Source organism: Cygnus olor, chromosome 1, assembly GCF_009769625.2.
Source record: "Cygnus olor isolate bCygOlo1 chromosome 1, bCygOlo1.pri.v2, whole genome shotgun sequence".
Lineage (NCBI taxonomy): Eukaryota > Metazoa > Chordata > Aves > Anseriformes > Anatidae > Cygnus > Cygnus olor.
The window spans coordinates 191,688,892-191,760,980 of record NC_049169.1 but is presented as its reverse complement, the minus strand read 5'-3'; positions in this window follow the sequence as shown (position 1 = coordinate 191,760,980).

The window sequence follows — 72,089 nt, the reverse complement described above, 5'->3', positions numbered from 1 at the left end:
GGGAGATTAAAATAATTTATTGCCTATTACTAGTAGACTAGAGCAGTGAGAAAACAAAAGCAAACTAAAACCACCTTCTCCACATCCGCCTTCTCCTATCTCCTCCCCCCGAGCAGCGCAGGTGAACGGGAATGGGGGCTGCAGTCAGTCCCTGGCACTTCGTCTCCGCCACTCCCTCACGGTCCCTCTCTGCCCCTGCTCCCCGTGGGGTCCCTCCCACGGGATGCCGTCCTTCCCGAACTGAGCCTGCGGTGGCTGCCCACAGGCTGCAGCTCTTCAAGAACTGCTCCCACACGGCTCCGTACCACGGGGTCCATCCCCCAGGAGCAAACTGCTCCAGCACGGGTCCCCCACGGGTGGGCGGCAGCTCCCCCCAGACCCCCTGCTCCTGCGTGGGCTCCTCTCCACGGGCTGCAGCTCCGGCCCGGGGCCTGCTCCTGCGGGGGCTCTCCATGGGCCGCAGCCTCCTCCAGGCCACATCCACCTGCTCCACCGGGGGCTCCTCCACGGGCTGCAGCGTGGAGATCTGCTCCATGTGGGACCCGTGGGCTGCAGGGGGACAGCCTGCTCCACCAGGGGCCTCTCCACGGGCCGCAGGGGAACTTGTGCTGCGTGCCTGGAGCACCTCCTGCCCTCCTGCTGCACTCACCTTGGGGGCTGCAGGGCTGCTTCTCTCTCAGCTCTCACCCCTCTCTCCCAGCTGCTGTAGCACAGCAGATTTCCCCTTCCTTCAGTCTGCTCTGCCAGAGGTGCAAACAACATTGCTTATTGCCTCAGCTCTGGCCAGCAGCAGGTCCCTTTGGAGCTGTCTGGAGCTGGCTCTGATCTGACCTGGGGCAGCTTCTGGACTCTGCTCACAGAGGCCACCCTTGCAGTCCCCATGCTACCGAAACCTTGCTATGTACATCCACTACAACATGTGAAGGGGAGGTGAAAGCAGTACATACCATGGAGAGAAGACAAACAAATGCAAGTTTTACAATAAGAAGGAGGTATGGCTCTGTAGTTCTGCTACTTATATGAATTTATATAGGCTTCCATTCTTGGGGTGATGCAGAAGCCAGTGGCTTTTGCAAAGGCATCCGAGGAGAGAGAATTAAGATTTTTTCCTCCTTTTGATTCTTGTAATGTCACCTCTTTGTATCATGATGGGTATACTGACCTGTTTGTAACAGATACTCTGGCTGAAGAATCAGCCTTACGATTTTCAGTGTTAGCCAGAAAGTTCCATATTGTACATATTTCGTTTGTCTGGTGGGTCTTTCGGTCCCCAGGTATCAAGGCAGTAGATCTGTCACAAGCTACATCCAGCCTCGGGGCACCTTCTGGGCTGGTGAGGCCTGTCTGCATCTGACTGGCCAGCATGGACCCAATTAATCCTGTGTGAGCTGGGTAACGAAAGTAGTATTTCATTTTTCCAGCATTTTGGTGGGAGACAGAAGCTGATGAAACCTGTGGTGGCAAGTGTTAACTGGCCTTGGGCTATATGTCTAGCAAAGCCACTGGCAGTTAGGATGATTGTCCTGGTTTCAGTTAGGACAGAGTTAATTTTCCTCCTAGTAGCTGGCAGGGTGCTATGTTTTGGATTAGAATGAGAAGAGCGCTGATAACATGCTGATGTTTTAATTGTTGTAGAGCAGTGCTTACACCAAGCCAAGGACTTTTCAGCCTCTCTCTGTCCTGCTAGCGAGCAGGCTAGGGATGCAGCAGGAGCTGGGAGGGGACAGACCCAGGACAGCTGACCTAAACTGGCCAAAGGGGTATTCCATACCATCTGACGTCATGCTGAACAATATATAGGGGTGGCTAGCCGGGGTGGAGGGGTGGCCGGCTGCTCGGGGATAGGCTGGGCATCGGTCAACGGGTGGTGAGCAATTGCATTGTGCATCACTTATTTCGTACACATTATTACTATTAATACTATTATTATTATTATTATTGTTGTTATTCTTTTCCCTGTCTTAATAAACTGTCTTTATCTCAACTCACAGGCTTCACTTTCCCGTTTCTCTCCCCCATCCCAGAGAGGGAGGGGGGAGGGTGAGCGAACGGCTGTGTGGTGTTTGACTGCCAGCCGGGCTAAACCACAACAATGATTAACTTGGAAAAAATAATTAAGACAATTGGGCAGGAAGGGAGCAGCATATACTACACTCGGCACCATGCAGAGGCTGAAGCCTGAGGGGAGGAACCACAACATATAGGAGCTGAGCTGTCAGCCACAGACCTGCACGTTGACTGGTCAGAGAGATGTCCTGCACCCCAGCTCCCTGGTGCTGCAATGGTCCACACAAGGCTTGCGGGGATGGTGCTCTGATCTGCGGTGTGTAAACAGGAATGGCTGTCTACCTGCTATACCTGCCCTGGCAAATAAATACATTTTAAATTATATGTCACTGAGTGGTGTGGTTTGGTGCCTGTGACCACCTCATCAGATCTGCCTGTGACAAGAGCACAAGCTGATTACCTGAGACATTGGTCAGTAGGTTTATAGGCCAAAAGGATGCTGGTTTGGAGGCAGAAAAGGTCTTGTGCACCATGATGTGGAGTGTTTTATGGTTGACTTTTAGTCACTATAACTTGGCAGTGGACTCCAGAGCCACAGGTAAGAGACCTGGCCCTCTGCAAGATATATAGGTGTATAGGAAGGTTTAACTACCTAAGGATAGCAGTAGCAGGAGGCAGCACACTGAACAGGCTGTAGCTATGCCAGCTAATAAAGGTCACTTAAGATGAGCATGCGGTTTAAATAATTTCCTTCTCCGGAACTTAGATCTTTCTCAGAACTAAGGGGGGCACCTTCAGCAGGCTGGATTAACACCTGGAATCTTTTCATGAGGATTAGTACAACCAAAAAAAAGGAGCAGAGATCAGGCCTTTGTTTTACAGTCCCATACTAGAATGACAGAGATGCTCTCTGACATGCAGAAGACCCAGGCCAAATGCCTGACGAAGTTCAGCCCACTTCTCTTTATCATTGAATAAGGGATTTTTGCCCTGTGCATGAGAAAAGTCATGGAATTAGAGAGCAAGCAACTGAGTGCATGCAGCTCTCGTGTTCTCACTTGAAAGATTTGGGTCCCAGCCTCTGCTACATGAACAGCTTATACACTTAATCCAGTGACTGCTTCACGTCAACCACCGTGAATATGCCCCTCTCAGCATGCTTGGCAGCTGGGGCCTTGTAGATAAGGCTTTTCCACAGGAAGATAGGAACTAGATTTGAATTAGTTTTAATTAAATTTTACTTTCCCTTGTTTGCAATCGTTTTACGGATTGAAAAACAAATAGTGACTTTTGTATTTAAAAAAATCCTTATGCAATTAAAAATTATGGGCAAAGTTTCATATTTCTATATTACAACACTTACCTAGCATTGCATTAAAGCACGTGCATTCACACAGGGTTGCTAGGGCTGCATTTGGGGAAACATTTGGGAGACTACACAGTGGTGTAGGTCAGTGCTATAGCAGCAGGAGAATGTGCAGCTGGAAGGGATTTTTATCATTTATTTTTCAGGTGTAACACATTTCTTCATTACATTTCTAATATAGATAGATTCACCCCTTCTGTGTTCTTGTTAACAGAAGGGACAATTCTGATTCATTTTTTTTTCTAATGTTTTGTTTTATAACAACCCATATAAATAGCTGAATTCCTTCTGCCTATTTTTGGGTATAACAGTTACACCATTTTTTTTTTTTTTGCTTAATTACCCTGAGAAAATAACAAAATGTCTTTTTAATTCCTTCAATAACATCTTTGGCTGATTTTTTTAAAAATAAACATTTCTCATTATAAGGACAATTTTACAATGCACCAAACAACTGAAGTGTTTACACTTAAAGAGAAGCAATTTCATGATCTTTTGAAAAAAAAAACACAAATTGAGAATTCAATCTTTCTTCTCTTATTTTGACAGCCTTGTTTATGTTGATTAGTGCTGTACTCTACGCCATACTTGCTGCCACCAAAATAATTTGAAGAGGATTATGTGCATGGCTCAGTTCAGAAGAAACTCTCTTTAACCCCACTAAGGATTGGGAACATGCTCCTTCACCAAGCAGTGCCATGACCAGGGAAGGAGCGGTGAGGAAGTGACTAAGCATGGTACCAACTCAAGAGTTCTGAAGATGATACACCATTCTTCCCTTTTTAATATTTTGGTGCAGAAGTATTCCTCTAGCTAATCAAAACCTCCCGTTTGTGCCCATCTACTGGTTCAGCAGCTCTGTGGATGTCCCTGACTCAACCGGTTGCAAACCAGTGTCCTGCACTGACCATCACTCCTCCACATGGCCACCACTCCCCAGCTTCATCCGCTGGGCATCCCTGCAGGTAGTGGTACCTCCTGTGAAGCTGTGCTTGCCCTGGTCTGGAAAACCCCAGGAGACTCCTGAGGCTCAGCTCCCCATGTGGCTCAGTGCACAGGTTTGCTTCTGAGAGATTTCCCCTTCTATTTTAGAATGGAAGAAGTCCAGACGAGCTCTCATCTTCCCTCCCACCAGTAGGATTATGCCAGTTTTAGTTTGAAGCAAATGAGGCAGTTTTGTTCCCAAACTCCCATAAACACAGTTCTGAGCATTTTGCTGTCTTTGACGGCTTTCTCTGCTCTACCACTTGAAACTCGGTGACATGGAACATACTTGTTCAGAAAATTGCTATCTTCTGTGGTTATAACATCTGGCTCCTGGTTGTGTTGGCTTAATTATATAAGCCAAAACAGTTGTGAGTGAGACACCTGCCAGGGCTTGGTTTCACTTTCTGGAAATGATGGACTGTGAGCCTAAATAAGAAGAAATATCCCAGCCCACAGTTTTGACACCTGAATCTTTTTACTTACCAATGACTGAAGACTTAAGTTTGTTGTCACTTTGCAAAGTCTAGTTTACATGTTAATCTCCATCTATAACCTTTATTTCCTTTCATAGTAAAAGGATATCTGGTCTCTCCTCTTTCTACTCTTTCTTCTGATCTCTTAGCTGCAGCAAGGTGCTACTAGATAAGTGAGGGTACAAACTCAATCCTTTCTTATTTCAGCTGTCAGTGCTGGTGGTGCTGCTGAGGATACAGGGTTTGCATTCGTAACCCTTGGACTAAACATTGTATTGGGTTTATGTGGCGAGGGTTTGGTAGCATGGGGACTGCAGGGGTGGCCTCTGTGAGCAGAGTCCAGAAGCTGCCCCATGTTAGATAAGGGCCAGTTTCAGCCAGCTCCAAAGGGACCTGCTGCTGGCCAGAGCTGAGGCAATAAGCAATGTTGTTTGCACCTCTGGCAGAGCAGACTGAAGGAAGGGGAAATCTGCTGTGCTACAGCAGCTGGGAGAGAGGGGTGAGAGCTGAGAGAGAAGCAGCCCTGCAGCCCCCAAGGTGAGTGCAGCAGGAGGGCAGGAGGTGCTCCAGACACGCAGCACAAGTTCCCCTGCGGCCCGTGGAGAGGCCCCTGGTGGAGCAGGCTGTCCCCCTGCAGCCCACGGGTCCCACATGGAGCAGATCTCCACGCTGCAGCCCGTGGAGGAGCCCCCGGTGGAGCAGGTGGATGTGGCCTGGAGGAGGCTGCGGCCCATGGAGAGCCCCCGCAGGAGCAGGCCCCGGGCCGGAGCTGCAGCCCGTGGAGAGGAGCCCACGCAGGAGCAGGGGGTCTGGGGGGAGCTGCCGCTCGTGGGGGACCCGTGCTGGAGCAGTTCGCTCCTGGGGGATGGACCCCGTGGTACGGAGCCGTGTGGGAGCAGTTCTTGAAGAGCTGCAGCCTGTGGGCAGCCCCCCAGGCTCAGTTCGGGAAGGACGGCATCCCGTGGGAGGGACCCCACGGGGAGCAGGGGCAGAGAGGGACCGTGAGGGAGTGGCGGAGACGAAGCGTCAGGGACTGACTGCAGCCCCCATTGCCCTGTTCCCCTGCACTGCTTGGGGGGAGGAGGTAGGAAGGGTGATGGTGGGGGGAAAGTGGTTTTAGTTTGTTTTCAGTTCTCACTGCTCTAGCTTGTTAGTAATAGGTAATAAATTTTATTACTCTCCCTATGCTGAGTCTGTGCTGCCCGTCACGATAATTGTTCAGCGATTTCCCCATCCGTATCTCAATCCTTGAGCCCTTTCCCTTGTATTTTCTCCCATTTTTCCTTTGAGGAGGAGGAGTGAGAAAGAGGCTATGGTGGAGTTCAGCAGCGTAGCAGAGTAAAACCACCATACATATGCACTTTATCCACTGCAGAGTAGCTGAACGTCGGGGGCTAAAACCAGTGTTTACCTGTTCCTTCACCTTCGTGACTCTTCCACATCCCCAGCCATAGGGAAGCCATCAGTGCCAGGGCTGTCTGCTGGCCCTGGCAGCTTCTGGGTCAGGTCCTGGTCGGGGAGGTCACTTCATTGGCTTCAATGCACTGTGCTCTTGCTGCAGTTTAGAAGAGCTGCAAAGGTTCCAGCTCCTGGGTTTTGAGGCTTCAGAAAACTCCTTAAAGGGTAGATTTACTGGCACAGACACTGAGGAAAAAATATTTTCTGCTTGTCTGTATTTATTATCTCATATGCAAGGGGAGACTAATGCAATCCTTTGCTATATTGCTGTCAATACAAGTTTCTGCAGTAAGCTCCTCAATTTTCCCATAAACTGTCTCTCATGTTTTCTTCCTCATCAGTTTTAGAAAGAAATCGTTAAGTTCCCCTCAGACAGACTGTTACAGTGTTGCAGGTTGGGAGCTTTCTGCTTTATTGAGCTGCTTCATAATGTATGGAAAGAAATACCTCCTACAAAACAGAAGGTGAGATTAAACAGAGGCTCTGCTGTCCCATCATATGTTGTGCAAACTATTAAACACTCTTTAAGATCATTTTAATGCAGGGAAAAACAATGTTTAGAGTGGGTTGATTTCAGTGAGGCCATTTCAAGCAGAAGGACTAATTCAGCACCTGAGTTGTGATGAAGCCCACCGGGTGCCAGACATCCCAACTCCTGGGGTCATCCCTGCAAGGGGCTGAGCAGCTGTTGCCACCGCCTGAGCTGCACGCTCCTTACGCATCCGGCCAGAACAACTTGGCCTTGCTCATTAGTTAACATGTATTTCAGTTGAAGGGGAAAAAAAGGAAGACAGAACATTCTGAATTTGAAGATCAAAGTCATTATTTAAGGGTTTCGTACACATTGTCTCAGGGGGTCTTTATAGCAATTATGTATTTCAGATGCAGTGAGGTAGTCTGATGTTCATGTGAAATTCTTTTGACAAGTCTTGACAGATGAGGGTGAAGAAAGTTAATGAAAAAAAAAATCTCCTTCATTGAAATTAAGAAGCTTATTAACTCAGCAGCTTTGGGGAAATACTTCCAATCCAGATGGACACCTGACAAGAGTAGCATCAAATTTTCATAGGTGCAATTAATTCTTCCCATTTAGAAGCACTCGATTCAAAGCTTCCAATTAGGTTGCAACCTCTATTATTAAAGTGCTATTATCCCTCCAAACCACTGCTACTGACATTAAAGATGTGACTAGGAATGAGTAAACCGCTCTGTCTGAAATAAAAGCTGCTTACCTAAGAGAAAACTTTTTCCCAGGTGCAGACGTGAACACCTTCCCTTTTCCTGCAGTGCTGGATGTAGATCATTTTATACAGCTGCACATCACAGTGCCGTGCCTTGCCCCGTTAGCCCGAGCAGCCTGGTGTGAGCCTGCCTGTGGGCAACGGCTGGGGCTGCTCTCCCTTTTTGGGGTTCTGCTGGTCACTGGCTGGTGGAAACCACTGCTAGGGCTGTGCTTGGGCTCGTGCTATGCAGCAGTACTCCTCCTGCCTCTCCAGCACCATCCTCCCAAAGCTTCCCATCATTTTAGAAATATCTGAAGTCTCTGATACTTTATATGATCCCTATGGCCCAATGCAAAAGTGACTTCTCTGATTTTATACCAACCCTGTGGGTGGAGGTTTTCCGTATTGTTGTTCTGTGCTTCAGCTGGCAAGCAAAGGCTCTTCTTCGTGTGGCACGTTACATATTCCAAGTACTCAAATCATTGTTATTTAATGGATTCCTGCTCTTTTCCTTATGTATCAGGTGTGTAGAAACAATGGCCTCAGCCCAAAGGCTAATTAAAAGGTATCCTCTGGAAGCTGGTGGAAGTGGTGCTCTTTTCTCAGCTAAGGCAGAGAAAGTGTGTTCTTAGAGAACGGAAAGCATAGTATTAATTATTATTAACCAGCTTTATGAATATTGTGGAAGAGATTATGGGCAAGAGTCCAGGGAAGTTGTGGGTGAACAAGATCCCTCATCGGGAAGCATTCTGCTATTTCATATCCATTTCTCATTTGACTGCATCCAAAACACTGCTTACTGACTGATGTAGGTCTTATCGACCTACATATTAAGTACAGGGATCACACAAAACCTATGGTGCAGCCAGAGTTTGACTGCACAAATGTACTTGGAGATACCTCCTTGCTGAAAATGTGGGGTTGTTACTTGCTCAGAAATAAACGGAGGCTCTGCAGTTTGTGCCAGTGCTGAAATTTGTTCCTCTGAATATCAAAACTCTTGCTGAAACTTCAGAGGAGTTGCACATACCATCTAGTAGCTTTTCCAGGGAAACAGCTCAATTATTTTTATGAGTTTTGTTTCAATATACCTAGAGATAGCATTCGTCATTCTGTATTAAAGACCTATGAAATCCTGAGTTTAAATACAGAGGTCATTTGTAATTTACGGGAGGGCAGAAAAGCATCAACTCTCCCATAATGACTCTACTGTTTTTTTCATCCCTTTGACCTCAAACAACAAAAAGGATTTTTCTTTGAAAAACCGTTCTTGCTTCCAATGATGAGGCTCTGTATGTTGAGTTTCAGCTGTGATTGAATTTATACTACAGCCAAGTTATAAACCCTTGAAAATGGGATTTATAATGGAAATTCCAAGTGCAATCTTAACTGTAGCAGCCAGCTTGATACCACAATAGTACTATTAACATTCTTCAAAACCAATGTTCAGGATGAGTCATACTGATCTAATTCTTTACATAACCCTTTTTCTTTTTGTAGTGCAGGCCTAGTCTAATTTCTAGTCATATGCTAGTGGATATGTTCCTTTAATTTTGGGACACGAAGGACACAGCTGATACCAGTGCTATGGAGATAAACAGTGTTTCCCAGCCATACAGCAGGGCCGTGCCTTATACACTTATTTATTCAGTTGTAGAAGGTAAAGTTTGGGGACACTTCTACAAGTTTGAATTATTAAATTAATATCATATTTGTTATTTGTATAAAGTCTATATGACTTTATATTTCTGGCCTTTTGGTTCTTAGATAATCACTTAATATTTTAAAATACAAAAATAAATAGTAAGATTCAGGAAGCTGTGAGAGTGAAAACAGGACAATTGTAACTCTGTTTTCTGGCTAACATTTTAAAAAGTGAAATGAAGAATAATTGGCATGAAGTTCTGCCCCTGTGATGAAAACCACTTGCACTGTCCTCAGCTGTGTTATGTTGCTATAAATGCGTAAGGTGATCCTAAAGAAGGAAGGTGACGATCAATGGTGAGAACAATGGTGAGGAAGTCACCTTGCTTGTCTTGGTCCCGTTAGCAAAAGATCTGTGTGAACTGGTCAGGCCAGAAAATAAAAATTCTGATTTGTGAGAAATATGGAGGTTTGGGAACTTGCGTGAATTTCACAATTGAATGAAACATATTTCATGTAAAAAGGGAGAAAGGCACTGTCTGAAACAGCTAATAGTTTGTGTATTCCCCTAGGCTGAAGAAGACACGAAATGCACATCCTGGTGCATTGCCTGGTCCACAATGCTGGTGGCTTGAAGAAGGACTCGGGTCCCCAAATTCCCCGTCAGCATGCCCTGGCCTCTCCATTGCCTCCATTGCCATGTGCCAGGGAGAGAACGAAATATTTAACAGCATTTACAAAGCAGAACCAGTTCCTCAGGTGAGGTGAAGGGGCAGCCTGGGGCCCCACCTAGCAAGAAGATGTTTTGCAGTCTGTGTCTCCTTCCCCTAAGCAATTTGTAGGGGTGAAGCCTTCTGTTAATTGCATCTTCTGGTGAGCACAAAGGAACTTTTCATCCCATCCATGGGCTTGCCAGGACTGGCACCTGCACGTGCCTTGCAAATGCTAATACAAGCCATGCTTTGGGCATGCCATAAGCTGACAGCAAGATGCCTTTGTATCGATTACCTGTGGAAGCAGCATCTGTCCTCAGTGGGGTTTGATTGCTGCTCTTTAGGCTCTTATTTCCACAGACTATTTCTGATAAATCAGTAAAAGTAACCAAGTAGAGCAAATTCTTGTGAGAAGTTTGTGTTTTTTCTTTAATGGGATCTTCTGCTGGAAATTTTCAGGGGCCTGCAAACTGGAAAAGGTTGAAAACCACTAGTTCTCTTCTGTAAATAGGCAGAGAATTGGATGTTCATGTTTTCTCTGTCTCTTTAAAACTGAGGCATAATTGGTGTTTCAGCCCCTTTTGGAATGGAATTTATTTTGACATAATCAATGGGGAGATTTTCATTTCTGTCTTTAACAGGTCATATTATCAAAATTAAAATTAATGTTCTCCCACAGTTTAAATATATTTCCAATTTTATCCCTGTGATCTTTTCAGCAACTTTTTCAAATTGGAAGTGTCAAGCCCCCTGGGGAAAAGAGGGTCACAAGTACTAAAATGTGATCGATGCTGTAAGGTTGCCACTTGAATTTCTATTATGTTCTGGTTTTACATAGTCCTGAGTATACATTTTTAGTTGTTCTTTTTTTTTTTTTTTTGACTGTTTAAGGTGGGACTTAGGACTTAGTGAGTGTGTATCTTGTTGTTTACACAATGATGAGCACGAGAAAGTCTTTATGTTTTACTTTAAAAAAATCTTTCAAAGTACTGGAATGGCTTTTGAACATTAGATTACAGCTCAGCAGAGAAATGGTCACCAGTGATACAAATGTAGCTACTGTTTCATTCTTTGTCAGTAGAAGCCATCTTTCTAAGTGAAATTTCACGCTGGCAAGCTGTCCTCTGAGGGTGTTGCTCTGGAAATACCCTCCCTTGTCCTGGTCAGCCTTGTGTTCTCTTGTCCCAGTGCATGTTCACTGCAACCCACCTCTGTGTGCATGCCAAAGCCCTCCTGTCCCTAGTCCTCCTGTGTGCTCTTCTCTCTTTCCTCCCAGTTTGCACATCCTGGCCACAACTGCGTGCTGGAGGAGAAGGAAGCATTTCCCAGGTGAGATGTGGCATTTGGGATCAATTTGCGGGGAGGAGCGGTTGGGATTTCTCCTCCCACCTTTGGCTCTGTGCAGCTGTCCCTGATTCTTCAGGAGGGTACTTGATGCCTGTGCCCATCACAGTGATGGCACCAGACTTAGTGCTGCTTGTGTTCTCTCATATATCCTCCTTCAATATTCTTCATTATAGGTACTTAAATATAATTACCGTGGATTTTATAGCACTCTGGGACAAGATAAAGAAGAATGAAAACCAGTGAGGCAAATAGCCCTTCCTCTGCTGTTCAGGGAAGACTTTAAGTTATTTTTTTAAAGATAATTTATGAAAACCCAGATCAGATTATGCATCTGTTCCTTTCTATCTCAACATCATCTTCATGAGAGCACTACCAATAAGGCTTGCTGGTAATTTTCTGAAGATCTCTTGATATTATTAATCTTCTTGTACTTGGGGAAATGTTTTCTGGAGTGGGTATGTTTATATTTGTCCTAATGAAACTTCTGTTATTAATTTCAGGCTGTTTCTCCAATTTATCAAACTTATGCTCTAACGCTGTGCTATGCTACTGAACATCTCAGATTACTTTCAGCTTTCTATCACTCCTTCTTCATGGTTTCCAGCTTTAGTAAACTCAGCCTGAAGTCATCTGACTGAACTGCCCTTTGCTACTGCATTGAAGATCTTACCAACTGAGGTTTGCAATGGGAAGTTATACATCTGAGAAAAGGAAAAGAGAAGTGATGAGAAATCATATATCCCATCAGCGGAGTCCTAGCAGTTTGCCTGGAAGAAGAAGAAAGTCCAGAAGAGGGGTCCATCTGCAGTCTCTATGGCCTGTATGAGGACACTGGTTCTGGTTCAACACTGGCCAAGGTGTGAAAGAAATTTCCACTCACTTTAATGTGGGCTGTATTGGCATCCCTTGACAAGTAACCCTTTTCCATATAGGAAATACTGGAAAGTGAGAGAAAGGGAGGAAATCTCAGCTGTACCGTGATCTTAAAGCTCTTAATTGCGATGTTTCTGCTGTGTTCCCTATGAAATTTTTGTAATTTATAAAAAGCAAATATGATTATTTTTTTTCTTGATTACCAGCCTCATCAAATAATTTGCTCTGCAGTTGTCTTGGAATGCAACCAGGTCATTCAGAAACCCTACTTATTTTTTATGTATTTTAATAGGATTACCATTAATAATTAAAAAAAAAAAAGAAAAAAAGTTTAATCTCTGACAAAAGTCTTCTAGTGTGAATATAAGAAAATTATTCACAAATCAGCTGATGATTTTATTCCAGTGGGAAGGTGAGAGATTGCGTTATTCGTTATTATTTACTTGATGCCATAATTCTGCTCAGCACAAAAATGAAACCATCATTTGCAAAGATGAGACGTTCTGAAAAGGCAAGCAGAAAATGGGTATGGTGAGCCTCAGATCTTGTACATATCCCCTTCACCATTTTATTTGCTTTTCTTCTCCCTCTTTCTCTCTGTTTCTCTCTCTCTGCCCCTCCCTGGTGTCAAGCTCACACAGTTCTGGAATGGATGATTCAGATTACGTAAATGATGTAGAAGAAATGGCTTTGGAAGAGACTTGAAGGGACAGGGGGTTGTATATGTAAAAGGGAGGCTGAGCCTACTTACATGCAGGTAGTGCTAAAGGCTAAGATTAGAGGGGTCAGGGAAAGAGTGAAGGCAACATAAGCTGCATGAGTAGAAACACAGCATGAAGAGTAGGTAGGCAGGTAACTGAGAGTTGAGCTCATCACCAATATTTTTGATGTCTTTGATTCATGAGGAAGCTCTGCTCTGGGGAGTCTCCGTGTTAATGACACAGAGCAGAAGGTGAGAAGGGAGGCAGAGGCACTAGCAAGCAAGGTACATGCTGACACCTCACAGATGAATAAATCCAAGTCTTTTCCCAAATTTATCCCCTTATTCATGGGGTCATCCTCAATATCTGTCAAGTGGCATGTTCTTGTGAATGAAAGATAGGCAAATCCCCACGGAAATGCCTCCAGTTTTGCTTTTTGCAGTGGAGAGCAGAGTGATGGTCCCATCTCTCCTATATCTAGGTGAGCTCTGGTAGGTGGAAGGGAACGGTGGTAGCAACCAGACTGTGACAACAAATACTGTTTCAACATGAAAAGGAAATGATTTTCCTGTTTTTTCCTCTGGTTCCAAATAGGATAACTTAATAATCTGTTTGTGTTAAGCCATCTTCCTGGATTTTGTTTGTTTTGTAACCTTCTGGATAAAGACAACTTAATATTGCACACTGATGTTAAAACATTTCCTCTCTAAAAGAGCAGGCCAAGTTTGTGATGAAGTGACACTATGGGATGAAAGCCAGAGTCCTGGTGGCTATTTTATCCTCTTCTCTGCAGATTCCTGTATTGCACTGGCCTCCTGTATCACCTGGGAATATTGCAGCAACACATTGTGAGGCCTGATTAATCTCTGGTGGATGAAGTTTGTTCTGTCTCTCATATTCTGTCTCTCAGTTTACAGTGTAGCAATTAAGGTTTTGGGGACTGGGAGAGAAACTGTTTTGTCTTATTGTGCATCCTGCTATATGTTAGAAAAGGCAGAGACAAGGGAACGTATTTTGCCAGAGTTTGGAAGGTGACAAGGTGTGCAATGACCTTTGCTTCCCATACAAGTCCATCCACAGATGCAGGTGCGCACTGAATGCTGCCACCTGCCCAGAGCATCTCTATTTTGGACACACTGAGGACTCTATCCTGGAAGGACCTCAGGGAACCAGCACATCCCAAAGCAGATGTTCAGGCACTCAGGGCAGTTGCCTGGGCACCAGTGTGTTATTTATTTATTGTCTTGTCTATGGTGCTGTCCCAAAAGGCATCTGGGCAGCTTAGAAACGTGGCATGGCCTGAGGAGGCAGGAAGGTGTTCTTGCAATGAAGGAATTAAAAGAGATTGTTAATTCATAATTTAATTCATCAATTAAATGAAACATGGCACGGAAAGTCATATCTAAGCAGTGCAGAGGACACTGAAGGCAATAAGTACCCCACATCTGGGTAGCATCTCTACATGAAGTGGAAAGGCAGAGCTTGCAGCAGGGAAATGGCATTTCCGAGACAGGTACCAAGCTTGGTACTGTAACACTGCAGTGTTAAGCCAAGCCTGTTTTCAGAGTGCCCAACTAACAAATCTGCTGTGGATGTAGGCAGGCTTCTGACAAGCAAATCCTTCATATTCCATGCTGCAGATCTACTCTTTGATTTTTGTTTTCCAAGTCTATGTAGCAGAAAAGAAACCTGCTGTAGTTATTATAGATTTCTGTGGAGAGAAACTTATGGATACAAAGGAGTAAGCTTTAACAGGCTTTCTTATTAATTTTTGTGATTTTTGATTTATCACTGAAGTTGAAGATAAGATGGCTCTTTTTTTTTTTTTTTTTTTTTTTCCCACTGCTGAGGATGCTATTTGAATTTCTGGGTTACTTGCAAGTCAGTAAATTGTGTGTTACCTACCACGGGCCTTCACAGAGAAACCTGGGATGTAGAGACCCACAGAGACAAGAGTGCAGGGGGACAGAGAGCCTGGAGGCAGCGGAGGCCTGAACGCATCCACCTGCTGAGACTCTCTGAGAAGGTGTGATTATGCAGGGACAAATTATGTTCCAAGAAAACAATCAAACCCTGGAATTTTTAAGCTGATTTTGTTTGAAAACTTGGCTCTACGCATGCATATGCTCATTGAAAACAAAAGGATTTCTACATCATTTCTGTCCCTACAGGCCAGGGCTTCAGGAGGAAGAATGGTGCCTAAAATAAACCCACATCACATTAATCCTAGATCTTGTTTTTTGAGGAGATTAGGTGATTTCTAATGTGCATCCAGTAATAAGCTCTGGAAACAGCCAAGAGACTCCAGGTGGCTAGGTGCTCCTCTGGGCTGAGCAAGTCACTGCAAATAAGAAATGACTTTGGTAAAGGAGAAACTACTGTTCTGAAAGAGGCATCACTGATGTTATGGGGACGTGACGGAGTTGAGTTAATCTCCATATGCCTGTCTCCAGACCCAGTGCTGGCCATTGACTTCTTTGTTACTGGAGGGCCTGAGGAAGAGGGAGGGCCTCTCGTTATGATACTAATGAAGGACAGTGGTGTCTTCACAAGTAAAAGTTTGGGTTGGCTGTGTTTCCCATGAGGAAATAGAGGAATGGCCATAGCAGCCCAGTAAGATGTTGTTTTCTCTTGGGGGTAAGGATTGATTGAGGACATTTTTACGTGTCAATATGGTGGCATAAAAGTTCATCATTTTATGGGAAAAGCAAATGGAGTTGCCCTGAAAAGAAGATCAATGAGGAGGAAAGCCAGAAAAGATGAGGCTGCATAAAAGGACCCGGGGGTGCTGGTCTACAGCTGGCTGAGCATGAGGCATCACTGTGCACAGGTGGGCAAGAAAGGCATCTTGGTCTGCATCAGAAATAGTGTGCTCAGCAGGACTAGGGAAGGGATTGTCCCCTTGTACATGGCACTGGTGAGATCGTACCTAGAATGCTGTGCTTGGTTTTGGGCCCCTTGCTGTGAGGAGGATACTGAGCTGCCTGAGTATGTGCAGAGAAGACCAACGAAGCTGGTGAAAGGACTAGAAGACAAGACATATGCAGATTGATTGTGGGAACTGGGGTTATTTAGTATGGAGGAGGCTGAGTGGAGACCTCATCACTCTCCACAACTACCTGAAAGGAGGTGGTAAGGGGATGGTTGGACCAGACGATCTTGGAGGTCTTTTCCAACCTTTATGATTCTATGAGGTGGCAGCAAGGAGGGTGTTGGTCTCTTTTCTCAGGTGACAAGTGACGGAACATGAAGAAATAGTCTCAAGTGCACTGGGGAGGCTCAGAATGGGTATCAGGAACAATTTCTTCATGGAGAGGATGGTCAAGCAACAGGCTGCCCAGGGAAAAAGTGGAGTCGCCATCCCCGGAGGTGTTTAAGAGGTGTGTGGATGTGACACTTAGGGACGTAGTTTAGTGATGGGACTCGATAGGTCAGGTTGATGGTTGGACTTGATGATCTTGAAGGTCTTTTCCAGCCTAGCTGATTCCATGATTTTAAGCTAAGTGACTTTTGCTTTGATGTTACATGATATGACTGGGAGCAGGGAAAAAGAGATACTCCTACTTGCACCTCACACCTAGGTACAGGGTTGGTGTATCCAAGCACATAGCAATACGTGAGTTGCTTTGGATGCCCAGTCCTAAGGTGTTTGCTGCTTACCGTGTATGTCAGGAATGTGCCCTGTGCAAAAACGCAGCATGTGGAGCGCACTCCAGTATGAGCAGAAACCTCATGTCCCAGAGGGGAAAGCTGGCACACTCCAGAGGCTGAATGGCTCTGCTGCAGGTTCTCAACAGTGTCTTGCAGGCCACCAAGGATGTTTGTCCTGGAACGACTCCGACACAGTCCTTGCTGGGTGAGAATCCGACAGTAAACCTCCCACAGATGAAAAGAGAGGGCCTGTGATCTGTAACGTTAAATGCTGACAAAAGAGCCATAGAAACTAAAGGGAAAACTAGCTCCTCTGCTTTTAATGCATTATTTAAGAACCTTGAGATGTGCTGTCTCAGCCTGCAATGAGTACTGCAAGTCTTACTGATTTTTTTTTCATGAAGCTGAATTAAGTGAGGTTGAATTTGCAGTAATATTACAACTTATTCTTTTACTGATGTGTCAACATTACACTATTGTTTTTTAAGGGCTCAGAGGAAATTCCCTGTACGCCAATGCAGTGCTGCGGCGAGACACTGTGCTTGCATGTCACGGCTAATGAAGGAGGCACAGAAAGCAACACCATCAGCCTGGCGTGCCTGCATCTGGCCATGTGCCCCTGGAGCAGGCTTGGGGCACTGATCGTTGCAGGGCATTTTTGCAACAAAAGCACATTCTTCCCTAAGAGACCGATTTGCTTGGTGGGATCGACATCATTGTTTAAGGAAGTTTATATATACAGAGAGCTGCCTCATTTAACAGTCTTCTGTCATTAGGCTTGTGCCACGACTGTAGACACTTTCAATCCAATGCACAGGTGAAAATACAACTGAGGATGTATAAGAATTAGCACTCATAAAGACATTTTCAGGAATAAACAGAATTAAAATCTCCTATGGAACTGAACAACTGCAAAGACATTCTCTAAGTCGTTGCCTGGGAGCCTACACAGCTCTATTTTGTCAGTCAAGAGCAGAAGAGTCATATTTACCTTTATAACTTACGGTGTTTTGTTCTTGTCTTCTGATGTGGAGCATGTATTGAAATTTCTGTCTCTCCTGGGCCAAGCAGCATTGATATGTTGCACATCATTAGAGCTAGTGAGACCCTGCCTAAAGCCCTGAAGCCTGCTGGCGCTATGGTGTCGTGGCAGCAACACCGGCCAAGTCATTATCTGGGGCCTGAAGGGAACCTGTTCTGGTTCCCTGGAGATCCTGGTTGTTAATATGAGGAATAGGAGGTTAAGGGGCAGGTTAAGACAGGTGAACAAGTCTTCCTTTGCATCTCATTCTTCCCTCCCACATCTTTGAATGCAGTTTTGCTATTTTTTTTTTTTTTTGTACTTACATGTCTGTACTTTGCTCTGCGGTGCTGTGCTTACGAGTTGCCTTTAGATGTGGCTGTGTTCAAAAACCTGCTGTGTTTCTCCATCAAATTGATGGCCTGGCTTTGTCATCCAAGAAGCTGTGTTGTTTCCCTAGCATGAACTTACCACAATAGAGTTAATGCCCTGGGAGTTTATCTATGGCACGTAAATCAGCCATTTTGTGTAAGTTGACACCATACTGATCTTTCATCTTCCTTACAGCAAAGGGGAAAAGAGAGAAAAGGAAGAGGAGGAAGAGAAACATCTTGGGTTTTCCAAGGTCTTATCTGATCTGCTGTGGGATGTGCCAGGTCAGGCAAAAGCTTTATTCACATCACCCCCTATCTCTGACAGTGGCCCAAAATGGGAAGAGTCTAAGAGGACAAACATAGTGATACTTAGCCTAAATCCCCAGCTCCAACAATCTGCAGCTGAAGGACTGCATAAGTCAAAGATGGTACATCTTATATTGAGAACCCTTGATGGATTTTTTCCTTCTGAACTCATTCAGCCATTTGTGAACCCTTCTGTGTTTCTCATTTCCACAGTTTGCTGGCGGCAAGGAGTGCTTGAGTTGGACCACATGAACGCTTTCCCCCATCATAAAGAGCAGGGGCAGCTCTCTTATTTTCTTCGTCTCTAACCTGTAGGAATTTTATGGTGTTCCTTCTGTGATCTAAATAATTACCAGATGTTAAAATCTCTTCTTATTCCAAAAAATTGCCCTCTTCAGATTGCTGCTCTTAGGTTCAGCAATCTGCTCTGTCATCGTGATTTTTGTTTTTTCTCCCCCAGTTTTCATACTCTCTGCTTCCTCAGGCAGTGTAAGCAAATTTGATTTGCACACAAAGGCAACATTTAAGGAGAGTAGTTTCCCTTCCATCTATTCAGTGTACTTTCGTCTCCTTGCCACACTCATTAGCATGGCAAAAACCTCCTTTTGGAAAACTTCTTCATGTAACGGTGTGGCCAGGGACTTCTCTGCCATTACTCGGTTGCAGGACTTTCACAGGGCAGGGCAAAATCAGAGCTGGGCCTGGGGAGCAGGGCTTTGCAGAGAGGTTCCTGGGGGGCCCAGGGACTCTGCTGCCTGTGTGTGGGGAATGACAGTGTTTTATGTGAAGAAGATGGAGGTGTGGAAGAAGTCAGTATTTGCTCTTTGTATTCTCTGTTATGCTAACAACCTCAAATCTAGTTGTCATCGTCTGTCTTTCACACTTGCAGCTTCCATGTAAAAATACTGAGTTTCTGGCACGCTCTGAGCTCAGCAATCCCCTCACCCACCCACCTTTCTCCAAATCAGCCCTTCCACCATGAGAATAATTACCTGTGAGTCCTCCTCCTCTAACAAATGTCTCTGGCATGTCTCTACAGAGTAGAAATGAGCCACCCCACTGCTGAACATCCTTTCCTCTCCTACTTGAAACCCACTAGAGTGCTCTGGGCCACCTGCATTCAATTTTTCTGGAGTCTGGAGAGGGAAGAAAATTATGAGGAGTGGCTGATTCACCAGAAGGCCACGCTGCCGCTCAGAGAGACCTTCATGTGGGGTCTCCTCCTTGGAGATCTCTAAAAGCCACCAGGACGTGGTCCTGGGCAGCCTGCTCTGGGTGTCCCTGCTTGAGCAGGGGTTGGAGCAGACCTCCAGAGGCCCCTTCCCACCTTGACCATTTTGTGGTTCTGTGATTCTGGGAAGCAGAAAGACCATCACTGGAGAAAAGACCTGGGGAATCTCATTGAAAACCTTATTTTTTGCCTACCACTAGCAGAAGTTGGTAAGCTTCAGGGACACAGTGGCTGCAGAGAGCAGTGTACAGAAGCAGTGTGGCTTGCTCTGTTGCCAGAGCTGCTTGTTTACCCCATGCTTCCCTCCTTGTGCCTCTTCTTGCACCATGGCCGCTGAGCCAGGAAGTGAGGTCTGATGCCTTCCCTCCCATGGGGTGCAATGCTGCGTGGGGCAGTGCTTCTCTTGCAAGCTTCTGGTTATCCTCAGGCCTCGCTGGTTGTGTCATAGAAAAGAAAAAACTCCAGAAAGCTACAAGACAAAGAATAAAAGATACATCCCATCTCTAAATATAAACTGACAGACCTGCTTATAAAGGTGAAAAGCAGCCAGCCTCAGGTCATTATTTATAAAAAAAGCACGGTGTGTTTGAAGCACTTCACGTTTCTGTTAGCATGATGGAGGAGCATCCTCTGCCCTCCCGTTGGCCACGAGGTGGGTAAGGAGACAGCAGTGATTTCTGCTGCCCAGCTCCAAGACCAGCAATTCCTTTTGAACTCTAAATAGTCTGGGCAGACGGGTTGTGTCTGTACCACCAGCTTGCTAAAACTGCCCATCTCTACATGAACGTCAGAGCCTCTCCACTTCTCAAGTGACAAATGGCTCCCGAATGCATCCTGCTGAGGGCAACCCTGCTCAAGAGCCTGCAGATGTGAGTAAATGAGGAGCACGGGAGGCACACTGGTGGCCCGCTGCCCGTGCATTCCCAGCACAGGCAGCCAGCAGTGCTGATGTACAGCCCTGCTGCCCACCTCGTGTGCTTGGTGAGTTATTGCGTGGATGACTGTGGCTGTCCTTGAAGTCAGCAGACTTTGCAGAGTGCCTTTTGTGCTCAGAAGCTTGCAGGCACCCTTCCCCGTTGTGTTTTATGGCGGTGAGCAATCAAAGGAGGAAAGCAGAGGATGGGTTGCCTGCCCCTGGTGCCTGCAGTTTGGCTGCACATGGGGGGCACCACAGGTGATAGGGGGGAATTGTGTATTCTGATACAAGCTGAGAGTGTATATGACATTTAGGTTTTTCTCCTTTCTCCACGTTTACCACCAGCTACCTCTCTGTAAGGGCACATTCCCACTGGGAAGTGAAGAATCCTCCCTGTGCCGACTGGGCTGAGTGCACAGAAAAAGTGATACAGCCATGCTAGAGCAGGGTTTGACCCAAGAGGTGAGAGCCTGGCTCATTGCTTTGCAGAAAAGGACCCAAGAAAGATTCTGCAGGGCTTTGTGCAGGTGTTCAGGTATTGCAGAGAAATTCCTGCATGCGATCTTTACCAGCACATAGTGGTCTCTTTGTCTGTCTGTCTGTCTGTCTTTTTTATATATTTATAAACTTACTTACAACTTACTTGAGAATTTGGAGTTTTCTACAGGTATGGAAGAGCTGCTCTTTGTACCTGATTACTAGGAAATGCGTTGTGAGCATCTTAAAGGCAATTTGTCACGGTGCAAATGCAAGTCTTTATTGTGAAGGCAGGCAACAAATCAGCTTTTGATCAGCTATGAGATCAACTCCTGTTTGGTGCTTATGATGCTGAGGTATTCTGATAACTTGAGCTGATTGCTGTAAGTCATTTTTTAAGCTCTCTTCCCTACCTGATGATCAAAGATAGCAGTCTGCATAATTCATGGCCTTTCATATTCACGTTTGTATTTTTGGTTTATGGTAGGTGAATGCATTTGCCGTTTTAATGAAACATATGCCCACCCACTACGCAGTTATTGGAATGAGGATTAACCTGATAAATATACGTATTTTTCACAACTCATCTTCAGGAAGGAGGATCTTTCTGAGATGTCTCTTTGCTGGCAGTTCTGCAAGATTTTTGGCTCTAGCATATTTGGGCCTTTGGATGTCTTTTTTTTTTTTTTTTTTGGCATGGTTCTCTTTCCCATAACACTAGTGCATTGTGTCTACGGGCTAAAAAGTATGAGCACATTTTGAAACCGAACATAGCACGAGGCTGATTGTAAAGGCTTGTATGACAGCCCTCCTCTGCTCTGCTATGACATATATATATATATATTTCTTTCTGTCAATAACAAATAGAGTCTTAGTCATTGGAATAGCTGTTTTGGTGCTGAGAGTCAAATGCCTGCATGACGGGGATGACATGATATGCCCATGATATACAAACTCACTGCAAATGAACTGGGGATTGTAGTCAAAACCTATACAGGGACAGTGTACCCTCTGAGGTGCGTTGAGAGATGGCCTGTTGACATAGTTCATTTTTATTTTCTTTGTCTTTTCTGCTCTATATTCACACATTTATGGTAACACCGATTCTGACACCTATTTTGACCTGCTGTTGTTCTTTGCCTCCTGAACCGTCTGTGTCTGCTGTGTCTCTGGTGGCGTGGCCGGGGCTCTGTGTGTCGCTGCTTGGTGCCTGCACCTTCTCTTCTGCAGCACAGATGAGATTACACTTGTAATTAGCGAACTGCATAAATTAGCTATGTTGTGTGTGTTGGCTGTGTATAATAAATACAGTGGCTGGTTACCAGAGATGAAAGACCCCTTTCGCACAGGGAACTGTCAGGATGGGACAAGAGGGGAACAAAAATGCCTTTGAAACATTTCAAGGTTCTCCAGCCCATTTTGTTCCTCTGCTCCCACGTTCAGGTGCTTGAGGGCATAAGGCCACCTTTCTCTGTAGCAGTGTGGGGGCAGACTGCTCTTATCTTGTTTTCTTATGCAGTCCACTAGCAGTTCTGCAGTGTGCCTCCTGCGATCTGAGAGATGTCCTTCTGGGACGTCCCTCTCCTCAGGGAATGGTAAACTGTGCTCTGCTGGGGTTGTCATTTTCATGTTCTCTTTGTTTTCCACCGATATTTGAATTTTCTGATAGCATCCTCATGGCTGATTTGGAGTAGGATCGTACAAAGAATGCTGAGCTTTAATTAACAAGGACTCAGACAATAACACTTTCCTCCTTGTAGCTCACATAAGTACATAAGACAGAGAGACACAAAAAAGAGCACGTTTTGTCTCTCCTCTGCCAGTTTTAGAGGGTGAAGGCACTAATCTCTTCAATTTAGCCATGGATACGATTGTAAATCAGTGGGGTTGGAAGGTAATGTTATTAGTGTGCCTACACCACCCCTCAGGCAGATCACTGTCTTTCTGATGACTGTGTTTGCAGTGTGCTCTTGCTCTGCCTCTTAAAACACTGCTGGCATTGCAGGGGATGTTCTGATGCCCATTTCAGCATCACTGGAGGCATCCCTGTCACCGTCAGTTGCTGCAGAAGAAGAATTCCTGTTCCTCAGGATGTGTTCCACATAAGTGTCCATCAGCTGGTTGCGTGACAGTGGTCCTTGATTGTGCAGCTGGTTCAGCTCTGAAAGGTTATGATATTCCAGTGTTTTCAAATATTGTATAAGGAAATTTTTTATTTTTTTTTCCCCCTCCATGGATTCAAACTCTGAGTCCACATTTTGTTATTTGAGACCCTGGCAGTACCTTGATTCTTCTTTTAGGTGTTACAGATTGAAGCCTTTTGCTAATGAAATCCATGTGAGCAGTCCCCCTGGTTTCACAGGAATGAACATTGCAATCAAGACCCCTAACAGCTGCTGGAAGAACTAGGAGGTTGTTACAAGAAAAAGCTGCTTGCACTGCTTGCACACTGCAACCGGTGCAGAATGCACAAGGTAGGAAATGGCTGACCAGTAGTGCTTCTCGTACTAAAGAAATTTGAAAAAAAAGTGTTGGCAATTGCTAGCACTGCCCTTGGGGTGGGCAATTCTTGATCACAGTTACTTGTGCATTAATATGTACATGTGCCAGATTGCAGGGAAGACCTGTTCAAGGGTGATCATTCCTTGCAGAGATGCTCATCTGGTAAGAGAAGTCTTCTGCCTGTTACACCTGCTCGCTGTTACACTTTTGTGTTGGCCTGTATATTCAGGTTTCAAGAGGACACGCTCCTGACCTTCCAGCCCAAACCAACTTCGTCTAGAGATAGATTTGCAGATGTAGCAGAGCCCGTGAGACCAGACTACGTATCAAATAAATATTAATCTGCAAGGCGGTTTTAGCTTTGCAGCAACATTTGCAACCTGCACAATTAACATTGGAGGTGTTTTCACCAATCTGCTCTATTACTGTGAGGCAGTAGAAGGTGCTTTCTGTGACTGAGGCCTTTCTGGTGGGTACTGACGGGAGGGTGCATGGCCTTTGCAGCATATCAGTGTGGCTGGGGGATCTCCAAGCTCATGTTGGCTTGGCAGCTCTGTAGGAGTGGATTTTAGGGCTGTAGCTAAGACTCAAACCTCTCTGAATGGACAACCCTAGTCCTAGGACAACCACAAGGGGCTGCAGTCACTGCAGCCTCAGCTCAGGCGGCCCTGCTGAGGACAGACACAGTTCAAAAGCCACTTTGATGGGTGCATGCAAAGGCTTTTAAGTTTGTGGCTGGAACCTTTGGAACCCTCGTTCTTGGCTTTTTGCATCTGTTTTGGTTAGTCATGCATACATTTGAAAGCGATTGCTCCTTCTGGGTATGAAGCGTAATCCCCTGCAGTCTTGGAAATGTCATGTGTGGGGTGCTCTGCTTGGAACAGGCTCTTCGGAAGTTTGGCAAATATTGTATTACGCCATTTGCTACTGTGCTGAATAATGTGAAGCTTAGCTGAATTACTTGGAAAAAATGACAGTAATAATCAACTATCATCACACAGAGGTTTCCTGTATTCAAATAAATCAGATGCCAATTTCTGCCAGACTCTGTAAGGAGCATCACAAATTATCATCAGTTCATTACAGTTCTGTCTCTGGCATTTTGAACAAATGCAACAATTTCTAAACATGTGCTCTATTTTCTAAATTCATGTAGGGTCAGGAAGGTATGTGTCTTCCTGTTTTTGTGGTTTTGTGTGTTGTTTCTTTTTTCCCCATTGAAATTCCCTCACGAATCTTTCCTGTCTAGTGCTTTCTTCGGAATTAAAGTTTTCCCAGCTGCAGTAAATTGATCAATTTCTAGCCATGATCATTATCCACAAGGAGTTGTTTTTTCCATCCACAAATTCATAGACACCGCATGGAACTTATGATTCTGTGCAGGCTGCCCTGATGATACCTATTTTCTGAGAAGTTTCACTTGTATTGTAATTCCCTCTTTCTCTCATGGTTTCTGCTGGCTCTCCTATTTGCAGACACTAGCAACTACTATCATATCATGTGTCCTTCTTCTCAAGTCTCCCTCCTCTTTAGCATTACACAAGAGTGATCTGTTACAAGGCTTTTTTCTTTCTCTCTTTTTCCTTTTTACCAGTGTTTTGTAACTTTGAGGTCAGGTACTGATCTTAAAGATCTTTTGTCGGTACAAAAAAAACCCCAGGGTTTTTCCCAAAAAGATTTGATACCTGTTGCAATCCTTACCATGAGGCTATGCTTGTGTTAAGCAAACTTCTGACTTCTAGTGTCAAAGGAAAATTATTCCTTTTTGGCTCGAGTACGATGCTCTCTGTCTTGCTTTGATTTATTCCTCACTGAAACATTTTCCTGCAGCAATTCTGCTCCAACTACTCCTTGTAAAGCAGGTCAGTGAGGTGCACTTTTTATGGTAAAGTAGTTTTGCTGTGAGGGTGGCTGCACCTTTTGTATTTGAGAGTTGTTTGCCAGACTATTCCAGTAGTGGTTTTGTTTCCTTGTAGTGCCCTTTTCTTTCTTATTTTCTTCTTGTCTTTCTTCAGAGAGGTGTTGTGGTCTGTGATAACCCAGGTATGAAGAATGGGCAGCCAGCTCACTGCCCAAGCTGAAAATCCAGTTCTTCTGGGGAATTGGTATTCTTAACTATTGTCGCTTTCACTTGAATTGGATCTGGCCCGATTCTTTCATTTCCTGAAAGGTGACCAAAATTGCTTTGCTTCGTATTGATTTGCGATCCGCTGCAATTTGCCTCTAGGCCATGCTCTCTGCAATTTGGGAGAAGTGCTTCTGGGTTTTCTTGCGCTGCTTTCTGGTGCTGCCAGCTGCTAGAACATCACCATGTGACTACTGCTCTTGTCAAACTTCTTGGTGCTTCAGACTTCTTCAGACCTCACTCGTGTAGAGGAAACACCAAAGGGCATTTACCATTAGCGCTGTCCTAGCAGGTAGCTGGAATTGGTTAACATGGTGAGGTTTTAGTCCAGTTTGTCAGTTCTGATCTTCCTGGGGTATTTCTGCATAATTGCATATAGCTCATGACCATCATCATAGGGCTCTCTCTTATTAGCATAATACCCAGTAACCTATTCCTTGTGTATCCCTGGTGGTCCCTATTCCTGCTCCAATTAACATTTATTTATATAAAGGAGTTTTTTGAGGAAAAACTCTAATTTTTTTTTAGAGACATGGTTTAGTTTAGTGGGTGGTATTGGTGGTAGAGGGATGGTTGGACCAGATGATCTTGGAGGTCTTTTCCGACCTTAATGATTCTACGATTCTGTGAAAACCGTGGCTTGTCTTCATTTTCCTTATCTGTCTCAGTAAGCTTACCACAAGAGATCCGGCTCCACAAATCTCCCCACCTTCTTGCCCATTGAAAGATAAGTAGTTTCCTGCTCTGCAAACCAAGTAGTTCCTAGAGTCTTGTAAAAACCAATTTGGTAGGAAAAAAAAACAACTTAAAATTGACCCTGCTTGAGCAGGAGGGTTGTACTAGATGATCTCCAGAGCTCCCTCCCAACTTCAGCAGTTCTGTGATTCTGTGAAGTGTCTTAATTTTAACTTAATCGTAACTTACATACCTTGGTTTTATGGATATGTCGGTTCTATCTAATTTTTATATTGTGTTCAACCCTCACAACAGAGAGAAAGATGACAATGCAATATCTAGGATTCATTGGCAGAATTCAGCTCTCCCTAAAAGTAATATTCCCTAAATTGTTAGCTTTTGCCTTATTTGCATTTCCATCTGTTAGGAAGCTGCCCATCCAAACATAAAGGGTATGGCTTTGTAAAGATCCACCGTGCTTCCCTTACACCTCTAATTTCTCTACCCCCTGTGGATTCTCCTGTGTATTGGAGGTGTACCTCCCACTTTGGTCCCCATATGTCACCTGTGCTGCACGGGGCTGGTGGCATTGGTACAAGGGGACAGGAGCAGGGCAGCTGGCAGGTTGTGCATTCCCATAGGTAGTGCAAGAGCTGATGTCCCCTTTGGGCCCCTCACCCAGATCTCCTGGGAGCTTCTCACCTCCCAGGGCTGGAAACCAAGATTGTGCAGTCCAGTAGAGATGTCAGGGTGCTGCAGGCTCCTGCAGGCAAACTGCTGCCCCAGAAGAAAACCTCTCTAGGAAGGGTTTCCAGCGCAGAAAACTCAGGCTGCAGTTCTGGCTTCTGCATAGTTAAAGGTTACGTGTGTTACCTCTAATAATCTGAAGCGATACTCTGCATGTGTAATTAGACATGTTAGAAAAAAAAAAGGCTCTAATATGAAAACATTATGAATGTAACACATCCATTTATTTGGGGTAAAGTGACATGAGACCATCACTCTAAACAATAACATTTAGAGACGTGAAGCCTGGGCCTCCAGCTCTTTGCTAGTACTTCCCCTGGTCAGACTGGTAGGCTAGTGACATGGGGAAGGTTCTTGGATCCATGTTGGATCCATGGATTCAAGATTGGTGTGAGGCAGATGTGTACTAGTGTATGTGTTGGGAAATTTCAAGGCCTAGCCATGAAAATGAAGTGATGGCAAACACTATGTAGCCTGAAGACACCTGCCTGTTCTGCATCTTAAATGCGTAGCACTGGACCTGTATGTCTGCTGCTGTTTGGAGCTGCACTTGAAATTTCCAACACCTTCTGCAAAATAATTAATTATTGTCATGTAAGAAAAAGTTTCCACATTTCTGGGGTATTTGTCTCTTCAGAAAAGTTATGCTTTTTTGCCTTTTTTTTTCTTTTTTTTTTCTGGAGATCAAATTTGTGCTCACCACAGAAATACTCCTTGCTAGAGGAAAGAGTGAGCGTTCTCATGAAAGTATTAGTTTACACATATGAAAACTTGTGATCTGAAAATGAATGCTGAAGGTTCTTTTGTTCTTCCTTTTTGCAGCTCTCTGCATTGCTGACCTGCTGGCTAAGATGTTAATTCAAAGGTTCCCAAACTGTTTTGTGAAATCCTTGATGCTGCTCTGCAGAGAGCAGACAGCTTGTCTGGTAACAGCCGCCTTCGCTTTGGCTCAGGCAAGTAGCTGTAATTTAAAGAGGACATCTGAAATTGTGCTCCTGCTGTTGCCGTTCCCTGTAAGCAGTTTGTTCAGCTGCTGTAGGTAAGCTGTACAACTAGGAAGACTTTTCTCTACAAGCCACATTTTTAGGCAGTGACATGTGCACCAAGAAACAATTTTAAAAACAGGATCACCCCAAATTATTTGTGGTCTTGTGTTTCAGTCGTAAGAATGACTCATGAGGAAAGGATGGTCAAGTTTCCAGTAACTACAGTAACAGAGCTGGGATAAACCAGATAACTGAAAAACACACCAGTTATTTCTTCTGACTTCAGTACAAAGTCAGTTTGGACAGTTCAGTGTTTTGCTCTCCGCTCTCTTCCTTATGAGTGTTGTGCATTGATTCTAAGCATATTTGCATTCCAGATAATTTGCCTGTGTATGAAGGATTGTTCAGTATGCGAACATCATCAGGCTTCTGACCCTCTGCTCTCTTCCAACAAACAAATATGCCAGCGGTGGTAAGGATGGGGCTAGCTGCAATGTCATAGGCACTGGGGCAGTGCAGGTGTGAATGCTAACAGAGGTGACTGGATAACTGCAGGTTCTTTTATTTATTTATTTATTTATTTATTTATTTTCCAAAGGCTTTCCAAGGAGGCCTTCCTTCAGGTCAAGAAGGTCTTTGAACATCTTCCCTTCTTCCATCCCTTAGCCTCAGCTCATTTCCTTTGCTTCTTTCATCTCCTCACCTCTGGTTTCACAAAATCACAGGATCACAGGATGGCTGAGGTTGGCAGGGACCTCTGGAGGCCATCTGGTCCAACCCCTGCTGAAACAGGGACACCCAGAGCAGGCTACCCTGGGCCATGTCCAGGCAGCTTTTGGAGATCCCCAAGAAGGGGACCCCACACCCTCTCTGCACAACCTGAGCCAGTGCTCTGTCATGTTTCATCTCCTCTGCACCCTCCTTCCACCCATCTGGGCTGCGCAGGAGGCACACGCTCACGCTCCTACCTGGCTATGCTGAGCATGCTGCCACAAGAGCAACTTTAACTGCTCCTTGTTTCACCACGTCTTGCATATTTAATGCCTTTTGCTGGTGCAGAAGTTAATGGAAGGTCTCTGGTGGACAGTCTCTGTGTACTCTGCGAGTGTATGCACAGTGCTCTGTAAGCAGAGACAACCGTCCGTCAGCCGGCCCTTTGCCTCCGCTGCTCGCCGACTCGGTAATTGCTGAGCACAGGTCGTGCTCAATGCTCACAGGCTGCTTGATGGACAAGGGGCTGTGGGGGGTTCTTTCTGCAGTAATTAACAAGGACAATGTTTATTTTTTCACTCTCTGGGCACTCACAAATAATAAAAAAAAAAAGTACTCTAGGAGGAGAGGTATTAAGTGTTTGCATGCAATTCTTGTTTTCAGCTTGGCCAGACTATGAGTTCCCAGGTGCTCTGAAAGTTCATCTTTCCTCAGCTTTCATAGAATGAAGCAAAAGTTACTCTTCACGCTTTTTTTTTTTTTTTTTCCTAAACAAAACTGCCCAAACTAATGCCTTTTTATTTCAATGTGGAAGTCCTGATTTACTTCCTGGTGTTGGATAACAGACCGGGACTCAGACATGTTTTCAGTCATCAATACTTAAATGTGTTTTTGATCTAGGGACTTTTCAACTTTTCAAACAAAACCTAAAGGCACCAAAGAAAAATCGGAGCAAAAATGCATGTATTTTGTCAACTACTTCAGGAAAGATCATTTCCAGCTTTTGACCACAGGGCTATCAATAACTTCCAGCAGAGAAAACTTTACTGTAAAACCTGAAGCTCCATATACAAAAAACATAGCGCAAGGCTATGCCACGTCCATCTCCATTTCTAAAAATGCGTAGCAATTAACAACTCTAGTGGGCCTCGCTCACAAAGAGAACACATGATATTTATCACGCTGTCAAAGTCTGGTCATGTTTTTGTCCATGGCTAGGATCTTAATTAAAAAGAATCAAGATTTTTAAAGGTTTTGCAGTTGCTTCAAGGTTTGGTAAATAATCTAGTTGCAGAGCTTTGTTAAGAATGCTTTTTTTTTTTTTTCCTTGGTTTGTACATGTCCTACATACTAATCTCTAAATCAATTGACGAGCTTCCCAAAAGAAGTAAAAGAATAGCAGCTGTAGTTCCATGCACAAGAATATATGCATCACAGGAAATAATTTAAGTTCTGTATACAGAGTGTTTAGGTCTGATTTACTTATGAGACTTTAGGAAGAAACAGTATTTGTATGTAGCTCAGTGAAGATGTCTGGCTAATGCAACATGTGGTTTACTACTTCATTTTACATTGATGTAACCAGGCTGGCATTTCAGATATAAGCAGCAGGTATCTATCTGCCCTACTCTAAATACACAGGAGAGGGTTGTTAAACCATATTGAAAGGAATATGTTTTGATCTAAGCTGGTAGTTTAGAAGTACCTGTGCTACCAACCTGCAGTTGATTTGGTTATTCCTACTGCAGGGTACCTACAGCTTGTGCTTAGCTAATAGAAAATTGCTAGGTGGTGCCAAGCACTCCTCTTGATATCAAAGAAAGATGGAGGGCTTTGCCGTGATGCACGACTGCAGATAAGATGAAGGCCAAGCAGAAATAATAAAAGTTGAGAAAAGGGCAACAAAATGAATAAAGGATGTAAGACTTCAGAGGCTTTCCATCTAGACAGACTTCAAAGATAATGAGAACTTCCAAAGAGAAAGGTTATGTATTGGACAAATGTGAAATATTCATATCCATCTACAGAAAGAACTGGGTGACCTTGAGCACAGCAGTAATCGAAACGGATTGAAATTTAACAGTACAAAATGAAAGGTCAGGTATTTGCTAACTAAAACCAAAACCTTTTATTACAAATTGGGATCTTATCAGCTGGAAATGACAGAGGAGGAAAAGCTTCTGGAGACACTGGTAGATCAGAGAGTAAGTAAGTATCCAAAATGATGTGTCTGTGAAAAGGCTGTTTAACTAGGCTAGCTGCGTGCAGTGCGGTAGGAGAATATCAATACCATTACACGAGGAATGCTGGAAATACTGATCCCAGTACCAGCATCCCAGGCTGCATCAGGCAGAGCATTGCCAGGGTGAGGTTCATCAACGTACATAAATACCTAATGGGGGCAGTAAAGAAGATGGAACCAAGCTCTTCTCAGTGGTGGCTACTGATGGGAAAAGAGGCAAAATGCACATACCAAAACACAGGAAATTCCGTTTAATAGTGAGAAAAAGACATTTTTACAGTGAGGGTGATCAAGCACTGGGAGAGTTTGTCCAGAAAGACCGTTGGAGTCTCCATCCTTGGAGATATTCAAAAAAGTCTGGGCATGGTCCTGGGCAACCAAAAAGAGTCACACCTTTGAGTGGGGCTTTAGACTGAGTGATCTCAGAGGGGCCTTCCCACATCAGTTGGTTTGTGCTTTATGATTCATAAGAGATGGATTCAGGTTGGAGAGAGTGCAGAGAGGGGTTATTGTGATGAAAAGGGACATGGAGTGCCAGTGATGCTCGGAGGGCTGAAAATTCTACCTAAAACACATGCAGTGTAGTGAGGGGTGTATAAGCACCACAGAGAGAGGCAAACCATTTATTGTAAAAGGCCATGGTCACTCAGCAACAATGGAGTCTATGCTTGTCATAAGTAACTGGAAAGTTGAAGTCAGAACGGGTTATTTAGCCATCATAATAACCACATTTTCCAAAAACCTTCCAGTGAGGGGAGGGAAAAGAAAAAGAAAAGAAAAATAGAAAAAAAAATTTTAAGGAACTGTTGGAAATCATTTTAAAGGGAATGATATGATGCAATATATTCCTGAAGTGGGGGTCCTTCAGTCTGTAGTACTCAATTGCACATGTATTGCAGGTTAACCCTGGTGGGGAGCTAAGCACCACACAGCTACTCATTCACTTCTCCCCAGAGGGCTGGGGAAAAGAATAAGGGTAAAAGTGAGAAAACTTGTGGGCTGACATAAAGACAGTTTAATAGGTAAAGTAAAAGCTGTGCATGCAAGCAAAGCAAAATAAGGCATTCACTCACTACTTTCCATTGGCAGGCAGATGTTCAGACAGTTTTCAGGAAAGCAGAGCTCATCACACCTAACAGTAAATGTAACTTGGAAAGACAAATGCTGTTAACTCTGAATGTGCACTGCTTAACAACAACTAAAACATTGCTGTGTTATCAACACTCTTTTCATCACAAATCCGAAACATAGCACCATACCAGCTACTAGGAAGAAAATTAACTCTATCCCAGCCAAAGCCTGTAAGATACGTCCCATCTGGGCTACTCCAATTGCTCTCTCATGGAACAAGTGAATGCTAAGAAGTTATTGATCTCTTCAACTTACATTTGTAAGATATTATAAAAACAAAAAATTGCCAGGAGTTAGAGAGAACGAGAAATCCACATACCTAAGAACATCATCTGTAGTTAAACTGACTGTGATTTAGAGACATTGTAAAGACTTCAGCAAAATCAGTCATGAAAATGGTAACATTGCTGTCAAAATGGGACAAAACTGGATGAGAGGACTTCCCACGTTGTTTTGAAAAAAACAACATGATAAATTTTGCTTTAAACATATATTCTCTTATCCTTCTTTTAAGTCCCATTTAACACATCAGAAACTGAGATAAATAGTTTCAAGTTCTTCCTGCAAATGCCTTTCTGAGTCTCTAACTTCAGCTCCAGAAAGATGTGGGAAAATGCTCTGTCACTCATCAGAATGAAAATTCTGGTGAAGATTCTCCTTATCCTTTCACTGTTGTTAAATTGGCTATGGCATTTTTGGGGCCTGTTCAACATCTGCTATGCGAGAAGGATGTTAAGGGAGAATTTTGCTAATGTCACAAAACTGGGAGGAGTGCCTGATACACAAGACATTCATGCTGCCATCTAGAAGGACCTCAACAGGCTGGAGAAAGGGGCTGACAGGAACTTCACAAAGTTCAACAAGGGCAAGTGCAAAGCCCTGCACCTGGGGAGGTGCTGTGGGTTTACATGGCAAGGTTTTGGTAGCAGGGGGCTGCAGGGGTGGCCTCTGTGAGCAGAGTCCAGAAGCTGCCCCAGGTCAGATCAGAGCCAGCTCCAGACGGCTACAAAGGGCTCTGCTGTTGGCCAGAGCAGAGGCAATAAGCGATGTTGTTTGCACCTCTGGGAGAGCAGACCGAAGGAAGGGGAAATCTGCTGTGCTACAGCAGCTGGGCGAGAGGGGTGAGAGCTGAGAGAGAAGCAGCCCTGCAGCCCCCAAGGTGAGTGCAGCAGGAGGGCAGGAGGTGCTCCAGGCACGCAGCACAAGCTCCCCTGCGGCCCATGCAAGAGGCCCCTGGTGGAGCAGGCTGTCCCCCTGCAGCCCACGGGTCCCACATGGAGCAGATCTCCACGCTGCAGCCCGTGGAGGAGCCCCCGGTGGAGCAGGTGGATGTGGCCTGGAGGAGGCTGCGGCCCATGGAGAGCCCCCGCGGGAGCAGGCCCCGGGCCGGAGCTGCAGCCCGTGGAGAGGAGCCCACGCAGGAGCCGGGGGTCTGGGGGGAGCTGCCACCCGTGGGGGACCCGTGCTGGAGCAGTTTGCTCCTGGGGGATGGACCCCGTGGTACGGAGCCGTGTGGGAGCAGTTCTTGAAGACGGGAGCAGGGGCAGAGAGGGACCGTGAAGGAGCGGTGGAGACGAAGCGTCAGGGACTGACCGCAGCCCCATTGCCCTGTTCCCCTGCACTGCTCGGGGGGAGGAGGTGGAATAGGATGGAAGGGGAGAAAGTGTTTTTAATTTTTTTATTATTATTATTATTATTGTTGTTGTTGTTATTGTTATTGTTATTATTTATTTCTCACTGCTCTAGCTTGTTAGTAGTAGGTAATAAATTTTATTAATCTCCCTATTCAGAGCCTGTTTTGTCCATGGCGATAATCATTGAGTGATTTCCCCGTCCTTACCTCAACCCTTGAGCCCTTTTCATCGTATTCTCTCCCCCTTTCCCTTTGAGGAGGGGTCGTGAGATAGCAGTGATGGTGGAGTTCAGCTGCCCACCTGAGTTATACCACCTTAGGAGGAAAAAGCCCAGGCACCAAAACATGCTGGGGGCCACCCAGCTCTGCAGGAAAGGACATGGGGGGTCCTGGTGGACACCAAGCTGAACAGGAGTCAGCAGTGTGCTGCAAGGAAAGCTAACGGTATCCTAGGCTGCATTAGGCAGCTGGCAGGTTGAGGGAAGGGCTTCTTCCCCTCTAATCAGCACTGGTGAGGCCGTACCTGGAGTGCTGTGTCCTGTTCTGGGCCCCTCAGTACAAGAGAGACCTGGACATACTGGAAAGAGTCTAATTAAGGGCCACGGAGTTGATGAAGGGAACTGTGAGGAGAGGCTGAGAGAGCTGGGAATGCTCAGCCTGGAAAAGTGGAGGCTCAGGGGGATCTCATCCATGTCTGTAACTCCCTGAAGGGAGGGTGCAAAGAGGTTGGAGCCAGGCTCTTCTCAGTGGTGCCCAGGACAAGAGGCAATGGGCACAAACTGGAACTCGGGAGGTTCCTTCTGACCACCCCGCAGCACTTCTGTGCTGTGTGAGTGAGGGAGCCCTGGCACAGGCTGCCCAGAGAGGCTGTGGGGTCTCTTCCTTGGGCATCTCCAAAAGCCGCCTGGACGTGGTCCTGGGCAGCCTGCTCTGGGTGTCCCTGCTTGGGCAGGGGTTGGAGCATATGGTCTCCAGGGGTCCCTGCCAACCTCCAACATTCTGTGACTCTGAGATTTTTTTATGAGGTTTAGCTACAGTTTGTGTTCTGCTGTACTTCTGCCTGGTTCTTGAGAGGATTTTCTAGCACCATTTCTTTCAGTTTCCTCCAGAAAATCCACTTCTGTCCCAAAGGTTTAAGTCAAGTGGCAGCTTTGAAGATGGAGAGTATAGTCTTCAAAGTTTCAGAGACTAAACTCCATCTTGACAACTCATCCTTCGTGGATAGCCTATACATCCATCCTTCCCCAACTTGCACTACGTGGGCGATTGAACATGACAGAAATTCCATGAAATTGATAACAATTACATTTCGCACAATTGTTAATACCAGTTAATTTCTTCACAATGGATAATTATTATAATTTGTATTGAAACATCTGTAGGAAAACAGAAGGCACAGTGAAGCAATGTAGAGCAATTCCATAGAGCTGTAAAATATATAAGTAGCTGAATAGCTGCAGCCCCAGGTGCTCAAGTACTGAGCAATGCCCAAGGAGTCTTCAGAGTTGAGAACTTCTTCGTAGTTTCTGGTAGCAAATGTGTTGATTATAGCCCTTGATGCACACTTCTCAGTAATGAGTTTGATAAGAATATTCAGATTATCCATTCTTTATCTCAAGTGTTTCTCTGCTAGGCCCCTTTTGGAAAAGGGAGGCAGCCCTCTGGAGAGACCAGTGCTGGCAGAATTAAGAGCGTTCTGACTGCTCCTATATTGTTGCTTTTGCACTTTTCTTTTTGTGTCAAGAAAATGTTTTAATGTGTCAGTGCTGTCTGCTGTACAGACTTTTGGGTACTTGATGCTAAATACTCTTCCACCTCAAACCTGCATTGCTGCAGGCCCTGGCTCTGGATGCCAGGCGCACTGCTCCTGCCAAGAGCTGCTGCACAGTGACACAGGTATGGCTCGGTCCCAGCCATTTTGCTGCCTGGTTCTGGATGCCAGGTCCCTCAGCTGAGTATGCTTGGGCCACACCAGGCCTTGGTGTTTCTTCCTGCCCTTTTGGTTCATTCAGAGTCATCCCTTGAGCAAAACCATGAACAACAGTGGCTTTCACCTCCTCTCAAATACTCTGCGAAGTGCCTTGCATATCTGGAATATCTCCAGCTGTTTTCTGCAGCATGTGTGCCAGGGCTGTTTGCAAGCAGCACAATGAATTTAGGGGGATGTCAAGAGTGAGCATCAGCTCCCTTCCAGCTCATTCACCCTGCTGGATGTCCCATGGTGTTGCAGTGCCCATGCCCAGATAATGCTAGGTTCCCACTGCAGATGAATTCCAGTCTTCCCTCATTTCTTTGATGGTTCAAAATTCTGCCAACGAGCTGCACAATACTCTCCATCCCACAGGCAGTGTTGAAAAGCTCACCAGCTTGTAGGCAACTGCTGAGGAGCAGCTGTGGATGTGCACACTTAGGAAGCTGATGTCTCAGTTATATTTGCAGGCCTGCATACTGTCCAGGCTTCTGTGCTTTATCATAGCTTTGTTCTCTGCTGCCAGGAGCAGTACACTGCAAATCTTCCAGCTTACGTAGCGTGTACACCTGTAAATCTTCACCTGCATGGCTGCATTTTAGTCAGTATCTCAAGAATTGCTCAATAGCTCGTGGCAGGTACTGGGGGATGATGCACAAAGTGTCAGCTGGTCCAAGAGTGAATCAAACCTGGGGGTGAATAGACAGAGAAAAATTTGGCGGTGTGGATTTTGCTGCAGATAGATAGCACAGGCCTGATACCCAGCAGCTGAATATATGTGCCATTAATTTTAGTTAATAAACCTCTTGGACAGTTTGGACATTTGGTCTGATGAGATACCCTCCCAAGAGGTAGGACCACTGAGGAGTGGATCAAGTGTTCTGTGAGTTCAAGCAGTTCAGGAAGGCCATGGTGGCCTCTACAGAGCTCACGAGCCCGGTTCCTCACTGAGATGCAGCCACCTCCTCGGGCTGTCAGGGCCGGAGCTGGCGGTGCTCCTCCCCATGTCCCTGCTGTCCACACAGTGCCACTTCTCTCTGTCCCTGGCTGCTCTCCCTGCAACCCTGGTTGCTGGTTCACATTGCTGTCCTCCTCCTCCAGCAGGCACTTGCAAACCAAGGATGGTTTCCAGCCCTGTGGTCTCTGTGTGGTCACTGTATCCTCTGTCTGTCTCTCCTGACAATGCAAGTGTTTCTGGAGACTTATGTTTAAATGGATGGGAAACCAAATCAAACCATCATCTTTGCCTGAAAATTACTGTGAAATTATTATAAAGCAATACAAGAACTCAAGTTGACTTAGAGACTTGTTGAGCTCTTAAGAGTTTGCATGAAGTTACTTTCATGTGCAAAATACCCTGTCTTCAGTTGACAAGGGAAACACAGGAAGATCATTAAGCTGTGATTGTTCAGACCATGGTTGGTTGCCTTTACAAGGGCTCTGCAAATGAGAGCTCTGATTGAACAATAGTAGCAATTTTATCATGTGCAGCACTGAGCACTCTGAAATCATCTGCTGCTGTTGTAAAGTGGCTAAAGGGATGCTGAACGCCTGCAGGCTCCCTAACCAGCCTGGAAGTTAACCTGGCCCCACCTTTGAGCAGCGGGTTGGAAAGGTCTCAGTCTTTTGAATCCATCATCCTGTTACGTGTCTCAGCAATGAGACTTAACTACCACTCTTTCACTCTTGTTTTTGAGGAATATTGGAATACCGCAGACCTAGTGGAAGAGATTGAAAATAGAGTGATTTAAACCAGAGCTTCCCATATCTGTGGAGAAGGGCTCTGTATACAGTCTTAAGATGAAGTGTCAGGCTGTAGTTTTGCTTGGTGACCTGAAGGCTGGGCTTCTTTTCCAGAGGAAACTCTTTGGTGAGATAACTGACCCAAGGGTGACTGCTAGCAGCCGGGAACAGTATCCTCATATTTCCAGTGAAGAGAAGAGACAGCAGGATTTATGGCAAGCTTGTTCTTATAGTGTCTGGGGAAACATGAAGCTCTGGATTCAGACTGATAAAGGTCTGCATTATGATGAGGAGCAGGAGAATGAAGAGCAGGTCATATCAGAAGAGACTGAAGGAGATTTTCATGTTTAGCTTAGCTAGATGGAGGCTGGAGGAGATACAAATGCTGATCATAGCAATGCTAATCAGAAGGACGAGGAACTGAAGGTGTATGAGCTGGCAAGGAGCAAATTCAGGCTAGAAGTAAGAAGGTGGCTCCCCATCATTACATCTGTCAAGTCCTGGAACAGCCTTCCAAACAAAATATAGTGATTTATTCCAAAATGGAGCTTGACATGACTATGAAAGGGCTTTACACAGCACAGTGCCAGTGCCAGACCTCGGTCAGAAGGAAATCTATTATTTGTGTAAATCCATTTGTTAAAATTGCTTTTAAATGCCACCAAGGAAAGGTAGTCACCATAAAGAAAACACGGCACTCGGAGAGAATGATCGTCAGCAAAGTGGCAAGGGGTCATTAGCCTTTTGTAACGGTGCCCGGTGGCTCACAGAGAGCTATGTTGAGCTGGACACTTTACTGTAATACGTATACATATCACAGGCAAAATTAAAATTCCACAGGGAGAGGAAAACAAGTTAGCTAGCAAGCAACAGCAGAACAGTTCATTAAAATGCAGTCTTGTGTTTTCAAGGACTGGTGCTTGGGGACTGGTGTGTGTTGGGATCTCTCCAGGGGAGTGCAGTAGAGAAGTCTGCTTTTTTCAAGGTTTGCTCTTTATTTCTTCCATTGTCTAGAGGAACTTAGATACGGGAATGTTAATATTTTATGTCCATTCACAGACAGGTCTTTTTTCACTCAAGTCCCTGCTAGCAGATGTTCCTTATCTCTTGCCTTTTGGAGGCCTGCTCTTACCCTCCAGCTGTCCCTGTTCCCTTTCGATTAGGGATCCAGTAGCAATTACGTAAATAAAGAGAATTTTCTTTCACATCTTCTTGCATGTTTTTAAAGAATTTGATTGTCACTTGGACCACAAGGATTCTTCACAGGGTAAATTTGGCTGGACTTGTGGACAATGGTCAACTCTAATGAAGGTGACCTTGCCTGTTCCCCCAACCCTCACAACATTTTATCCTCTGTTATTTCTTTTTCTCTCAAACTACAAAGGAGGTCTGCATGTCAGATTTAGATTCTTTCTGAGACTATTTTCAGAATTCCTTCTCTGGTTATTAAGCTCACAAGGCATCCTTGGTGTTGTTTTAGCTGTGGTACCTTATTTATGCTGGTGGTACTTTGGGTGAAAAGGAGCTATATGCTGCTTTTAAATTAATGTTGGAACAGCAAAATCTACTTTTTTAGTTTTGTTTGTGTGCAGTTTGGACTTGAAGGTGCCCAAAGCCTTCAGTTAGTCTGCTTTTTTGTTCTCAGAGACACACTTGAAAAAAATATTTATATTTCTTGGCCTTGCTGTCTCCTGTCCTTCCCTGGGAATAGCTGGGAGGCTCCTAGATGACCTGGAACAAAACTGTGAAAGGAGCCATGGTCACAACTGAACAGTCTGAGTGGTCTATTTCCTGTGATCGGGAGCATTTTCTGGCACTGCTTTTTTACCAATACAAATAGAATAGGGATGTCTGATTACCAATGATTAGCGTAAGCTTTGCAGAAGAACTAATGATTTAGGGTTCTTGGAAAGGTTTTGTTGAAAATGCCGATATTTCTAATTATTGACATGGAGGCATTTGGGAGACATTTCACACAAATAGACAGTTCTGGATAGAAATAGGAAGGAACCCCAGAGCAAGAAGAGTGTCTCTCAGGCATGTGCTCTGGGTGATGATGGAGGAGGTAAGAGGGTTCTTTCAGGATGTACTTACATGTCAGCGATACACTACCAGTAGCTTGGCCGCACTGCATGGGGTTCATCGAGGAACGCTGGAGCAACCGCGAGCAATGACCAGCTCAGAAGGGCCTGGGTGGCTGTGAAGCAAGAAGGAGCCAGCTGACTCTGTGCAGAATGGTCCAGGTGGTCTGGAGGAGTTACTTCTGAAAAGGCAGTGAGGTGGAAGCAGACTGTGGCTCCGTGGCATATGGCTAGAGCTATTTCTGAGAGCTTAAGTCAGTTATACTAATACCTAGGGTGTCTGATCAGGAATGGATTTAATGCTCCACCATCAAAAGTTCAGGAACAACGTAACATATAAATATAAAACATTATCTATATAAAAAATTTGAGGTCAGGACAGATGAAATTTCAGTTTATTTCAGGCATCCATCAAGAGTTGTTGTTGTTGTTGTTACTCTTTCACAAAGCTTATCCAGGATTTTGTGCCCCAGTCAGGGAATACTTCCAGCTCCATTCGGATTTAGAAGTGTAAGGCTGAGGGAGCACTGGCAGTTGATGGGATAGGGGAAGGTGATATAAAAGTGATCACTTGGATGTGCAGGTGTTTGGCAAAAGAGAGCTTTTAAGACTAAGTTCTGCCAGGAAATAAATAAGCAGCCAGCACAACTCAATGTCTCGTGCTCCTGACAATGATCTCTGCCTCCAGCACCAGCACCAGATTTCCAGTGGCTTCAAAGACAGTAAGTTGTTATATGGTAATAATTCGAAAGTTTCTTTGAAAAGAAAACTCTTTTAATAATGTCTGAAGGGCAAAATCTGATTTGACTTGTGGGTTTCATTAGTAGCTAATACATTTTTGTTCTACTGTAGCATAAAGTAAATCCAGGAAATTTAGGTTAAACCCTGACTTTTACTAACTCAGATGTTAAAAAATACTGATTGCCAAATGCCTTTATCTTCCCAGTCTCATGGCAGACTGTTGTGTGTTCTGTGTTTTAGGAAAGCCAGGATGTCTCTCAAGATTTCATTAATTTGAGGTTTGCCTCTCATAAAATTTATGAGACTGTCTTGGGATCTTGAACACTGTCATACTGAGCTTTCCTGCACGCTGCTGCACTGTGCATTTCAAACATGCAGCCAGGTTACATTTCTAAAAACCACTATAGGTTCACAAACTGGGGGGAAGAAAGTCACACTGAGTATCATATTATTTCTGCTGGATATAGGTTGGAAGAAAAACATTATTAGGAAGAGTTAAAAGGGTCATTCATCTTCTGTGTACTGCAGCAGCTCAATATTGTAGCAGGATAAAAAATACTTGAAAATCTCTGGACACAGCTTTAGGAGATCCAGAGCATATTGGCAATTGAGATAATAACAATGATATTCTGTGATTGATGGCAGATTAGGGAAAATCTTGATTGAGAATTGATGAGCCCCCATTAGTTTCTGTTCTATGTTATGCTGCATCTGGGCCAGCCTCTGGGATTAAATTTGGCAGCTGGTTTGTTAGCCAGGAGACTCAGATGCAGCCTTAGACTTTTAGCTCTCTGGAAGTGACATCTGTTTGTGTGTGATCTGTTTATGTTGTTGTTGCTGTTGTTTTTGTAGTAGGAGCTATAGACTTGTATTTACAAGTGTCCTGAAAATGTTTGGGAAGTGTCCTGAAACGTTTGGGCAGTGTCCTGAAAATTTTTGGGAAATTATTTCTTTTTCCTCTCCTTGGCCAGAGAGGCGTGGCTCACCTGGTAAGAAATTCAAAAGAAGGTCATTTAAGGCCTAAATAAATAGAAATTCCTGATATTGAAGTGTGGTTTTAGGTCAAATGTTCCTTGATTGTATACGTATTTGTTGTAGGCTGTATGGGTTATACACTGCTTGATGTTACGGATTTATGTACCACTTGTTGGATGGATGTTTGTAACACAACATTTTTTTTCTGCAGAAGATGCCAAAATGTTTTTCAAAGATACGGAGACAGCAGTGATACATAGCCAACTCCAGAATAAGCAGCTGCCGTTGGGCAAAAAGACACAGCACAATTTACAAAACTCCAAAGGTAAAACTTTATTAGGCAGAACTGAAATACTCCTGTTGGAGTTTGATCAGTGCAACTACCACAAAGTGGTAGAGCATCTTTAAGAATGGTAAGAGCTTCATTAAAAACTCAGCTTTATCTCTCATGTTTGGAAAGAGGCACTGCTCATATCACAATGTGAAAACTGCTGTACTTTTTAAAGAAACTGTGTTTTAATTGCAGGTCTCAACCTGAATACATCCAGTGCTATTTAGCTTATCACCTGCAGCAAGAGTGCAGCCTGAGAGAGCACAGCAGCAGGTCTTGCATTGATTTCAGAGCTTCTCTGCACTGGAGTTAAAAACTTTGTAGGAAACTTGTCTATCAAAACCCATGTTTTAACATTCCTTCTCTAAGCAGCACAAGTAGGAGCCAAGGGGAGAGGGGGCTGTAATAGATCCTTATTAGGATCTGTATAGATCCTACTTAGTGTTAGGTTCTTGCCTGCTTCGTTTTTTATATATATATATTATTTTTTTTTTCACAGAATATTTTATAAAGCAATGAGAAATTAGGTAAACATCACATAGCACTTCAGATCCACTAGTGGAGATTTGCATTCAAACTATGGAGGCAGCAGGTCAGAGACTGCTGTTTACGGCAGGGCTTGATTAGAAGGAAAGACATTTTTCAAACATCATCCAACAAAATGGAGCTCTGCAGTAGTCATCCCTTGAAGTAAGAAGTCAGCCCTAATCCCTTCAGACTGATCTGACAGCAATTTACAAACCGCAGCCTTGTTAGCGTGATGCTTGAAAAGTTTTCTTGCTTTTTGTCTGTTCCGTGAGATTCAGATTTCCATTTTTCTGTAACTGGCATTTGATTCTGGAGCTGCGGTTCACATCAGAAACAGCCTTTCAAACACTGCATCTTTAGTCTGGTATTGATGACTTGTAGCTATTGGACTTACTCACTTAAAAATAGACAGGAGTAAGTCCTTCTTTACAGCTAGACAAGAGACACCAGGCAATGTTAGCTAGCCATGGGCCATACTCTGCAGAAGTCTGTGAGTGCTGCCTTTCTTAGGCAGGAGTTGAAGCCTGGCATTGGGATTTCACCACACAGCTGCAGTTCAAGCCACTGACAGTTGTGTCACCAAGCTTTCAAACCCTGCTCACTGTTCTGAAAAACATCTAGAAACATCTGACTCTGCAGTGAATAACAACAGAAATGTTTGGCACTTCGGAAGCAGTTAACATCTGCTCATATATTAGTTAATTAACAGAGCAATATTAATCTTTGGAGAAGCCTTATCTTTCATCCGATGTAAACAATGTAAGGAGATAGCACTGCTGACACGAGGATTGCCCAGGCTGCACACTGATCTTGTCATTTTAAATTAAAAATATGTCCAGAAAGAACTGCATTTTGAAGCCTCCTACTGAATTCACCCTATCTTGGCTAAGGGCCCAAGTGTAACTTGTCCACATCAGTCACGCCCCATTTGTTTTATGTAAGATTCATTTTTTCTTGATCCTTTCTAAATGACATAGTGAAGATAGAATTACCGCCTGTTCCACAGATCGCACAAATACATACATATGTTGGCTTCGCATATGCATATTTGACAAGTTGTTCCCCACAACTATTTAGAATTAGTTAAGAATGAAGAGACTCATCAGCTATTAGTCACTTTAAAGTAAATGTCATGAACTCCTTTAGCAGTTGTACCTGCACACCTCCTCCAATACTGAACATTTTTCTCTAACAACACCTCCACCAGGAAGGAACACTGTATTGTCATCGTCTTAATGACACAGAACCAAGATACACGAGATAAATTTCAGCTCCAGATTCAAACACATTCGTTTAGATGCTGGCATGTCTGCAAGCCATCTGAGCTCCTGTTGTAGTTGATGGAGGTAGAGTCCATAATGGGGTTGTCTTAACTCCTAAGGTAGATAACCAATTGCTCCTCATTGAATCCCAGAATGGTTGAGGTTGAATTGACCTCTGGAGTTCATTCTGTCCAACTCCACCCCACCATCCCCGCTAGATCAGGTTGCCAAGACCACGTCCAGATGGCTTTTAGTATCTCCAAGGAGGGAGATTCCACAACCTGTCTGGGCAACCTCCTCCAGTGCTGGGACACCCACACAGTAATGACATGCTTTCCTACTTGTGCACAAGGAGCTGAGTGAATCACTGAAGCTGACTGAGCCCCAGAGAAAGACTGACTTGCTGGAGATCCCTTAAGACTCTTCCATGTGATGTGGCAGTACCCTGGGTGTGGGTACCAGGCTAGTGAAGGCTTCAGCTGGTACCTCCAGCTGCTCAACACTGCAAAAATATGTTGTGAATAGAGCACCAGCATTAACTTAGGTACAGTGTTGTTCTGGGTCAGCTCTGGAGGCTTGCTGTAGGAATTAGCTTGGTCACAGGTACGTTGAGGATTTGTGCCTCCTGTTGTTGGGCAAGGCACAGGATTGTTTGGGCAGGGATGGGTATTCAGCTGACTTCTCCATTTCTCATTTTTCAGTGCACCTTTCCTCCTCTTTATCCAACCAGAAATGCAAAAAGTATAACCAAATTACCACTGCATGTCAGTTTTGTAATCCAAAGGTTACATCACTTGGAGGGAGACTGAGAATAAAACATGCGTAAGGCACAGAGGACTAACATACACAACTGATGTCAAATTGCTCAGTGAAGTACATGCCCACAGAGCTGACTGCAAGTGTCACTGAATTGACATAACATGCCCATTGGGCTCACCAGCTGAAGTGGCAACCAAGCTATGGAGAGCACATAGTCCCAGAACTTAAAAAGAGAAAGGAAAGAAAGTCAGCCGTGAGCACCTAGTACCCAGTAAAGACCAATGTTAGAGAGGCTATTTAGATAAGAGAAAATGGGTAAGTGTCTTCTTTTCTAAAACAGCAGTGTCTCTATTACTTTAGATCTGGAAGGTTACTTTATGATCAAGAAGTCTTATGTTTTCATCTAAAAGACGAAGAATAGAAATAAGCAATAGCTCTCTACATCTTCCTGCAAAAATAACCAGTGGTGTTGCAGAGATTAAGATAGTTTTAAACAAAATAAGTCACCAGAATTTTGTAATCAGGCTGGACCTTGTAACAGATCAGAAAATACTCAGATATGTATTTTCCTCCATGGTTTTTGGTTTCAGATCTAGGTACAAACAAAATTTAATGTGCACTCAAGTCATTTCAGTCTCTGCTGGACTTGAGAGATGCTGAAAAGCCACTTGGCAAAACTCTTCTCTGTTTTGTTGAGCCAGCTCAGAAAAGCACCTGCCTGCTTATACAGATCAAAAATGAAGGTGTGGCTACCTAAATCCAGCTAAGAAGCTGGGGTTTCTGTGTTAGATTACAGTTGCAAGGGAATCACTCACTGTAAACATGCTTCTGTGCAGTGTGTTGAATGCTTTGCAAGCAGATTTTTTAAAATTTATATTTATATTTATGTTTTTATTATTTTTTTGCTGTGCTGGGGCAATATCCTCAAGGGAGTGGATGAGCTCAGCAGAACAATGCTCAGTTATTTTTATGCTTACTCTGTAACATTTCCCTGTAGCAGCAATTTGTAGGTATAGTGAACCGAGGCCTCCTCACTGGTATTTTGGCTGTTTATTTACTGATGTATATGTTTAGCTGATTTTGTTTTCTGCAATACTGGACCCAATAACTGCAGTGATTCAGAGGGTGAATCATCTACAGCCCAGATTCTTGTCCTGGAGTACGATGGTTTATGGTGTCTTGGTCTCTGAACAGTGCTGGCAGTAGTGCAGATGCTAAGAGCTTCTACTGATACGGAGCTATCTCTATCTCTTCTGTACAGCACGGCTGCTGAAGTTAATCCTCAGGTAAGTTACTACACAGGTAGTAGGCCATCACAAGGTCCCTTTGATTTATTTTATTTGGAAGCTGAGTGAACCTCTGGCCCGTAACTGCAGTATCTGTCTAGCAAGAAGACCTGTTCTGCAAACAGCTTTTTCTACACCTGCTGGCCCGTGCCTGACACACCCATTCCAGCTCTCTTTTTTTGTGCTGTGGAGACAGGCAATTCTCCTTCAGCATGTCTCAGCATCGCAGGCTTGTGTTTATCAACTCATGAGTACCTTGGTAGGTCAAACTTATACTCAAATATGCAAAGTCTTTTCCATCCAGGCCAAAAATTGTGGCAATGTGACCAAAGTGCCTCCTTAAAGCCTTGCATTTGTTATTTGGAACCAGATAATTTCCAGAAAATAGTATAGAAAATAGTGTGACAAAGCACACCAAATACTATCTAATCCTTCTCTAGTGCCTCCTGTTCTTTCAATGGTGGGAAGGTCATTTTGCTCACTCCTGGATGTCACCTGAATCCCCAAGATACCTGCATCAGTCTTCTTTTGATGTCCAATTCCTGTCGGGGCCAGAACAAAGCATGGAGAGGTTTTGGGAAAGGACAGGTAAGCCTGACCTGGCCACGTCTCACATCTGTTCAAGGTAGCTGTATTGTTTGAAAGCAGAGACAATAAACTACAATGCTATCATATATTAACAAATATATTTGTGTATTAACAGAACATATTAACTACAAGATAAAAATCTGATTTCTGTGACACTGAAGAGCAGAGCCACAGGAATCTCTCCCTCTCCAAACCCAACATGCTCTGTCCCCTTTCTCCTTCTCCGGGCTTTCAGGCTCTGAGCAGGAGCTGCCACTGTGTCCCCTTTCCCTGCCCTAGTAAGGTGGGGAGGGGGTGCTACAGGAACAGATAGTGGATATGGTGCATTCCCCACTGAAATGAGCCTGCCTGAGGAAACCTTCAGCTGACACTCGTGAGGTGCATTGGAGAGCATCTCTGAGTGACTGACACTTGGGAAGTATGTTAAGGTGCCTGAATGTTTCTCATTTTGCCTGAAATGAAGGTTTCTATCGTATGTTCCAGAATGCTACATTGGCTCTTGATTAAGTTTCCTTGCAATTAGATTTCCAATTGTTTCTTTTTCTCTTTTTGTTTTGTCATTTGCAGCATGTACTTGTTTTTTTATGCCCCCATTGCACATGTGCTTGAGTGTTCCGGCTTGACTTCTCCTGCAATTGCTTATTCTGTGATTCTTCTTTACAGAGCTGCAAGCTCACATTAACATTAGTGAGTATCCTGACATACTTGCATTTTCTGATTTTTACACAAATGAAAGGATTATTCCTATTGATGTGCTCACAAAGAGTGGTGAGGGGTGCTCATAACCCTCATCAAAATAAACTCTTTACTCAGAGGATGGTGAGGCACTGGAACAGGTTGCCCAGAGAAGCTGTGGATGTCCCATCCCTGGAAGTGGAAGGCCAGGCTGGATGGGGCTTTGAGCAACCTCGTCTGGTGGGTGGCATTCCTGCCCATGGCAGGGGGTTAGTACTGGGTGATCTTTAAGGTCCCTTCCAACCCAAATCATTCTATGATGCTATGACCATGAAGAATTTCTTCCTAATACCTAATCTAAATCTACTCTTTTTTAATTTAAAACAATTTACCCCTTGTCCTATTACTACATGCCCTTGTACTCTGTTAATAATAATTCTGGATGGAGTCTCAGAAGGATTTTGTCCCTGCTGACATGGTTTCTGCTGCTTCCAGTCTTCTTTTAAATAAGTCAACTCAGCATTGTCCTACAGATTACTGGAACTGCACTAGGTGGAACATGAACAAGAAGATCCATCGTAATTTAGTAGATGTCCAGCATGCTCAGTTTTGGTGCCTGCTTTAGTGTACTGGAAAATATTCTGAACTATTTTTTTTTCTCCTCAAATAATTGGCACCTGCTGTTCTTTGATCCTCAGCAATCCCACAACAGAAGGGTCCTCTGAGAGACCAAGCAAGGTAGACAACTGTTTTGATTACCTCCATACCCAAAGCAGCTATACCAAAAGCCTATCAGTACTCCTTTGGGTCCTTGAAGCACCCTCTCCTGAGGTAGTCTATGCCATGGGTGCATATAGCCTCCAGACCAGTTACAATGGGGTGCTTTTGCCACTCTTTCCCAGGTAGGGTCATTTTGGCCTCTGGAACAGTTAGCTGTTGGGATCCCTCTGCCACTCTGGAAATAAAGATGGGTTCTGCTTCTGTTGATGCATCCCAGGATGCTGTTGGCCTTCTTATCAAAATTCCTTGCTTTCCTTGCAAAGAGACTGATAAAAAGACCACAGCCAAGGAGGTGTTTCAGGAAGGAGGCAGTCACAGCCTGGCAGGCATGACAGGCAATTGCTCTCTATTAATATGTAGTATAATAAATGAAAATCTCTGTCTATGAGCCTCTTCCCCTCCTACACACTATTGTACATTACACCAACAGTCAAAATTGAGAATAAGAGAGGAGAAAAATGAGCTTTAAAAGAAAATAGAATGATTCTCTGGAGGTGACTTTGGTTTTTGGTGTGTGGAGACTGTGGCAATCAGTGTGCCACAGGTGTGCATATGAACCTTTGTGGATGTTGCTAAGAATTTCTCCCCTCCCAATCCACACAATTCCCAAGAGTTCAGGAATGTGGCCTTCTTGGGACTAAGACATTCTTAAGTACAGTCAGAACATGCCAAAAAACTTGGCTCTTAGAAGACACTGCTCCTGACAGCCCCTACACAACCAGAAGGCACAGAGGAGGATCTTGCCTTTCAATGGAAGCTGGAGCTGATGAATGGATTCACAGATTGTGTGCAAGATCTGGAGAGACAGTAACCCATCCTTGTGCATCCTCTGTGCCTCAGACTTGCTGAGACTTGTTCCTTCTTCAAACCTGTTTTTCCTGGTTCCTGTTCACTGTGAGCAGAAGACCAGAGGTCAAGGCTTCCTCCACCAGCTCCACCTGGGACAAGAAAATGCAGAAAATCACAGCATCAGCAGAGGTAAGGCAACAGGTCCCTCCTGCCAGGGAGGGACCCCGTCCCATGCTGGGTGACTTGAACCAGGTTAAAATGCACTCCCCAGACGGCTGCTCTGAAGGGCTTCCTCCTTTCCTATTTACTGGGCCATCCTGACAAGTTGCTGCAGAGGTGGGGAGAACTTTCCCTCCTTGTGCTGCCATGCTGGGGGCCAGGGAGGTGGCAACAAAACCTAGAGAGGAAGCCTTCTGCCAGGTGGGACCTTTGGGGGAAGGCATAAAGGAGACACTTGCACACATACGGGAGAGATATACCGACTGTAGGGACGTGAAAAGGTTACTGACACACATCTCAGTAGAGGCTGTTCTCTTGCTGGATGACAAGTGTGCAGCAGGTTTGCCTGAGACTGGCACAACAGGCTTTTTCCACCAGGGTCCTGATCTTTGGAGTAACCGCATGCAAACACTTATAGCAGAAGCTCTTGGCATATAAGGAGTCTCTCCAGATTTCAGGAGCCCGTATTTTCATTTGTGGGAACAAAAATCACCCATCCTGATCCTAACATGTCCCATGGTGTCTTCTCAGGATGGTTATGTACTAGTTTGTCACATCCCAGGCCCCTTCAGGGGAAGAGGCAGATGTTGCGTACTCCCATCATTTTGCCAGATCATTTTTGCTGAACAATGGAACTGACCCCTTGTGGAAACCTACTGTGGTAAAGGAATTGATCCCTTGTGGAAGCTGACAATCATAAGGCAACTGATCCCTTTAAAAACTGTTCCTCGCCAGGGTATGGCACTTCTCAAAGGCGCGTCACACAAAGACCCCTGGTCCTGCTGATTGCTTTAGCACCACCAGGGTTATCCCAAGATGGTCCCGGACGGTCCCCTCAGAGACCACCCATGTTTGAAGTACCCTGGGGCTAAAATAAGGGAACGTGGCACCAAACAACCCATGGGGAAGTTTTACTGACAGAAGCTAAGTGAACCTTGTTGTTTATACCAAGAGATACTTAAACCTTGCTGTATACAAGAGGAGCTATCCGACCTTTGTTGCTTATAATGGAGACTCTTTGAGCCTTGTGGCTTTACAAAGGGCTGAACGAGCCGTTAACGGCAGCTGTTTGAATCTCGTTATTTAACAAAGGGCTGAGCGGCCCTAACGTATGGGGAAGAGAAAGAGCAAGAGCGAAAGCTACAAGGAGATGGAAGGACCGCGGCACCCCCGCGGGCTCCAGCAAACTCTCAGCCCCAGTCCCCTCCATGAGGGCGGGCAGCGCACACGCCGCCCCCACGGCTGCGCTAATTACAAGGCAGTCCCCTCGTCTCCACCCCCAGTCCTCGTCTCGCATGCTAATTACATTGCATGCGCAGCCTGTTGTTCCAGAACCTTCTCGAAAGGGATAGGGGTGGGTGCATGGGAGTAGGGGTGCGGAACGGGTGCTAAGGCCTTTCTTGCCTCCCGTCAGCACCACAGCTGAAAACGTGCCTCAGGTGGTTCTGTACCTCAGATTATTCCTTAGGAGATTGGCCCCAGAAAAGCACTACCCTGCCTTTGCAGCCCCGCTTTTCTGAGCCAGTTGAAAACACAGTAAGCCCTCGCAGCACCCAGGCCCTTCCCTCCTCTCTCCCCGTGAGCCATGTTCAGAGGAACCCCCCCCCAGCAGTCTCCATGACTGGGGGCTCAGCACAGGACAGTGAAGTAGGGCTCAAACAACTCTTGAAAGTGACCAGGTCTTTTATTGGTTGCAAGTGAGAGACTAGCAGGGCCAGCTGCACTAATAATGTACCTCTGCTTCCGGCCTGTGGGAGAACCACAGTCATGCCCCCCTCCTGTTCCCTGGCTGAAGGTCATACTTCTCAGGTTGCGCCTGGATAGTCTGCCCCCGTTTCCTTTGTGGGTGCTTGTCCACGGGTTGGACATGGTCTTCCTCATGCCTCACCCCGGTGGTCTGCATCACCTTTGTTGGTGGGTGTCTGCCCGTGTCCTGGATGTTGTTCTCCTCAGCCGGCCCCCCGATGTTTTCAGTGGGTTCCCAACCATTGTTTCTCCATCATCCATCTATGGACACATTCTGGAGGGTTGACCACTGAGGGCATCTATTTCTTGTGTGGATTTTCTCTTTGTCCCTAGTCGAACCATTTCATCCACCTTTTGACGCTTTACAGGGAAGTTGGCCATCGAGGTCATCCATTTCTTGTGTAGATTTCCTCCTCCTCCCCTGCTGCACCATTTGATCCATCCTTGGATGCTTACAAGGGAGTTGGTAGCTGAGGTCATCCATTTCTTATGTGGATTTTCTCTTCCTCACTAGCTGCATCATTTCATCCAGCCATGGATGCTTACGGGGGGGTTGGCTGTCTACGTCATTCACTTCTTGGCTGGATTTCCTCTTCCTCACTATCCGCATCATTTGATTTCCTTGCACCCTGTCTATTCCAAGTCTCCTTGAATTCCAGGAGCAAGAAACTTGGCACGAGGTTGCCAGCTCTAGGGCAGCCCCTTTTATGGGGTGGGTGCCAGCGTACATTGAGGTGACATCAGAGTAGGTGGCAGCTGACGTCACAGGAAGCCCCTTCGTGGCAAAGGAGACAGATACTGAGTACCCCCAGCAACATTTTGCTCATCCTTACCACAGATATAAGAAGCAATCTTCTCCGTTTCATCTCCAATTCGTCCATCTTACATGGCTCAACAAATGGGCTACCTTGCAGTGGGAGATGGTGCCGATTAGGAGAAACTTCTTAGAAAGAGTGGTTAGGCACTGGAAGGTGTTGCCCAGGGAAGTGGTGGAGTCACCGTCCCTGAGGGTGTTCAAGGAAAGGTTGGATGTGGTGCTTAGGGACATAGTTTAGTGGGTGATGTTGGTGGTAGGGGGATGGTTGGACCAGATGATCTTGGAGATCTTTTCCAACCTTAATGATTCTGTGATTTTATGAACAGCCCCCATGCATTCAGGCCCTTCCCTACCTTCTCCCCGGGGGCCATGTGCAGAACCCCCAACTCCAGCAGTCTCCATGACTGGGGGCTCAGTGCGGGACAGGAAAGGAGGACTCAAACAACACTTCAAAGTTCACAGGTCTTTTATGGATGGCAAGCGAAAGGCAAGCAGAGGCTAGCTGCACTAATGTACTTCCGCCTCCCACCTGTGGTAAGTTCACAGTCATTCTCCCCCCTCCGTCCCTGGCTGAACATCGTTCTCCTCAGGCTGTGCCTTGACGGTCTGCCCCCATTTTCTTCGTGGACACTTGTCCTTGGGCTGGACACCATCTTCCTAATGCCTCACCCTGGTGGTCTGCAGCAACTTTATTGATGGGCGTCTGTTTGTGGCCTGCACATTAGTCTTCTCATTTTGCACCGTGATGGTTCTCACTGACTTGGTTGGTGGTGTCTGTCTGTGGCCTGGACATTGTTCTCAAGCTGCACCCTGCTGGTCTGCGCCAATTCTGTTGGCAGGTATCTGTCCATGACCTGGACGTTGCTCTTCTCAGGCTGCACTGTGATGGTCTGTGCCAAGTCTATTGGTGGGCATCTGTCTGTGGCCTGGACATTGCTCTTCCCAGGCTGAACTCTGATGCTTTGTGCCAGCGCTGTTGGTGGGTGTCTGTCCCCAACTGCCATCGTTTTGTTAATGTCAACGCATGCCCTGATGGTCTGCATAAACTTTGTCAGTGGGTCCAATTCCATTTCTGCGTCATTCACCTTTTGACGCCTATTGGGGGGTTGGCTGTCAAGGTCATCCGTTTCTTGTGTGGATTTCCTTTTTCTCCTGAACTGCACTGTTTCATCCATCCTTAGACGCTTTCAGGGGTGTTGACCGTCGAGGTCATCCAGTTCTTGTGTGGATTTGCTCTTCCTCCCCAGCCGCACTGTTTCATCCAGCCTTGGACACTTTCAGGGGTGTTGACGGTTGAGGTTGTCCAGGTCTTGTGTGGATTTCCTCTTCCTCCCCAGCCGTACCATTTCATCCATCCTTGGATGCTTTCAGTGGGGTTGGCCATTGAGGTCATCCATTTCTTGGGTGGATTTCCTCTTCTGTCTAAGATGGATCATTACATCCATCCTTCGGTGTTTGTGTCACACTGCCCAAAGGCTAGCAGACCCTGCCTGATTTCACTGCACCTGGTATGCTCCAAGTGCCCTTCAAGTGTCGCTGTGGAAGTCCAGAAGCGAGAAACTTCAAGAATAATTGCAGGAACCACCACATCAGCATATAACAGCCTCAACCCTGGAAGCGGAGCGGGGGAATTGCCCTTTTAGACTTTTTCTATTTTCATTGAAAATATTCAATGAAACTGGGTCTAATAAAATCCCATGCAAACTTCTCCATAACTGAATCCATTTTGATTCATTCAGCCACGTGTTTATTTTCATGTTATGCCATAAACTTCCTAATAAAGATAATTCAAACTACTTTTTAAGTGCAGAAATCCAGAACATACTGCATGAATTTGAGACTGTTAGTTTCTGATGTGGGGGTTCCTGTGACGTCTGTGGCAGAGTTCAGAAAGGAGCTTTTCCAGGATAATGTGAGGGCTTTGCATCTTTCCTGCTGACGTGTTTCTGCAAACTGGTTCTGCTCAATTGCTCCAGAGAAAGTGCATTTTAGCACAAGCCTCGCCTACAAGGTTTCCTTGGACGGAGGGCAGGCATTTGTCTGTGAAGATTTGAAAGGTGTGAGCAGAATGGATCAAATGCAACAGTAGCATAACCAAATTCAGCTCTGTCAGAATCTGCTCAGTTCCTTCAAGACCAATGTAAAGAGGAAAGGAAGAAGAGATCCAAGCTAGTACCTCAAATCCAAATGCTCCACAACTATTAGAATTCATATCCAGACTTTGTGCTCACCTTCTCATAAGGAAAGAAATTGCATGCTGGATGTGAATGCCTGCCAGGTGGTGGTGAAGATGTCATCTTGATTTGATCCCCACCTTACAGTCTCAAGATCTCTGTGAGTAGTGTAGGGCTTTACCCTTTTTTTCTGCACTGTCTTCACAAGACCTGCTCCTTTCCACCCCTCCAGCCTGCTAAGGTCAGCTCAGCAGGAAGAGAAACCACATAGAGTCATAGAATCATGAAGGCTGGAAAAGACCTCCAAGGTCATCTGGTCCACCAGTATCACCCACTAAACCATGTCGCCCCTAAGTACCACATCAAACCTTGCCTTAAACACCCCCAGAGACGGTGACTGTAGTTCGAGTGTGGGCTGCGAGTGCCCATGTTGTCCTGGTGTGGAACTAGGGCCTGGCTATGCTGGCTGATGCACAGATGCTCATCACTCCTTTGAACCCAGATGCCAGCATCTGGTTTAGGCTCCATAATGGTTGGATCAAATGCAGCCCTTTAGTTCTGTGCCTTAGACAGGTAGATAAAGGTGATATTTTCACTTGTCCCTTAGGCTGGGGGGTTGTCCTCTGCTGCTTCCCAGAGTGAGGCCCAGTGCCCATTAAGGAACAGTAGTTGTAATAGCAATAAACAGCCTAACATGAGAACTTGTAGCATGCCCTTCTTACAAGGCTGTTTTTATAGTATTCTGTTTCATCTTGGGAAAACTGGGTGTGGTGGTTTTACTTGGATGGGCAGCTAAGCTCCACCACAACTGCTCTCTCACTCCCTCTCCTCAAAGGGAAATGGGGAGAAAAATACGATGCAAAGGGCTCAAGGTTTGAGATGAGGACGGGGAGATTGCTCAACAATTACCGTGACGGGAAAAACAGACTCAGCATAGGGAGATAGTAAGATTTATTGCCTACTACTAACAAGCTAGAGAAGTGAGTAACAAAGGAAAGAAACCAAAAATGCCTTCCCCCCATCCACCCTCTTCCATCTCCTCCCCCCCGAGCAGTGCAGGGGAACGGGGCAATGGGGGCTGCGGTCAGTCCCCGATGCTTCGTCTCTGCCGCGTCCTCACGGTCACTCCCTGTCCCTGCTCCCCGTGGGGTCCCTCCCACGGGATGCTGTCTTTCCTGAACTGAGCCTGGGGGGCTGCCCACAGGCTGCAGCTCTTCAAGAACTGCTCCCACAGGGCTCCATACCACGGGGTCCATCCCCCAGGAGCAAACTGCTCCAGCACGGGTCCCCCACGGGCGGCAGCTCCCCCCAGACCCCCTGCTCCTGCGTGGGCTCCTCTCCACGGGCTGCAGCTCCGGCCCGGGGCCTGCTCCTGCGGGGGCTCTCCATGGGCCGCAGCCTCCTCCAGGCCACATCCACCTGCTCCACCGGGGGCTCCTCCACGGGCTGCAGCGTGGAGATCTGCTCCATGTGGGACCCGTGGGCTGCAGGGGGACAGCCTGCTCCACCAGGGGCCTCTCCATGGGCCGCAGGGGACTTCTACTCTGGCGCCGGAGCACCTCTCCCCCTCCTTCTTCACTGACCTTGGCGCCTGCAAGGCTGTTCCTCACTCCTCTCACTCTCCCAGCTGCTGTGTGGCGCAGCGTTTTTTTTTCCCTGTCTTAAATATGCTCTCACAGAGGCGCAAAACAACATCGCTTATTGGCTCGGCTCTGCTCAGCAGCGGGGCCCTTGCCTAACATGGGGCAGCTTCTAGATCCTTCTCACAGAAGCCACCCCTGCAGCCCCCTGCAACCAAAACCTTCCCACATAAACCCACTACACTGGGTCTCCCAGAAAGTAGCTAAGAGGTTGACCGTATACTAAAGCCTCATGCCCTGCTGTCGCTGCACATAAATCTAATTAAATTAAAGGTTCAGATTAACCAACACAAAGGTCTCCACTGTAGGACTCAGTCCCACGCTTTCTGTTGTATCTCATTCCTTCAATTTATTCAGTGTCGTGGCTCATTACTCTGCATCACTCAGTATTCTCTGAACAATGAGAGGCAAATCATTCCTGCAGTGCCCTGGCAATACCGCAAGAAGGAGAACTTCAGGGTATCAGCAGCTTACTCCCAGGACTGTAATGGCACCTCTGCAAAAAAACAAAAACAAACAAACAAAAAAACACCAACCAACAGATCAGAATTGCTTGCTGAGACTACATGAGAGATAATATCAGAAGGTATTTTACTGTGGGACAGATCAGAAAGTGCAAGCGTACATTGTCAAATGCATTTTTCTGTATAATAAGGTGACTGAGCTAAAATTTTACCATGTTTGAAGTTGCTCTGTGCATTCCCATTGTGTTTTACCTTATCTGAAAATTGCCTTTTTTGGGGAAAAAAATTGAATATATATATTATTTAATATAAAAATTTACTGGTTATTTTCAAATATTATGGTTTACATAATCAGTTTACATAATCACACCATCACATTTTCTGTGATTACTTTCATACTTAATGGCTTTTTTTTTTCAATAAGTCAAAAAATATGTCCCAACTGCATCTTAATTTGAGTAGGGTCAAAAATATTATGTTCCTGTTGATAACAAAATAAAACACAGCAAGTGAAGATACGTGAACAGAATGCCATAGGACATAGGAACCAAAACTTTGTTCAGCATCACTGAGGTGTCTGTTACAGCATTGTGTCCTGTTTCAAATATCATTTTACAATGTCAAGGCAGGCCATATGGAAAGAAGTTGGGGAGAAGAACAAAAATAGCTGGAAACCTAAACGCATGAACTTGGAAGGAATGCTGAAAGAACCACGCTGGACAGAAGAAATTAGAAAAGTTACTGAAGTGAGCCATGATAATCTTCAAATATGTAAAACAGAGCCGCACAAAAGACAGTCAAATGTTCTCCATATTCATTACAAAGATGAAGTAATTGGCTTAAATTCCAGCAAGGGAGATTTAACTTAAACATTAGGCTAAATTTGCTACCAGTGCATCTAGCTAAGCTCTGTAGTAGACTGCTGGGGAGCCTGTGGTTTCTTCATCACTGAAGTCTTTTAGGAACAGACAAGCATATGTCAGAATGGTATAAATAGAGATAATCCTGCCTTGTGCATAGTGATGAGCTAGGTAACCTCTAGACCTCTTCCTGCTTTGTTTTCTTCAATTCCTAGGAAATTTCTGAGTGTGTTCTTTATTGCCTAATGAGGACAGCTGTGAAAACCCATTTCTTGGCAGTGATTTGCTGGGGTTGCTCTCCCAGTAAAAGCTAGCAACTTCTACTTTCAGGTTTGTAATTCTATATTCTTATGGGTGAGGAAGAAAGGAACCAAAGGTAGAGGATGGGCTACAGTTTATTTAGTTGTGTTTTCTCTTAGTTACCATGTCTAGCTAAACACAGTAAAAATGTAAGTACAGGTTCCAACTCTGTCATTTCTCAGTCAGAAATTAAGGTTGTTTCTGTCAGATGGGTCACTTCCTTTTGGTTGATACAATAATATTGAACTGCTCATCATTTTTCTTTTCTGGTCAGCCCAGAGAAGCACCTCAATGAAATTCTATGGGATGGTTATTTTGTGAGAAGTGCTATAGAATTGCAAATCACTGTTGCTGGTTAATGAAAATACCTTTCAGCAAAGTAACAATATCTTTTGGCTACCCAATAGCTCTTCTTTTACTTCATGTTAATTCCAGGGATTCTTGAAAAAAATGAGTTTTTTACAGTTCTTTTCTGTTCTGATAAGTTCTTAGTACTGCATTCCGTTGTTTGCCAGGTTCTGAAGCTGACTGAATTATTTGTTGGGAATATATTATGTGATGAATATGCCTGCTTTTATTTGAAAATAGCTCTGAATCAGCATGGATTTCTGCGGATGTGTTTAGCATTTATAAGTGTTTGCTAGACAGTTTGGAGGAACCTGCTGTTGGCTGGTGAACTTTGACAATTCATTATTCAGGTGGTGCAGCGTTTCTGTTCTGTGACTGGAGAACTAACATTTTTTAAACATGTAAATGGTGAATAACAAATGAAGAGGAATAGTCTCGTGTTTAGGAGAGTCCTTTTCCATAAAAGAAAACACAAAACTTTCATCTTATAAGCAAAATCCTATTTGGTGTGCACATTTGCAGACAAATGCATGCATTTGTGCCTATTCAAAGTGATTTTGCAGTCAGGTGATGGTTGCCCCAGTTTTGGGCCAGAGGCAGCAGAGCAGGGCCTATCTCCTCTTTTCAGATTCCTCCCTACTTCATCTTGGTCTCTGAGTGGTTGACAGGCCTCAGATGCATATGGTAGGCTTTACAGCACAGTAGCTCTTCTCCTACCACTGGCAAATCTATCTAGGGTTTCAAGGCTACTTCAGAGCTTACTAAAAGTGTTCATGTCATTTGGGGAGAATCCCAGGCATCTAGTGTCGTTTGCCCCAATCAAAATATCCGTGTGGGTTCAGCAGATGTGATGTGGTACCTACAGTAGGGCCACAGCCTTCAGGAGCAGCAGCTGGACACCTCTGGGACACCCAGTAGTACCTACAGTGATGGGAGGTGCTGGTGACCTGACTACAGAAGCCTGTTTTTTGCTACCAGTCTGGTGGACTCTAAGGGGTGGATCCTACAGCATATCTTGGCAATGCACAAGCTCAGAGTTTGCACAAGTGATCTTTTCCACAGCTCCCGGAACAAAGCAGCCAGCAAAGCTTGGATCAGCACTTGCTGGTCAAAATCCATTTGCCCAAAACTAAGCATCACTGATATCTCAGCTAAACATTTAGAAAACTTATTATCCTGTTTCTACCACTGCGCGTTGGACATCACTCTGCTCAGCATCTATTACATCCTCCCGGCACCTCTGCTGTCTCAGCACCTTCTAGTTTTCCAGTGCTTAGTATATTTTCGATTGATAAAAACAAAGAGCGTGGGGTCTTTTCATACTGATTTATAATATAGTCTACATTTCTACACTGGTATATATAATATTTCTATTACAAGCAATCACTGTCCTTTCTTTCAAGGAGATGCAGGAGTCTGTCTTTACAACAGTGTAAAAACTTCAATTTTCTTAGTGTCTGCACCATTGATTTCCCAGGATTCCTGTCTTTTAGTTGTTATGGGGGAAAAAAAAAAAAAGTCTTTCAGTACCTCTACATAGTTTGAGATAATGCAAGTTTTTTCCAGATTTTCATAAAAGGTTCTCTCAGGGTTCTCTCATCTTTTCCTAGTTTCTTTGGGTCAGATTCCTTGATGAAAAATACACAGTTTCTGATTCTGAATTACTGAGCGAAACTATAACCCTTACCTTTTGATTATTAGCTATTGTGTTGTTTTTTATACATATATATATATTGAATTATTTAGTTTGCTACACTTGGAAATAGCCCATACTAGTAAGTTTTTGTTCTGACTATACCATTTCACTCTTTGAACAAGTAATCAGATTTTAAAATATCCTGTCATCAGTGAACTGAAGGTGACTTAGGATGTTCTGCTGTTGAAAATCAAATCCTCCCTGGCAAGCTTTACAAAATTTTGAGAATAGTGGGAGGCATTTTCATCTTTTTTTGTCCTAAGATTGTTGAAATAAAGAGTTGTCCATATGCTAACTTCCCCTGCCTATCAAAACATCCAAACAAATTGTTAATCTGGGCTGTTTTTTTGCAATCCTGTATTTTTCAGTGTGACCAGAAAGGTACTAGGCATGGAACAACATCTTTTACTCACTCCAGGTAAATTTTATACCATTCTGCTCTATCTGGGCTATGCCTGTGAGGGGAACAGAGGGTTTGTATCTCTCAGAGCAAAGAGGGCATAGTCTCTGGTCTTCCATTTCCGGCACCGTCGTGGCTGAGTTGTTTTCTCATAGGGAGTGTCATAATTACCTTGGTCTAGTTTGGGGGTGTAGGCTGTGATACCTGATTGCCCAAATATACCTTTTCAGGGTAGGAGGATGGAATCTAATCTCTGGAGAGAAGTCTCAGACCTGGTCAATGTTCCTGTTTGGTGGCTTTAGCCATTCCTCATGTCAGGTGCTGGCCCATGGAAGTCCCTCGGGGTCTCTTCCTCCTCCTCCGTTGGTGCACAGGGAGCTCGGGGCTGTATTCACACAGCTCCTGACTTCAGATGCCTTATATTTAGGTGTGTTGAAGAGGAATGTGGTCACGTCAAAGTTCTCCTGCAGATACAGCCCTTGGCACTTGCATGAGTTTAGTTAATTACTTAGTCTCTTTTTGCTCCGTGAGGCTTAGTTAAAATATATTGTATCCTTTACTTTTGTGTCCATGTTAATCTGTGCATGTTCAGCTTCTATTTTGCATCTATTTCTCACAAATTCAGTAGGAAGTGTAGGCAGCTTTCTCCCAGCCACACTGAATTTCAAGTGTTTCCATATCCTTGCTGCTGCTCATCAGAGTGAATCAGATTTTTTTGAATGTTGATTTCTGACTGTTTTCTTCCAGTGGCCTAGGTGAACTCAAATGGAAGGAAGCTCTTAAATCCTGTATTTGACTCTGGGAAATAAAGTTGTAATTATCAAATCAGGAAAGAAATGGCAAATTGCTTAAGCTACTCTCAGTGATGATACACTCTTAGTGTAAAATAACCTGCTCTGAAGGAACTTTCCGCTTTGCTGGAACAGTTTCCCTGGAGAACTCAACTGCCAGTGCCAGAAATGCATGCATAAAAAATGAAAGTAACTGAATGCTACATGAGAGTGGTTGCAGACTTTGGTGCTGTCATATCACCACAGTTAGTAACGAAACAAATGGCCTTGATATCAGATGTCTGAATCAAAGATCAACATTCACTACTGGCAGACCTTGATTTTCATCCATAGGCTTGTAGTCTGGGTACCCTTTCAAGCTAAACCTCTTTTTTTTTTTTTTTTTTTTTTTTTTTTTGATGAGGAAAAGGAGGGGAAGAACTTCATGTTATGACAAGATTTTAAGTGAGAAGGGAAAGTTGAGGTGACATCTGAAGTAGGAACTCTGAATTGATTGACTCTGCCACTCCGTAATCTATAAATACAAAGTTGTGGCTGCAGTGAGGAGACTGTACTATCTTCACTTTTCAAGAAAAATTGGAAAAAGCAGGCCAACAGCTCAAATCGTAGGAGCAGGCAACTGGATAAGACTGTCCTGGTTTTTATGGGTGAATTGGTGGCCTCTGGTCAATGCCTGCCGCTTGCCACTGTTACCTGTTCCTTACAAACATGAGTCACAAAGCTGCCAGTCTGAGATGATTTCAGGAGTTCTTCAGGAAGGAACTTGGATATATTTTACTTCTTTTGCCAATTAGGACTGTGACTTTCATGTGCTGGGCAATCATGGCTTCAAGTATTTCCTGGAAGTGATCCTCTGCTTTGGGTTGTAACATAATTCTTAACGCTTGGGGGAATTGTAGCACTCTGTAAGCTATTAGGCTTACATTTCCCCCTATAATCTGCTAAACAATAGCCAAGAAAGCATAATCACAGTTTTTCCTTTATGCTTGTTGTTTCTGAGCTATCCGGGCTTTGCCAAGCTCAGCACACATCGCTGTATTTAATTTAAATACAATGGAAATGCAGGTGCACGTAGAAGATCGGCAGAATTAATTAGGTTGGGAGTGCTGGGAGAGCCATTGGGAAGGCTCTCACCAGGCTGATGCTCCTTGTCAGCACTTCCTACCCACTCTGCTGGGTCCGTAAGCTCTGGATGACATCTGACTCAAGCACTCCTTTAATTTATAGCACTGACAATTAAATGGCAGTTCTCCAGCCTCTGCCCAAGGGGATAGAGCTATAATAGGCTTTAGAGGTGAAGCTACTATATTGCGGGATGAATTTTGTATAAAACACTAATGTTAACACATTGATGCCCTTCAGCAAATATAGTTATTCAATAAGTTAAAGCTTTTTAATGATATTCTTGACATTTAATAGCATATTTTATAAGTTAATGTAGCTATGCAAATTTATTCTACCAGCATCTAGCAATCCAAAGTAGCTCTAATGTGCAGGTGTTATTTGTTGTCTGTATGATGAACTAACAAAATTAATCGATCAAAGGCTTTTTACACATTGGAGGTTTGAATTGTTCCTTGATTCCTGTAATCGCTTATTTTAATGGCTGGTAAACCAGAGCTGAAACAACATTTGGTTTTAGTGTAGAGATTAATGATTATACAACTGGTGTTTTGTTGCTGCTTTGAACAGTGGTCGCTGTTGTTGTTATGCATCTGTAACTTTGCAAATTCACTGGGACCAATTCACCCATTACTCCGAAAGTCTTTTAAAATTCAGTAGATTGAAACAGTTTGGGTTGTACGGAGTTCTTACGTGATTCTGTAGCTGATAATGGACAAAGGAGGATGAAAATCAGAGGGATATTCCTATGACAGCATGGGAAGACCTCCCAAGGTGCTTAACAGAAGGGAAGCCTTGGTGCAAAATGTTATTTTTTTGATTGGGGGGTGGGATGGAGGTGTGAAAAGAAAGCTGCAGCTGGGATCTTATGATTTGTTGCTTTCTTCAGGTAAAGAAATGGGCAATTGGTGGTGTTTGGTTAAAATGTACTATTTTGTTGTGACATTGCACAAGCTGGAAGGGGAAAATGCTGTTGTTGCTGCTGCCCCACAGCTCTGTGCAGGAGAGGACAGGTTTGGGTTCTCCATGCGAGTCCCACCGGTACTTTTTTTCATCCAGCAGCACTGAATATTACTTCACCACTTTCTTTCAAGCTATTTCTGCATAGCAATCAGATTGCAAGTTGCTCTTCTGAGTATAGCAATAGTTATAGATGCTGGATTGCGCTGCAGCGATGGAGTCAATTTCCATCACTGGTGATTTCTTTTGAAAGGCACCAGCTCTAAGACATGCATTTGTCACTTTTTGTCGCTCATGTAGCTCAGAAATGATCATCGCTGTGGTGTGTCAGCAGGTAGGAGAGCCTTGTCTCTGGGACGGTCTGTCCCCTGGCATCGGTGAATCCTATAACGGGGAATATTGATGAGATCAGATCACACGTTGTCTTGACTGAAAGCAAGTTTCAGGAGGAAATTAAGGATGTTTGTGCTTTTCACGTCCTTTGATCTGGCACACAGCTGACAGCAGGTCATTGATAAGGTCAGAGGGACTACATCTAAGACTGGTCTCCTACAGATTGGATGTGTTGTGTTTGTAGCTGGAATTGGCCAGTGTGTGGTCTTACTTGCTTTTTTGTCCCTTCCCTTCCCTTCCCTTCCCTTCCCTTCCCTTCCCTTCCCTTCCCTTCCCTTCCCTTCCCTTCCCTTCCCTTCCCTTCCCTTCCCTTCCCTTCCCTTCCCTTCCCTTCCCTTCCCTTCCCTTCCCTTCCCTTCCCTTCCCTTCCCTTCCCTTCCCTTCCCTTCCCTTCCCTTCCCTTCCCTTCCCTTCCCTTCCCTTCCCTTCCCTTCCCTTCCCTTCCCTTCCCTTCCCTTCCCTTCCCTTCCCCTGTTTAATTCCTGCATGCTTTGATCACACTACCCTTTTCCTATTCCAGTTACAATGTATTGAACATCTTTGTGCCAGCCCTGAGCCCCACCTGCATATAATCACTGCCATGGGAAGGGGCCAGTGCTTTTAATAAAATGCTTTTGTGTTCTGGGGGTCTGAAGGCAAGTCTGCTTCATCCTGAGTGCCAGCTTTCCTCACTAGTCATAAGCATCAGTAATTCCTCTTTGAGCTATGCACGTAGCATCAGGGCCAAATAATCTTTCCCAGCAATAACTACTTTCCATTCTATTTTTAACTGTCGATTTCTGTAATTAAATCCCACACGATGTGTTTTGTCCAGTCAGCACTGTCCCACAGTCAAATCTTTCATTAAAATTCATTGTTGTAGTGCCAATATAAATAAATAAATAAATACAATTCCTTATCTGCATTCCAACATTTAGGTGGTATAACTATCCTGGTCAAATTAGTTCATCCTGTTGGGGACAGCAAGAATGGGTGCCAGCATTTAAAGTCTATTTTAATTTGCTTTAATAGGGTGTATAATTATTTTTGTACAACTAATCAATTCCAATACTATAACTGCAATTATCAAATAATGGAAAGACTATATAAAATTTTTGAAAAGCAAGATCTTGTTAAGATTTTGTTAAAGTAAATCCCTAAGCGATTTCAATTTCTTTTCATTTCACCCTGGAGGATTTTTGCTTTCTGCCACCCTAAGTCAAAGGGCAAAATGCCCAAAGATAATTGGTAAAATAAGTGTCTTCAGAACTGTTCATAACACCCTGGGCAAGGCTTATTCTTGTCTGATTCAAACCATGCCCCAATGTTTTTTTGTTTATTTGGTGGGGTTTTTTTGTTGTTGTTCAGGATTAAGTGCAGGTCTGTAGACTGTGACTGCAGCTGACACAGTATAGGGAGGGAAAGCTGGCTGATTTTATCAGCAGTGGATAGAGGAGGAAATGCACGAAACAGAGACATGACTGAGAGCAGTTTAAGACAATGTGAGGATTTGCCGACATAAGTCATCTCCACCGGGACATAAAATCTGTTGAATGATAAGAGGACAATGTAGTCCTCTCATTCCTTGGACCATTACTTTCTGTCTCCATACAGATTTGGACACAGACCTCAGGCTTTAATGGCCTGACCAAGAAAAGCAGTGATAATAAAAGCCCAAACACCTGGTGCTCAGCATTTTACTTGGTGCAGTAACATCCCACCCAGCTGAACGGGGAGGCGAACACCTCTCAGGGCTGCTGTGTCAGAGAGGCTCAGACCAATAACTTTGCATTCTTCACATTTGCTTCGTGATCGAGACTTGTCATATGTATGTGCAGAGATTCTGGGCCATCATGTTCCCCCCAGGACCTTCCCAATGGTGGGTAGAAGCAACCAGGGAATGGGAGAGGTGCAGAAGATGTGGCAAGGTGTAAGACAGCACAGGATCAGCTGGGCAGTTTCGCAGACCCACAACAGAAGAGCTGCAGAGAGGATCTGATAACTTATTTGCAGCCTAAGTTTGGCTACCATGTGGCTCAGAGCTTCTGCATACCCCTGGTGTGAAGCTGGGTGGGGATAAGTCAGGGCATATCAGCCCATCCTCTTGTAAAATGAACCCAGCTGTGTGCACAGGAGGGTGTTAAAATCATCTGGTCTGTTGCTGTCGGAAAACAAGGGATGCTCAGTAAAGTGAATACCAGGTGATATGAAATGAGATAACGCTGGTGGCACCTGTGTGTCCGGTATCCTGCTGGTCAGGGGTCCGGCACCACCTCTGTCTCACATGGAATATTTAAGGTGTGGACAGAGAAAGAACTTGTCCATGCAATTTGTGACGCAGCCAGTGACACAACACAGAACTGTGCCTCTGTGAGATGACAATCCCGTCATGTTTTTTTTTTTCAAGGCTACATCCCAGTCTGCATCTTTTGCTACTACAAATGACATAATTTTCCCCGGTTGCCCATGCACACTGTGCTTCCAAACGCATCCCAGCAAAACAGCAATTAACGCCAACACAAACTGAGTGTATATGCCAAAAATTACCAGAAGGATAACCTGCATCCAAATGGGTAGATAATAAACCCATCACCATGGCAATCTCAGGCTCAAGCAAGATTTTACTTATTCACAGCCATGAAGACTAGAGAGCCTTAAAAGAAGCTTCGTCTGCGTGGCAGAAGAGGAAGAAAAAAGAGCAGTTAAATGAAGTTCTGTCTGCGGAGCGAGGAAGTCGGTTATCCATGACAACCTCATTGCCTGCAAGATGCAAAAGCAGGATTGGCGATGGTGTGAAATAACAACAAACAAGCTAGGAGTAAAGGCAGGGTCTGGAGAAGACAAATCCTGCTATTAAACTGTGGCTGCGAAGTGGAACTGGGGAAAAAAGGAGGGAAAAAATACAATCTGTAAAGCCAGCAGCAAACAACAGCCACGAATAGCTGCAAATGTTGGAAATGAACTTCAAGGCAATTATGAAGTACATTGACAGTCAACATTTGTTTCAATAGACTGAGAACTTTCCCAGAGAGGGAATGAGGGGAAAAAATCTTACAAATCAAGAAAACCGAACTCTTCATTTGAGTGCTTACAAGACTCACGTGTGTTTTTCAGAGCTTTGCACCAGAACGTGGCTGCTCTGATAATAACTATTAAAATAAGTGCTGCATATTTTGGGAAGATGTCTACTATATCAAAGGAATTTGTTTCGTTGGTTGCTGCTTTGCTCTCCGCTGAAGGAGTGCTTTAGATCTCCCTAGTGTGGGCTGCGGCTGGGCTTGCAGTGTTGTCTGGAAGGGGTGGTGGTGGCCTCACCATGAGGCAGGAGCATCCTTCTGTAGGAGACTGCCGTCTCTGTAACATCCTGGGAGGCTGCAATCTCTCCACTTGTGCAGTGTTCACACTTTTGACCACCTCTTCTGCTTCGGGTCATTCCCATCTGACACATGCCTTTGCGCACTGTAACTTTTTTTCTTCAGGTGTCTACCTGTGGGAAAAAAAATGGATTCGAAACAGCAGCCCACCTATTGAGGAACTAATTTGATCAAAACCAAGACACCAGCGCTGCACAGACGTGTACTGTCTACCTGTTAGTTTCCTGGTGTTTACAGCGTTTGGTCTGACCCATGCTATAAATCGTAAATGGCCTGGGGGCTGCCTACCAGCACAGTCTCTTTCTGTGAGCCTCCTGTAGCTGAAGCACTCCCCAGACAGTCCTAATACTTTTAATCTCTCCTCAAGAGAAATTAAAAAGTCCTAAAGTCATTCCTTGTCTCTAATCCTTTTGTTGTCTTTCTTTAATTCAATTCAGTTTCTCTGTGATTTTTGAGCTAGAGCTGACCAGAGTAGAAAGTAGCATGTAATGAAAAGATGCTCTGTTGGTTTATTTGATGGCATTATGTTACTGAGGCTGTACAACATATATGTTATTTTCACTGACTGTCAGAACTCCAAAACCAAACAAAGAGTCCATCTGAAGTAGTTTTTCCCAGTGCTGTAACCAAACTATTAAAAACCCAGGAGTCTGTCCTGTCCTGCATCTCAGCTGATGTGAAATATGATAGAAAACAAGCTTCCAGTACTGCTAATAGGCCATAACATTTTAACAGCTTCTGTGTTTCATCATGAATCTATGTATTTGGGGGAACAAGATAAGAGCCTGTGTGTGCAGTGAAATCACATAAGCACCGTTTTTTAAAATATCGTGAGGGTTAGAGAGGTGAAATGTGGCTGAGGATTAAAAAAAAATAGTTTTTGTGCCTTAAAAAAGTTACTTTGCAAAGCAGCGTTGCAGTTTTGCTCTCAAGAATTTGCTGTGCAGACTACAAAAAGGAAAGCCCTGGCTCCTGCCAGCTACCTGAGACGTGCTCGCCCAAACCAATCCATCATCTGTTAATGTCAGAGCCAAGGAGGAACCGTGCAAAGCCAGTGATAATGCTCAGGAAAGTGGAAGTGTGAGAGGCTGTCCAGCCATGGCGAAACCAGTTTGTCCCCTGCACTGGGCATCGGTCCCCAGCTTGGCCAGACTCGAGGTGGATTTGCGCCTTCTGCAGCACTGCTGACTGCAGTGGGACGATGCTGGCCTCATCTTGCTCATCTCCTGGATCTTCCATTCCGCTGAGCACGGACAATCACATCTACCTGCTGTGGGATATTTTATGGAAACAAAGTGTGCATCCTTGTGCTTCCCGAGTCAGTTCTGAAGATATTCCATTGGTTTTGCAAGGAGTTACACAGAGTGCATTCTGAAGAGGAAAACCAAGATCTTTCAAGCATATTTGCTTCTTTTATATTACTCCGCGGCACTACAGAGGAGAATCAGTCCCATTGCAACCCATGCTGGAGGTAGGAATGTAATTACCGCTGCCTTCAGTACAGAAAAGCTTCTAAAAGCTTTTCCATTTCTGGGAACAATGGTCTGTGTATCTCTCCAGTGTGATGATTAATGCATCTCCTTCTAAGTCCCTGTCATCTGATTCAGTCATTTCTCTTTCCTGGAATGTGTGCATTTAGCCGTATGCATAAAGCTACATGAACACTGGGCAGACTTCACCTGGCTCAGACTGTAGGGGGCACCTCCAGGCTATATAAACACCTGAAGAGAACTTGCTCAAAACTGCTCACTTTTGGAATAAAGCTAAGATGTTGTTTCTTGGAGGATTTGACTGAGGGAAGGATATATATTATCCCCGTCAGAGGAAATTTCAGAGTCATTTGGAGCTTGAGCTTCGTTGTGCCTGGAAAAGTAAGGTTTTTAATGCATATGAAAACTGATCTTCTTGAAGACTGGTTTTCTCAGAAAAAAAAAATCAAGGCAAAACCCATAAAATCCTCAGTATTTTGTGTACCTAATCAGTGACAAGAAGTTTCTCACATTACTCACATACAAATCTCATTTTGATCAGCTTTATGTTGTCTTTTTCACTGCCTAACTACCAGTGTCTCCTCTATGTGGATTTACTTGGGCTCTGACAGCCTTCCTGTGGTGCCTCTCAGAGATTTTATTTCACAGAATGACCTTGGAATTAAATGCTGGTAATGACTCTTGTGATGTCCTAACGGTACTGAGGGACGTGGGCGGAGGTAGGCACAAGGTCACCACTGATTCCTCCCGTGTGGTGCATCTATTGGACCTGTTAGGAGCAGATGTTAGCTACAGGTTTGCACGAGGAGGTCATTTGTTGAGCTGTCAAACCTTGTGAGCATTACCCAGGAATAACAGCTTTATCACCATGGCATTAGATGTGCCAGAAATGTTTATTAACACAACCCCCTTCTGTCTGAACAGTTCCGTTTTATGAATAGAGACAGCAAAATTTATATTTTTGGTCTTAAAGCGGCTTTTATTTTATATTAATGAAAGCTGAAACCAGCCCTCTCCCCACCCACGTGGGAGATGCATCGTCTGCCTGACAGGCTGCAGCAGTGTTGAACAAAATGGCTGCAGCCTCTGTGCTCGGGTCAAAAAAGCTTCAGAATGGGTAAGTAAGTAGGCAGGTATCAAAAGTGTCGTGGCACTCCTGTGCATCATGTGCCACGTGGGTCTCTGGCATGTGAAACGGTGTAATTCTGTCCCTTAGAGACAAAAGAAATCGCACTGCTGCTCATTTTCTGCACGTGAAGCCAGGCAACTGGTTGGAGGAAAAAACAGGTGTGCGTGATATATTGAAGGAAATTTGCTGTGTGAGTTGTAGCGCAACAATTTGACTCAAAAATAAGCTGGCTGTTTGTTGTACTGGATATCCTGTGCACACGTGAGAAACCAGAGGATTTGTGATATGCTGTATGTAGAAACTGGGCTCTTGGGAAGAAGTAAGACCCGCTTTTCTATTTAGGAAATAAAATGAACTCTGTCTCAGAACTAAATGAAGTATCTCATGTGGAAAATCTGATCCTCTCACATAAGGTGTTGCTTGCTGCCCCTCTGTACCCCATGATCTGCAGCGCCTCCGAAGGCAGTTAGTTCCCTCAGGAGTGAAAAGCGGCACAGCAAAGCACTAAATACACAAGCTTTTCAATTTTCAAACGCCAGAACCTACTTTCAGCTGCTTGGCCTAGCACAGAGAAAGAAGAATGGAGACTGCAAATCCTAGAACCTCTTCTCACCTACTTTTTGTTCTTTGTTCTACTGTGTGCAAAAAAACCCCAAACTTTCCTGCAAACAGGAGAAGTCTGCAGTTATCAACAGGAGCATTTCTGCTGAGGGCAGTGGATCTTATGATCTGTCTGTTCATTAGGTGGAATTTTCTCTCTAGCTGAATTATATATTGCTGCACACATGCTCAGGAACAATACAGTGTCATAGTGCTGGTGCTTTTGTGGGTGGTGGTGGTCACTGGGAGCACAACCGGTAATTTCCCTGAGGCTGCCTCAGCATCCCACAGCCCCATCCTCTGCAGAGAAGCCCCCACAGATGTCCCATATGGGTCCTTTGCACAGTCTCAACTTCCACAGCCAACTACTCTTCCATTCCAAAGGTCACAGGTAGCACATGAACATGATTTTCCAGTGTGTTGTTGCACAGTAGAGTTCCTTCCTACAAGCCAGTTTGCTTAAATGCTGTGGAAGATGCTTGTGAAAGCATATTTTCTTCTGTTATTTTCTTAATTTCATTGTAACCTTTTACTTTCATTGTGAGAGTGATGGTGTCCTTCACATTTTCAAAGTACTTATTCAGATCACAACCTTGGTATCACTCATAATGTTTTTGCTCAGTCCTTGGAGAGGTGCTGTGATTTTTGTGGTAATATGAGCATAAATCTTGACAGGCAGCTCACCAGCCAATTTTTCAGAGGTTTGTACTTTCAACTATTTTATTAACTACACTTACAGTGAAAGTTTGGTCTGATGTTTCAGATGTCTTTGGCCTGTTCTTTCTTTCTTTCTTTTCTTCTTTCTTTCTTTTCTTTCTTCTTTCTTTTTCTTTCTTTCTTTTTTTTTCTTTCTTTCTTCTTTCTTTTTTTTCTTTCTTTCTTTCTTTCTTTCTTTCTTCTTTTCTTTTTTTTCTTTTTTTTTTCTTTCTTTCTTTCTTTCTTTCTTTCTTTCTTTTTTTTCTTTCTTTCTTTCTTTCTTCTTTCGTTCTTTCTTTCTTTCTTTTTTCTTTCTTTTGCATTTTGTGTTCCTCAGTTATGCCTTTCACTCCCATTTCTTGTGAGAATTGACCTAACTTGAGAGTAGCTTAGGGATGCCAGTAAATTGCAATTCTTAGCAAATTACTATTGACACTAAACTGTCTCCTCACTCCTCTGCAAATCACTTATTTGCCTCTGGTCTTGCAAAATAACCAACTCTATTAAACGCCTTCCACTTATCTGGGGCTTGGACTACCTCTTGTTCCAAGTCACTGTATATTATTTGCACCAATCCCCTGCATGTCTACAGTGCCCACAGGAATGGAAAATCCAGACAAGACAGCATAAACTAAATAGTTTCCTAATTAACACATTTAATCTAAAACACCCCCCGCAATCTCAGCTTCAGGGAAGAAGGGGGAAAGAGAAATGTGTTTATCCTTGAAAATACGCATCCCGTGTTATCTTGAAGGCACGATTATTTGAGACTATGCATGAATAGAAGGCAGGTAATTGTATCAGAGTAGTTGGAAGTTGTTCTAACTTGTATTATATCCCTCCACAACAGTATAAAGTACATCTGACCGTACACATGACCTCCTTTCAGTCACAGCTCGTTCCCTTTCCACTGTGCTTTGTGCTTCTTTTTCCGCCGTGTAGGACCAAGTACTATTGTCCTCTTCGCTGCTGCTGCTGAAGCACAGCAAGACTTTGAAACAGTCTCCATGACAATCAGAGAGATGCAGTCCTGATCTTGATGGGCGAGATACACGACTGCGATCGCATCCCGTGGAGCTGGTGTATGTATTCTGGGCTGGAGGACGTGGGTTCACACCTGCTGGTCCCTCCTTTTACAACCATGTGTGGTGGCGCGGGGAGCTCCCTCTGCTCTGTGCATCCATCATATCCCCTTTTCTGGGAGATGTTCTCCAAGGGCTGATTTTATCCGGTGTGAGGTTTAGAAAATGTTAAGGAATATTGATGGATGAACGATTATAATACCATAGAAAACTGAGCTGAAAGTACGGCGCAATAGAGATTAAAATGAAATATGGTATCTGGCCCTGAGATTTTGAGTGATAGAAAAAAGGGACTTCATTCCTGCTTTTTAACTTACTTTTTGTTACCTACACGCTTGAATCTTAGAAACATTAGTTCCTGCTTATTATGACAGTATGTTGTGTTTTGTTCAGTGTTTTAATGTAAAATGAAGTTTTAAAACACAAGATCTGCTAGTTTTATGGACATCAATCATTCACACAGAACAAAGTATTCAAATGCTGTGATTTTCAAAGTACTGCAAATGACAGTAGACCATTTTATTCTTGGCCTTAAGACATTCAAATGAGGACAAATGCTGCAGAATGAAAATGAACATGAGTTCTCTCTGATTATCATTATGTGACTTCATTATTTTTTTTTGAGATTGAACATGCCAATCTTTGTCCATTGTATAAATGTGATAAAACAGCGTTAGGCTGATGCTGTTTTAGCTATCAAAAAATTCCCTCTTAAGGTAAACTTCAGTTGCATTATTTTGAGATTCTTTCATTATCAGGTCCTTTGCATTGTGTTTGTGAGCCAACAGACATAATAAAAATTGTCCCAAACACTGAAAGACTGGACATTTGTATGTCAGTTTTTAATGAACCATGTATAAACAACCATCTAAAGTTAACGAAGGTGAGAATTGAATAGCATGACATATGGTGAATAAAATTGATAATATTGGAACAGTAATGAGAGCTATGTGATGCTCATGTATCTATTAATATCTGTATCCACTACACCCCATGTATTCTAAATATATGTACAGTAGCTCTAAGTTACAGAAAGTAAAATGAGAATCTATAATGCAGTAGAATGGAGAGAACATGAAAATGAAAACAAAGGAAAAAACCACAATAAAACTGAAGCAATCAGGGGGAACAAAAGAAAAAGAGACACTTACTAAAATTCATCCCATAGAAGAGGATTATAAATGTAGGAGATATATCCAGAGAGATATCGTTTGAGGAATGCTTCTTGGATTCTCTGCAATAGATGAAATATCTGACCCTTCATGTGCTGTGTGACCATGAAGGTGGTCTCTCAATAGAAAGGGGGTAAGATAGGATGATGTTCAAGCATTTTAGCATGAAGAAAAAGCATTCTTCTTCTTTCTTAACGTGCCCTGCCAATCTTTGTCATAATCCTTCAGAATATTTTCAATGTCTGCTTTGACCTTGGCTCCATCTAGACGCATTGGTCATCTTTCTAATGTGCCAGCCCTTATCTCTGCTGACTTGTGCCCAACACTCCACAGGCTTCCTCTTTACATATGATTTATTTTTGTCCTAGCACATTCTGACAGATTTTAATATCATTCTGAGTTTTCTTCCATTTCTTTTTACTGGACTCCCATTCACAGAATCACAGAATCACATTCCTTCTATTTCATTCAAGAACACAACTTTACCTGCAAATTCTGCATCTTCTTCCATGCTGGAAATAAATTCACAGAGAACCTGTATGAGGTTTACATGAGAACTATTCAGAAAAATCTCTTGAGAGCTTGAAATAATTCCAGTGCAGAAGTTACA